We start from the raw sequence: 61,033 nt of genomic DNA, 5'->3' as shown, positions 1-61,033 counted from the left end.
AGGATTCATTTAATACTCTCATAGTGTTCCTAAGATACTCAGTGTTGAAATATATCCTATGTCGGTTATGTACACAAATTAAGCAGTGTTATAACATGGCAACAAATGGGTTTCATTTACTCATTTAGCTTGACAGATCACATACCTGATGTTTAATAAAGCCATGCACTATCAGGACTGTCAATTAACCGAGCTCTCATGATATAAATGTTTCATGCCTTATCTGGTGTGCAAAGTTCACAGTATAGAAAATGGAAAAGTAAATGCATGCAGAGTTTGCATGCAATTCTTTCCAGCTGAGTGCTTCACATCTTCAGCACTCAAATAGGAGAAAGAATGCCATTAAAAATTGTTTTGCAGCTTGGAGAACCTGTAACAGCATCACAAAGACAAGATGTTTTGACAGTGTCACAGATTAACTTCCTCAACCGTCGCAGCGCCATTACTAATGTTGATTTACTGGAGTGAACTATAGGTTCATGTTCACAGTACACAAGTGCCGCTGAATATCATCTATATGTGATTTTACAGCTATCTTTTATGTACTCATATCTGACGACGTCCTATAGAACCCTTGTTTCACATGCTGTTAATAATTGCTGCATCTTATCACCTGTAATGTTTCTCTCAAGCTGTAACTGAATGGAAAACTCCACAGAGTTTCTGATTTACCTGGAATCGTCAGTAGATACTGATTCAACAGGATCCACAGGAAACATTTTAAGCTTAACACAAAAGTCTTATTTCGAGTAAACTTCAAAAGAGTACCAGGAACTGAAGAATTTGACATGACCTGCTACGGGCACGTGATGATATGGTACGTTAGTCCTGTTCTGGACGTTCTCTGATCTTCTGAAAAGAGCCTAGAGCTTCTTGTGGTTTACCTTATTAGCTTATCAATTGAGCTGACTGACTAAGCATGGTTAAAGTCAGCACAAAGCGTCCTCCTGAATTCATTAAGCAACTTTGATAAAACTGTTCCTGCAAGATTAGAAATAAAAATCATTCACTTCCTTTTACAATGTAACTTGATATGTCTTCTGGCCTTGAGGGATCATTAACCCAAGTTTTTTGTGGTTGGTCCAAGATTACAGAAGACCTGACTTCTTATCAGTTATTGGCACGGACAGGAGCTACTTGGTTTCTTCCTCCTGTTGGCAAAAGCTTCAGAGGAATTTCCAGCTGAACATTACTTCTGACTGGGGTGACACTAGCTATATAGCTTTAGTAGGTCTCTGAACACACTTTTTTGAATCATGCCCGGCAGTGGCGGTCCAGTTGCGACGTTCTCAGTATGGGACTATGTGGTGTTCGCCGGCTTGATCCTTTTTGCTGCGGGCATCGGCTTGTTCCAAGCCATCCGTGGACGCAAGAAGGCCAGCAGTGATGAGTTTCTCCTGGGTGGCCGTCAGATGACTGCAGTGCCTGTGGCTTTGTCCCTCACGGCTAGCTTTATGTCAGGTATCACTGTTATTGGCACTCCTGCGGAGGCGTATATGTATGGCACACCGTTCTGGCTCTTCGTCTTCTCCTACACCATCATGTCCACATTCAGCGCTGAACTCTTCGTGCCTCTGTTTTACCGGCTGAGCATCACCAGCACATACGAGGTAAGAGGGTGACACTGGGCACAAAGGGTTTGCATGAGGACAGAGAACAGAGACAGAAAACACCATTTGTGCCTGCGCTTGCTAAAGAATCAATCGATGGAAATAGAATGAGGACCAGAGAGAGAGACAGTGAAATAAGGAGAAAAAGAGTTTATTTGTATAGATTTATCGCTTCTATACATTTTCATAGTGAAGAGTTTTATTGTATAATCCAAAGTGCAAAAGCTATTCTTGGTTACTGTCCATGAACGGATATGTATAATATTTCCAGTTAGTTCAACTTAAAAACTAAAGTTCTGTTGCTGCCTTAAATTTGATGTATAATCAAATTGGCTGTACAAGCCTTTTCAGGTTAAATTATTTTGAATTAAAGTAATAGAAAAGACAAAGTCTAACTGATTACATAATTTTGTGCAGTTTGGAAAAACAACAACAACAACAACCAAAAAAGGGTAAATTCAAAATATTTTTAAACGTAAATTAAATCTAAATTATAACAAAAAGATATATATTTAGAGTTAAAATAAATCAATGACGCATACTTCGGTAAAAGGTTCACAAGATTCTTATCATTAACCTTTAAAACAACAGATGTTAACTGTATGTAATGGTTGATAGTACAAACCGAGTTTTGTGTAATTATGTAAATTATATAAAGCAAATTTGTTTTTTCGTTTGCTAATAATTAATTGAATTGGTCACTTGTTTTTGCAGTACTTGGAGATGCGTTTCAACAAGCTGATACGAGTGATTGGAACCAGCATGTATATTGTTCAAACCGTGAGTTGGCTTTTAGCTTCTTGCATAACTTTATACTTAATAACTAAACATGCGTTGCAATGGCGCCATTGTATTTCACTTTGGAAAAACAATAACTGTTGGGTCTATGCTTCTTTCACGTCATAATGTTGCATAAGTGTTGAATATATTGAGGAATATAAGGCATAAGAGATTTTTGTCCAATTATCTAATGGGTATTGTTATCTCTCATAGGCTTTATACACAGGGATGGTTATCTATGCTCCTGCACTCGCACTTAATCAGAGTAAGTAAAGAATCATTTCCATTTGGATAATAGAAGTCTCTTATGCTCATTAAGGCAGCATTTATTTAATCAAAAATAGAGTAAAACTGCAATGTTGCGAAATATTAAAGCAAGTTTGATCCTTCAAAAATCATTCTAATATGCTGATTTTCTACTCAAGAAACATTTCTTATTATTATCAATTTTATTATTGCAATTTTGGAAAGCATGGAAAGCATGATTTTTGCGCTATTCTTTGAATGATTGGAATACATTTTATTTCAAAATATATTCAAAAAGAAAACAGTTCTTTTAAATTATAATCATATTTGGTAACACTTTATGTTGATAGTCCACTTTAGATATTCTACTAACAGTAAGTTACTTTGCAACTACGTGTGAACTAGCAGTTATTACAGTATTAGTAGACTGTCTGCTTAATATCTTCTTACACTTTATTTTGATGGGTCCATAACATACAACATACTGACTATAAGAAACTTATATGTCAAGTATATGTCAACTTATTCTACTAACCCTAAACCAAACCTAACAGTCTACTCTGAGAGTTAGTAGACACATAGTTGCAAATGAATGAGAATCCGTTGACATGTAGTTACAAAGTTACTTATAGTTTGTAGAATGTCTAAAGTGGACTATCAAAATAAAGTGTAACCTAATATTTCATAATATTAGGGCATTTATCATTAAAGAAATGCAGCCTTGGTGAGCATAAGAGACTTTTTTCAACAACATTAAAAACTTGTATCATTCCGAACTTTTGACCGGTATTGTAAATCAAATCAAATAAAGCTTGCATGTAAATGCATAGGGTGATTCTTCAATTAGGGGCCCTTTTCTGTCCCAAAGGATGATTTAAGCAAATGAAAACACATAGATATCTATAAATAAGCTGTTGTGTTGCAGTCACCGGTCTGGATCTGTGGGGAGTGTTAGTGGCAACAGGGGTTGTCTGCATCATCTACTGCACCCTGGTCAGTAATCGCAATTTCACACAGTGTCCCATACACTCCTGCCTGTTTTCTACTTTTACATGAAAGATAAAATCAGTAAAGGCTGTGAAAAAAGACAAATTTTTCATGCAGATGCGAAATCACCAACATTGCTCTCTTTTATAAATTATTCTCAGCCTTCAGGTTTGCATGAAAGAACAAAATGTTCGCCCATTTGTGTGTTTTATGTGAATATGCTTTTGTTAACAGGGAGGGCTGAAGGCAGTGATATGGACAGATGTGTTCCAGATGATCATCATGTTGAGTGGGTTTGTGGCAGTCATCGCTCGTGGAGCTGTGCTGCAGGGGGGATTTGCAAAGATCTGGAATGACAGCTATCACGGAGGACGTTTGGAAACATTCAGGTAAAGAATTCTGCACTAACATACAGTACTTTTCAAAGGTTTGGGGTCACTTTTTGAAGAAATTCATTCTTGTATTTAGCAAGGATGTATTCAAGTAATATGAAGTGACAGTAAAGACATTTATGATGTAACAGAAGATTATTATTATTTTTTTTTTCAAATAAACGCTGGTCTCTTTCTGCTCATTGAAGAATCCTAAAAAATTAAATGTATCAGTTTTTACAAAAATATTAAGCTGCACAACTGTTTTCCAAATTGATGATAATAAGAAATATTTCTTGAGCAGCAAATCACCATATTAGAATAGAATGATTTCTGAAGGATCGTGTGAAACTGAAGACTGGAGTAATGATGCTGAAAATTCAGCTGCGCATCACAGGAATAAATTACATTTTAAAACATATTACAATAAAAATGAGTTGTTCTAAACTGGAATAATATTTCAAAATATTACTGTTTTTACTGTATTTTTGATCAAACGCACAGCATTGGTGAGAACAAAAAAAAATATGAACAATTTGTACCGACTACAAACTTCTGAACAGTAATGTACAGTAAAATATGGACTACTTCAGATGGACAAACAGACAGATATTCTAACAAACCTCTCAAATGCTTCTTCAGTTTTGATCCTGATCCTTTGAGACGTCATAGTTTTTGGACAATCGTTGTTGGCGGCAGTCTGATGTGGGCATCCATGTACTCAATCAACCAATCACAGGTCCAGCGCTATATCTCCTGTAAGACAATGACTCATGCCAAACTGTGAGTATGTTCACTCAAGACATGATGATATAATAAAACTTTACTCATGCTAATATAGTGCAAACACTAGTGTCCTGTCAACATTTGCCCACACAGATCTCTGTATTTGAATATGGTGGGATTATGGGTGACAGTGAGTTTGGCCATGCTCTCGGGTCTCACTATGTACTCCATCTATAAAGACTGTGATCCTTTCACCAACAAAGATGTAGGAGCTTCAGACCAGGTAATACAAGTCCCAATAGTGGTGTTTTAACAACTCACAATGCTTACGTTTAATCTGACCAAATCTAATGTTTGCCAGCTCCTTCCTTATCTGGTGATGGACATACTAGCAGAATTCCCTGGACTGCCTGGATTGTTTGTGGCTGCAGCTTACAGCGGAACATTAAGGTGAACAACAAATAAATGTCTGTCAGATAAGTCCACCCTCATCTTTTTGGAAAAGGTTTTCTAACCAGGACCAAAGTTTTTTTTTTTTTTTTTTCTTACCAAGGGCAACTGTTATAGCAGTGCCAAGCCAAATACTTATAAATATATATGTACTGTACATATACGATATAAATACACCAAACTGTATATTCAAAAATAATAATTTTGAATATTGTTTAAATATTTTTTCCAGTTATACTTACACATAATATATATATATATATATATATATATATATATATATATATGTAATAAATAAATGTAAAATAATAATTTATACTATATATATATATATATATATATATATATATATATATATATATATATATATACATATAATATCGGTTAGTTGTTTTTATTCTTAATTAAACAACTTTTAATGACCCTGGACCACAAAACCAGTCATAATGGTCAGTTTTTTGAAATTGAGATATATTATACATCATCTGAAATAAATAACCTTTCCATTGATGTATGGTTTGTTAGGGCAGGACAATATTTGGCCGAGATACAATTATTTGAAAATCTGAAATTTGAGGGTGAAAAAAAATAGCAATGCATATTACTAATCAAAAAGGAAGGTTTGATATCTTTACAGTAGGAATGTGATCTTTGCTTAATATCCTAATGATTTTTGGCATAAAAGAAAAATCAATAATTCTGACCAATACAACTTATTGTTGGCCATTGCTTCAAATATACCTGTGGGACGTAAGACTGGTTTTGTGGTCCAGGGTCACATATAACAATAAATTAGGATTATTTTAAATTATGATATATATATATATATATATATATATATATATATATATATATATATATATATATATATATATATATATATATTTATATATATATTTTAATGATAGTTTTCTATTTAAAACTATATTAATTGTATTATTATATATATATTTTTTACAATAATTTTTTATTATATTTATTATAACAATTTGAAATTTCAGAACATACTTCAATTAGAACATGAAAATTTAGCTGACTTAAAGTGTGGGATCCTCTTAATTTTAGGTTATGATGTAACACTACATGTGAATTTTGTTGATGTCAGGTCAGGTTAGTTTTAGCTTATGTGTCTGGTTTCAACAGTACGGTGTCGTCGAGCATCAACGCTCTGGTGGCTGTCACAGTGGAGGACTTCATGAAGCCAGCATGGCCCTGGCTGACAGAGAGACAGCTGTCCTGGATCAACATGGGCATGAGTGAGTTTCAGTGCAACAGCTGTATATACACTGACAACTGAAGCACGACATGGTAGAGGAGGGGGATGATGGACTGATGCGTTAATGTTGTGCTGCTTGTCTCTAGGTGTATTCTATGGAGGCGTTTGCATCGGAATGGCTGGTGTGGCATCTTTGATGGGCAATATACTACAGGTAAATCCATTCTATACACAAAGCAAACATTTTAAATGCAATACTGCAGTACTGTCCCTGAAAAACTTGAGTTTTTCACTGTATCAAAGGCACCCTCTTCTGATAAGAGACTGTAATGACATGCTACGAAACCCTTCCTCAACAGGCAGCTTTGTCTATATTTGGTATGATCAGTGGACCACTCTTGGGCCTTTATATGCTGGGCATGTTCTTCCGCTGTGTGAACTCCACGGTAAGAACGTACATCTCAATGTACTCATTACTACATTTCAAGTGTCATTTTGTGCATCTTTTTCAACAAATAACCAGTGTCTTAAAAGGGCACCAAGTAACGTTTTCCATAGAAACTGTTTGTGAACAGGGTATTTCTACAGTAGCTTCCATTCTACATCCACACTAATAGGGTTTCAAGGCCACTGTCATATAACTAAAGTACTTAATGCACTTTTAACAATAAACCAAATTAAAACTCTTTCCCCCAGTTTCACAGACATGGCTCAAGGCTAGTCCCAGAAAATGCATGTTTGAGCTGTTTCAACTGAAAATATCTTGCTCTGACATATCTTTTAAGGCATTTATATAAAAGCTGTTTAAATATCTTAATTTAATTAAGGCCTAGTCGTGGCTTAAGCTAGTACCACAGATTCATACGGATTAACTGTGTGTTCCTTCAGGGAGGTTTAGTTGGTTTGATTTGCGGCCTGGCTATAACGTTATGGGTGGGAATTGGAGCTCAGGTGTATCCTCCTTTACCTGAGAAAACCCTTCGGCTTTCCTTGAGTGTGGAAGGATGCGTTGCACCGTATATGAATGGAACCACCACTATGACACCATTCAGCACAGTCCTACAAACAACAACACCACAGTAAGCAATCCCAAATTTATATATATTTACAAAACAATTCAAAAGGCTGGGGTCAGGGTCTCTTATGCTCATCAAGCCTGCATTCGTTTAATTAAAACACATAAAAATTTAATTTATTTCTGTGATGTCAAAGCTGAATTTTCAGCAACCATTAATCCAGTCTTTAACGACCTTCTGAAATCTTTCTATATGCTGATTTGCTACTCGATAAATATTTCTTATTTCTTATTATCAATGCTAAAAACTATTCTTAATAGTTTTTGTGGAAATGTGATACATTTTTAGAATTCTTTGCTAAATAGAATATATATATATATATATATATATATATATATATATATATATATATATATATATATATATATATATATATATATATATATATATATATACACTTTGTTTTAGAAATCTTTTGTAACATTATAAATGTCTCTTTTGTCATTTTTGATCAACTGAATGCAGCATAAAGAAATCAAAGCTAACTGTAACTTGTCTCATGGCATTCTTCAGGCCAAGACCAGCTTTGGCAGACAACTGGTATTCATTGTCCTACCTGTACTTCTGCCCTGTGGGCATAATAGTGACCATGGTCACAGGACTAATAGTTAGTGCAATCACAGGTAAGGTGACTCTTTCTCATCTTCTTGTAGGTGTGGCAAAGAGAGTCAGAGATTGTAACCAAACTTATTCTTATTCTTACTCTAAATCTTTACTTCAGGTGGCTGTAAGCAGGAGAAAGCTCGACCTGAGCTCTTTATTGGAAAATCAGATCTATTCTGCTTTGGATGCAGAAACTCAGAGTCAGAGGTGAGAGCTTTCATTACCAGTGTGACAGACACTCTACTAAATAAAAAACCTCACAGAAACTGAATTTTAAACATTGTTTTTTTTTTTATTAGGTCTGAAATAATATTTTTCAGTTAAAAAATAAAATAATAACAACATGCAGTAAGCTGACTTTGTATATAATTGCATGTCATTCTTTTCTTTTTAGGTGTCGGACTTAATTGAGAAAGATCCCAAAAATATCCAAGGGCTGGAGAGTCCAGTTTTCTGTGACAATGAAATTGCACTGAAAGAGAAAGACCACAAGGAGAAGATCACTAAGTTTTGATGTGAAAAACAAACAGTTTTTGGATACGTTGTAAATAGTAAATTATGACTGTATTTTTTCTATGTTGAAATTGTTAAGTGATGATGATGCATTCAATCTTTTCAAACCTTTCCATGAGAGAAGCAAGACATTAATGTTAAACGTTTTTTTTATTTTTATGTCAGTAGGCTACATTATACTGTATATGGGCTTTTCTCATAAACTATATCAAAATTCTGTGATTTTAATGATCAAGTTTTGAATACTGTAAAAGGTTTTGTAATAAATCTGAATTGTTTTGAAATAAAATTTGACAAATAATTACGTGTCAGTCACACTGAGAAGTAAAGTAGCACTCAGGAAGGAACCACTCAAATCGAACGAAGGGTTAAAAACACTTGGGTTACACGAGTGTTAAACAATGGCTGAACACCTGCCTCCTCGATGCTGGTAAAGGAAGTCAGTCATTAAAGGCCGGCCCACTCTACCTGTTTGTTTGACGTGGAGCCGAGCTGTTTTCTTCAGGGAGTGGAAAAGGAGCGGAGCCTGCAGCAGGTGGGGGAGTGTAATAACTGCTGCCAGCCACTTCCTGCTTTCACTACCACTGTTTCTTTCAGCTTACAGGTAAGTTTTGCTCTTGTTGTCTGATATTATATAAGTTTTTATATAAACTACAAAAATTACACAAACAGGAGGGTGTAGGAGAAAGAAGGCAAGATGAGAGAAAGAAAAAAGAGCAAAATTAGTCTCTTTTAAGAAGATCCATAACACATAGCTTTTGTAACAATAATGTGTACTGGATGTAAATTCAACAAAATTGTTTGTGAAACAATTAAATTATGGGAAGCCCCTTTTTAGGGTAAATGTGTTATGGGTGACATTTATAAATGGGTCGCCCATGGCTGTTTGTTTAGCCTATGCAAAACCATGTGGCTCTTTGTTGTCTTCAGTTTCATGTCAGCGCCATTTTAGTCATAATGTCTTATGCTCTTCTAACTTCCTGTATGTGTTCTTTTAAAGTATGCATTTCATTTTTTAATCTATGTATAAATAATTCAAATGGCTTGTACAAAAAAGGTGTTTTGGTAAAGAAGAGAAAAACACTGTTTAAATAATAAAATACAATGGAAGTCATGATGCTACCCAATTACCAGAAATAAAAGTACTAGATAAATGGAAACTTTGCAAGCGCATAACAGGAAACCACATGTCAACACCACAAACAGATAAAACACACTGAATTAGGTCACGTGCTGTATGAAAGTGTATGTCTTATCTCTTGACCCGTTGCGACTTATGTTGAGTATATGTTTTTTTTTTTTTTTTAAGGAGCAAGCAGTTGCAACAGTTATGGGTGTGTTAACTCTTCAGCTTTTGGGATATGGCCAGCTGATATTGTTGTTGTTTGTCTTGAATATTATAACCGATGCACAAAGGATCAGTGCGTCACCATCAAGCTTGACAACTACAATAGCTCCACCTCTGAATGCAACAGGAAACCACACAGAAAATGTCTCAAATGTATCAAGCTCTTTAGCATACAATGATAGTGCAACAACTCAAAACAACTTGACAACTCCCACCACTACTTTGGGACCCAACCAAAGCAATGTAACAGGATCAGCAGGGCAGCCAAACACAACAGAACATGCTCAGACAACCCAATCAGCCACATCCTCAACATTCAACATCAGTTCAACAGCTGTCACTTCTACAGACAACAGCACCCATAACAGCAATGGAAGTGCTACATCAAGCACTACAGCAGTGACCCAATCCACAGCGATTACTTCTACTGCTGTAACTCAAAACAGCTCAGCTTCCTTCAATGGATCGCAAGGTAGGTCTGAACATAACCTAGCATTAATAATGTAAACCAAATAATGAAATATGTTTACCCTACCTTACTACTCCTACCTCTATCTTAAAGCAGATGGTGGCCTGAATCATTCAGAGAAATCTCTGACCATTTTATTCAGCATTCTGCTTGGTGTAATAGTTCTGGTAATTCTGGGACATTTTGTGTACAAGTTCGGGAGGAGCAAAGAGAGAAGTGTCCAATACACTCACCGCCGTCTCCAGAATGAAGATACAGGTTAGGAAAACCTATCTGTTAAAACTAATATGACCTCGTAATATGACCATTGATCTTATTTGGTGGTGTTCTGCTATAAGGTAACCATGATTTTTTTTTTAATATAATTTTTAAAAGACCTAGCAACTACTCATTACACCTTAGAAATAGGTTAAAGTCTGATAAAGTTATCAGGCCAATTCCAACGTCATGCTGCCAAGTCATGGGCGATGGGCAAGCACATTTAATCTAGCATTTAGTTTACCGTAATCATAAAGATTAAATATTCACTATGAATGGTATTATTGTCTGTAATTCCCTTTCATAGGTGAGCCGTTTGCACTGCCAGATGACACACTGGTCATTTCAGGAGGACTCTATGATGGCCCTCAGATTTACAACCCCACAATGACAGTGCAGAATGAAGAATTCCAGACAGACGCATCTGGATTTGCTTCCAGACCCACTCAGTTCTGCCTGGAGTTTCTGAGAGAGGATCAAGACAGAGCATTCGACCATGAGACCTCCACCTTTCAGACATTCCATGCACATGACCAAGAGCCTTAAGAACTCAGCAACAAACCTCTTTTTATTAGTAAAAATGTTACTGGAAATGTTCCTTTTACTTCTATGAGTCTATGTAAAAAGACTGTTTTTAAAGTTACATTTTTGAACTTTGAAACTGAACATCTGAAGTAATGAAATTAGTGAACATAAAATAAACACAAATGTAAATACAAATATGTGAAAAACACAACCAACAATACCAGGAACCAGCATTTTTTGATAAACATTTTAAGATACTGTATTTTAACTGAACATACTATATAGATCAATTGTGTACTAAGAGCTTAGAATAAATAATATAAATATACTTATTCAATCATAAGTAGAAATGGCAAGCAATTAAAAGCTATTGTCTTAAGAGTATGTGTACTCTAATTTTTTTTTAAAAAAGGATAATCAAAAATTTTTTGATACTTTGATACTTTTAAGCAAAGATTTTGTCTGTTGCTTTTTTTTTCTTCTTAGCTGAATTGCTAACGGTGGTCCATCCAGCATCTCGCATTCTCTTTATTGCAGCCAGTTTCAGCACTGTTCCTGGAGACTTACATGGAAAAGAACTCTGCACCTGTACATCATTTGCATATGATGACAGTCAAAACAAGAACATAAATGAATAAAATTGGGACAAAACTGGTCAAATGTTATTTTTTACCTTCCTGAACATGTCCAAACTCCCTGTGTCTGCCTCTTTTGGTTGCATAGGTTTCTTTGATTTCACAGGTCTCGGAGAGAAACTCTAAGGGAATTACGAAAGAGTAACACAAGCCAAATAAAACTGACTGCAAATAAAAATGCAGATCACTGAAAAACTCTTTGTATATACAGTAGCACAATACCTATGGTATGTAAATAGATAAAATTCACCAGTATGTCATTGCTGTCTGAGTTGTCTGATTTTGGATCCAGCTTCAGAATGTTTTCCTTCCAAGACCCTGTAATCTCAGGTGTGGGTGGTGTGCGAATTCTGAATGACTGAAGTGGAAAACAAACTGGCTCATATAAATGTTCAAGATGAATGATGAATAGTGCAAAGAGTTCAGGTTGCCCTCTTACCTTTATTTGAGGTGTTGTTTTAGTCGGTTTGCTCCATAATGGGGTATGAAGGTCTTTATTCACCGTTCCTTGCATCAATAACAAAACAAAATAAAAACAAACAAAACACACACACACACACACACACACACACACACACACACACACACACACACACACACACACACACACACACACACACACACAAGAATGTTGATAAATATGAAGAACAAGAATGCACAAAATGGACAAAGATAATGGGAAAAAACCTACAGCAGGAGTGTAAGATGCATTTCTTGATGCTTCATTTTCATGCTCATTTAAAAGTTCATACACAGCCTTCTTTGTGATGTCAGCTTTTTGAGTTTTAGAGATCTTGTTTCTTCCTTTCTTTGGTTTTATTTCATTTGCCTAAAACAATATTTTCATATTGCATTGTCCATTTTAAATTGGCATGTATACTTACAGTATCTCAAATGACAAGATACAACACCTGTTGAAGTGTGTGTTTTTCAAGATATGAGACTGGTGTCCTCAAGGCCATCTTCTCTCCTTTGAGCTTTTCAAGTTGTTGTCTAAGCTCTTCATTTTCCACTTGCAGATGAGACAGCTCCAGTTCCTAAATTTATTGGTTATTTAGTTTTTAGCAGAGACTTGTAAATCCCAAAAAATTACATTATCTACTAAAATGACAATAGTGCTCCTATAGCAACCTTGGATTAAATGTCTCAAGGACACAACTCAGCATCAAAGATTCCAATGAATTTAGAAATCCATATTTTGGACCTAGGACTCTATAATTCCCATCTCAGGCATCTAATGACTATGTTATTTTGAGTATGATATTAATTTCAAGCTTTGGATTGCAAGATGTCAAGTTGAGCCATAAAAAGGTCAAATAATTACCAGAGATGCTTTGCTTGCACTGACTTCAGCCTCTCTCATCCGTTTTTCACTCAGCTCTGCATCTTTTTCTTCTACCATTTTGTCATATTCATGCTACCAAGAAAAGAACAACATTTAAGTGAATAAAAAGTGCTCAAAAGCTGAAAATATTGTATCATTTCAGAGGCCACTTATTAAGAATAATAATGACCTTGTGTCTCTCCATCAAAGCAATCATGTCTGATATCTTCTGCTGGCATTTGATTTCTGTGTCATCTTTACTCTTCAGTGCCTCCATGGCTGTTTGCTTCAGTTTCTGCACCTACAAAAAAAACAAAACAAAAAACAATTATTTGTATCAGGTTTAATTAAATTTTCAGTTATAGCATTTGAAGAAAAAAAAAAATTCACTTCAAGGTTAAGTTGAGCCTCTGATGTTGATTTGTCTTCGAAGTCAGAGCTTATTTTCTGAAGCTCCTCCATGTGACACTTCTCTATACTTTCTGAATCTTCCTTCAATTTAATAATCTGCAAGAAATATGTAAAAACACTGTAACATGACCACTGTTTTACTTCAAATTTATGAGAAAGCAGTGTAAACTTTCAAAATTTTTTGATCATTCAGAAAAATAATAGTAAATGATTTACCTCTTTTAGACATTCCTCGTGAGCTTTTGTTTTGGTCTCTAGTTTTGTTTTAGTGTTTGTTAGCTGAACAAAATAAAATTATATTTAAAAATGTGTTTGATGAGTACAGAGAACAATAGTGTAATGTATGTCACAATATGATTTTTTACCTTTGACTCCAGTGCTTTGATTTGTTTGTCTTTTAACAGAAGTTCCCGCTTTGCGGTTTTGCCCTGATGTTGTGATTTAACATGAATTATGGTTAGATACATGATATGATACTCAACCAAAATAATAAAATAATAAAAAAAGATAACGCACACTCTCCTTCAACTGCTGTTGAACATTCTTACTCTCTTCATCCTGCCCAGCAATTTTTGCAGATAAAATATCCACCTGCTCCCTGGAATATGAAATTGTATATGTAAGACAAAATATAACAAATAAAACCAAATTTGAAATGTTACAAGACAAAAGTATCTTCTAATCTTACTGAAGCTGTTGTTTCTCTCTCTCAAGTCTCTCTATTTCTGTCTTCTCTCTTTCTGCATTTGCATTGCTTTTCTGTAAAGTAAAACCACAACATACAGCATTTGAGGATCTCTTTGTCATATTTACAACATACAGAGACTTGATCTAATTTACAAACCATGAGATGAGACTGAAGGACTTCCTTCTCTAAAGCACCACTATCAGCATGTTGTTGAATGGTGTCCTTCTGTATCTGCAGGTCATTATACTTCAATATCAGATCCTCATATTTCTCTCTTTAAGAGAAAAAAAAACAAAAACAAAGAAAGGAAGAAAAAAAGAGATTTCCATAAAAACATTGAATTGATTTCAAGGGTACAATCGCAGAATGGCCATGATTTAAATGAACGTTACAATGTTTATAATAATAATGGCTTATTTTCTTATAATAAATTTATATCACATTTTAGTTTGGGGACCAGTTCTTACTATTAACTAATTACTGACTATGAGTTTTGCCTCAGTAAACTCCTATTTGCAGTTTATTAATAGTTATTAAGATTAAGTTAGTGAATTGTTAAGTTTATGGAGTAGGATTAAGGGATGTATAATATGGTCATTCAGAATAAGCGATTAATATATATTTTATAAGTACTAATAAACCACTAATATGCTAGTAATATTCATGTTAATAAGCAACTAGTTAATAGTGAGAATTGGTCCCAATCTAAAGTGTTAGCAAAATTTAGTGTACATTGTTGTTTCCACATATACTAACTCAAACCCCACATCCATCTATCTATTTACACTATCTGTATAGTATATGAAACAGTAGGCAATAAATTAGAGAAGCAAATGGCTAAACAAATTTACATTTATTGTTTTTAACATGAGTGGTTCAGTTTGAGATATAAAGATTAATGATATAAAACCAAACAGGTCATGGATGCTCTTACTTCTGCTGCATTATGTCCCTCTCCAATCTGTCTACCTCTTTTGATGATTTACAACTGCTCTCCAAAGCACTTGACAATTGTTCCTCCACCTCTTTTAATTTAGCCTGGATGAAAGATTCAATGTGAGTATTTAAGTTATTCGACCATGTTTCATCATAAAACTCAAATAAATACACATGCTTTTTAATATAATGAAAATACAAATATATTGACCTCTTTTAAAACTACAACTTCTTGCAGCTCTTCATTGTCAAGTCTAGCTTTTGTCAGGGCTTCCTTCATGTTTTTATTTTCTGTGCTTACACTCTCCATTTCATCCTGAGGGGGGTGATTGTTAGATATGAAGCACATGTAGCACTTAAATTACTATGTTGCTATGTCAATGAATGCTTAATGACCTTTTACTCACCTTCAAATTATTTGCCTCACTTTGTTGCTCTTCAAGTGAGGCAACAAGCTGGAATACCTGAACCTCCCTTGTCTTTAATTCCTCCTTTATAGACGAGAGTGAGTTTGACTTCTCATCCTGTTACAGAATCACTATGAGCTTGGTTCCATGATTGCAATAAAAAAAATGTAAATGCTCTAACAGAAGAAAATACAAACCAGCTCATCTCTGAGTATCTGTATTTGCTTGCTATGGTCCTCTTTCTGCCCCTTAATAACTTCTGCATAAAGATAGTTTAACCAACGATTTTAGAATGGTACTAAACATGCAAAAATATCATTATTCATTACCATAGACAGTTTTAACACACCTAACTCTGTATTTTTGTCACTGAGTTCATTCACCAAGGAGCTTATCTTTGTCTCAAGGTCTTGTGCTCTGTGAAAACAAAGAAAGCATTTAATAAAAGATTAAATCAATATTTAAAGTTCTTGATTAAATATTTAATTTAATTTTTTTCTGTGATAATGGTTTAAGATTTACAAAACATTATGCTAGGTCTTCTGCTGATATAGTCGCTTTAACATACCTCTGTATCTCAGAAGTTAGTGAGGACTGCAAAGAATTCACTGTCAGCTCCATCTCTGAAAGCTGGTTTGACTGTTGCTCTTTGATGTTGTTTAGTTCCTGTAGATCATCGTCTTTCTTTTGAAGAACTTTCCCATGGTTCTCCTTGCTTTGTTCCAGTTTATAATTTAGGGCTCTCAGGTTTTCCTATGAACAGCGATACAATGCATAACATGAATTATTTTAATATGTATGTACTATCCTTACAAGTAAGTAAGTAAGTACATTTGTATTAAGACCTTGCAAAAGGACAAACCTCCATCTCCCATTTGAGTTGCTCTGTCATCCTGAGTTTCTCCTCAAGTGACTCCCGGTCCTGTGTAACGCTTTGAAGTAATTTCTGATGTTTCCCTAAAAACAACAAAAGTGAAGATAAATGACTTATTTTTTTAAATCAAGAAAAGACTGAACCAAATGTTTCATGCATTCTTACTTGCTGACTCCTCTATCACACTGGAGCTTTGCTGTTCCTCTTTGAGTTTTAGTGAAACATCTTTTAGATTGTTTTCTTTTTCTTGGAGTTTTTCTTGAAGCATAGCAACCTCAACAAGTCAAAGTCAAGCAACACAAAATACACGTGTTTTAGTCACAACAACAATACAAAGACAGGTGAGTGTTACTGTATGCAAGGTCTTTCAAAATTAAGATTATTCAAGCAAGTGCTGCCCCCTTCAGGCTGAATGAGTTAATTGTAAGGCTCATGAGCAAAGGCACTAACCTCCTTCTCCTTCACATGGCATTCCCTCTCCAACTTCACTTTAAGATCCTCAAACTGTGTAAGGCATTCTCTTACTGTAGGTAGGATGTTAACAAAACAATGTTTCAATGATTCATTTCATTGAGTCAAATACACTATATGCAAATGAATTCACGTAATTAGTTAAAAATAATTAGAAAAATTAATACAAATTTTGCACATTTCAACATATCCTGCTGATCAGCTTCTGCTTGCTTCCGAAGAGCTTCAAATGCTGACACCATCCTCTGCAAATGAACAAATTACAATGTCATGAAAAGGATTGTCCTAATCTAGGGTTCTGCCTATTGTCAACTCTGCATCCATTTTAAATAAATAAATAATTAAAGTAGTTACCTGAATATTCTCATTGTTCTGTAAGAACAGATCATGAGTTTCTTCCCGTTCAGCCTCAACTATTCAGGCAAAATAAAAAACGCATAAGAATTTACATATTTAGTGATAAACTACAGTATATTACATATTATAATATGCTCTCACACTTACACAGATTCATTTTCTCAGCAGATCTCTCAAATGTGTCCTTTAGTATGTTACACAAATTTCTGGTTGCATTGCTTCTGCATAATAAAGAATATAACAAATTTTAATATAATGTAATATGATATAATATATGTCCTTATATAAAAAATACCCATGATGTACATACGTATTTCTAAGATCTTCATTGTCATTCAGTTGATCCTCCAATTTCATGCTCAGACTTTCATTTGCAAACTGCAAAAGACATAAGTCATTATTCTGTCTTTAGTGAAGAGGACGAAAAATAATGAAAATAGATCTACTACCTGCAAATCTGATTTACCTGAAGCTCTTGAATTGCTTTGCGCTGTGTCTCGATGGTTTTTCTGTTCTCCTGAAGCTTCCTGTCTTTTTGTGAAATCTCAGAATCTATTTTGAACTTCCAGAGTTTGATTTTCTCAGCTTCATCAAGCAATCTGGAGTACAGCTGGCTGGATCTTAATGTTGTCTGTAATGCAAAAGCAAAACAGCTATTAAACTGCTTATATTTACTGAAATTATGCATTTCACTGAATTCATAATGTGGACCTTAAACCATTATAGATTATAAAAAATAAATGAATAATCATTTAAGCAGTAAACCACAATACACAATGAAATAAGCATTTAACCTGACCTCCTCCTTTTCCATTGGCATGACTGCAGCCTTCTTCATGCCCTCTGTAAGAAGAAAGCATCAGGATTAATGGACTTACTTCATTAAAACCTAAACCTCATTACAGTACACCATTCCACTTAGATTATAAATGTTACCAGATCTTGATGTCTTCGTAGGAAGCGCAATTTTGGATGGAAATGGCAGGCTTGTCTCCATATCTGAACACTTGTTATAACTCTACAAACAAAATGCACGTATCATCCTAAGTTACATTTAAATGTTCACACAGCAGTTCAGCAGCCAGAGGTCAAATAGCAACATTATAGCACAAACAGAGAATTTACAAGTTTGCCAACTTGGTTTGAAGGAGAAAAAACAGAGCTTTCTTCAAACAAGCCTGTTTCCTGAGGCTTCACTGCAGAAACTTGATTCAAATGAGCTCTTGGGGGCACCAGCAGTTTGAAGTTGAATGGTTTCTGCATGCTGTGGAGTCAAACGAAATATATCACTTTAAAAATCCTCAGAACTATATACTGAATAGTTTTATTGTTGAGTTTTTCCCTTTTGAGACACTAGCTAGCTGAGAAATGTCAAGTCGAAAGTTGAGGCAGTTGAGGTACGTTAATTTTAGTAACGTTAGATATTCCTCACAAATGATTTGATTTCCGTTACTTTCCCTCTTTTACAAACTACGTGTATGTAATTAAACTTAAGACTTCTAGAAACAATACATTACCTTTAAGCAAATCACTCTAGCACTTTCTGAATGTTTTTTTAATATATATATATTTATAATTATTACGACTCCGTTGACCAACGGTTTTTACCTGAAGTCAGTTTGACTCACGCGACTCAGATTTGAAATGGTTTGCGCGGCTGACTCAATTTAGCAACAGCAGTAGCAACTTAAATGATGGCTATTAATCCCATGTCAGTCGGAACTATATATATATATATATATATATATATATATATATATATATATATATATATATATATATATATATATATATATATATATATAATGGCTAATTATATGACAAGCATTAACATTTATAGTATCTTTCAAAAGGGAGTGTATTATAATACATAATACATTTTCACTATTTTCAGACTGGTATAAAAATACACTCCCTGCAAGTTGTTTATGTCTTCTTTTATTCAGTTATTTCCTAAAGCATTGTTTAACATATTTGTCACGTTTATGAAAGGTGCATCCAGCTAAGGGTTAAAGCTTCAATATATCAAATGGGTTGGAGGTCAGATGAACATTTTGCAAAAGTCAGAGGTACTTAGCCTACATCATTGTCATTCCCAAAAGAACACCAGGGTTAACCCCCAACACTTGAAAGAAAGTGTGAAGCTTTGTGAAATTTTTATTAAAATGAGAATCATTTTTATTTGAACCATTTTGCAACAGAAAAAATGACAAACATTTAAACCAACTCTGATATTACCTTATTTGGCATTTAACAATCAATTTCCCATGTCTTTACACAAATTGCTTTTGTGTTTACACAGTTTCAAACAAGCCTAGCCTAAATAATCTTTCATCACTAAATTGCTAGACTACACACACAGACACACAAGAATTAAAAAAAAAATAACAGGCTCTGACGCTGTCCATGTATACTGACAAAACAATGCATTGACTTTTAACTTGGAAAACATTTACCAAATTATGTGTTTAATTCGTGCATATACAGTATTTAACAAGAGACAGTATTTGCATATCTACCGGTTTCACTTTACTCCAGTATCTTTTTTGTTAGAAGGCAACATTTGTTTCTTGCAGATTAATTCTTCATATATTCACTATTTAATTTCTCTCACTCTCAGTGTACATAAAATGCACCAAAATAATAGCCACAGTTCTTGTCCTACAGTAAATGCATACGTTTTAAACTAAAATTAAATTCTAAAAATAAAAATTTCAATTGCATGACCATGTGCTCATGCCAGGCACTGAAAGGTTTGCATCACTGCCTCAGTAACCTAAATAGTCCAAGATGGATGTCTGGAATCAAACCCTTGATTTAGAGAGAGCAGAAATGTAAGAATCACCCAGAATAAAACCAGGATCAGCTATCGTCACACAGTATCCTCTGCAGTATTGTCATCAGGTATTTTCAGTGCTTCTACAACTTCTTTCCCATGCTCCTCCTGCAGATTGGCTCTCTTGGATTCTTCTTTTGCTTCTTTATCCAGTAGCCTGTAGTTGATGCCCATTCCGATGAAAAGAAACAAACTGCCAGCCAGCAGGACAATTCCACAGCCCATGTATGTATATTTGTAGTCATGGTAAATGTCATTGAACTTTCCTGTGAGTGCAGACAATTATAAAAAAAAAGAAAAAAATAATAATAAATAAATCAGTGATCCAAGTGGAATCCATTAATGCATTTTCAACAAAAAGTGATTCAAATGTAGGTCATGCTTTTGCTTTCACTCACAAAAGTTTTGCAATATAATAATGCACAATGCCCTAATCTATTTTTCATTATGCATCTTTTGCAAAGGTATGCAGAAGTCTTTTCTTCTGGGACTGCATGGTTAATGCATTTTCATGGAGGTTTTTTTTTTTTATTTTGATTAAAATTTATCTGAATGCATGAAGGAAAGTTAATTTTAAATCATGTGACTGGTCATTTAACTACATTTTGCCTTCACTAGTTTCAGACAAATACCTTTTGTTATTTGGTATGCTATTTAAAACTACTCACCTAGTAAAGGAGGCCCCAGTAACACTGGCCCACATTCTACAATTGTCACCAGTCCCACAGCACTGGAGAAACGTTGAGATCCCACAAGATCCATGAGGGTCTCAAACAGCACAGAGCTCAGCCAGCCGAAGGCAAACCCAAAGAAGATGGCGTAAATCACAAACCCTGTGTAGTCTGTGGACAGAGGGGCAAGCAGGTGGCACACACCGTTAAGGAGAATGGATGCGGCGAAGAAGTATTGCACCCTTGGCCTGACCCATTTTGTGCTGGCAACTATTCCCATTGAAGGTCGTGCAACCATATCTACAAAGGCCAGGACAGAGAGCAGAAAAGCCGCCTTCTCCTTGGGAATATCCTTACTCTTGGCGTAATTACTGAGGAACACAAGAGGAGAGAAGAGGCCGAAGAACATGACCACATTACCCAGAAGGTACAGCAAGAAGCCACGATGCTTGAAGAGTGTCAGATCGATAAAACCATTGATGATCTCCATCACGCTCTTTTGCTCTCTGGCTTCACTATTACTGTTTTTAGCTTTAACAGCGGGTTGGGGTTTTGGCCCAATGGGCCTCATCAATGATCCAGCCACACAGCAATTCAGCAGAAGTCCACCCAGGATCAAGAAGCTCCCTCTCCAGCCGAACTGGTCGAAGAACCAGGTGTTCAGGGGAGCCAGAGTAGACAAAAAGACTGGGCTACCAGCCATAGCGATACCATTAGCTATTGGGCGCTTCTTGTAGAAATATTTGCCAATCATTGTGAGAGCTGGGTTAAGATTGAATGCCAGTCCCAGACCTGGAAAACATCATAACACAGAGTTCGAAATGAAAACAGGTCCCCTGGGTGATATTAAAATGTGTCACAAGAGTGTAACATCACTAGGAGTGCTATTACTGTAAAGTGCATGGGATAAGAGCAATGGTGTATGTTTAAAAGATCTTATTTGATTTTAATTATACCTCCCACTACACCGACACAGAAGTACAAGCCTTCGACGGTATTGCAAAAAGAGGCAGCAATGAGCCCTGCTCCTGAGAGGCAGCCTCCTAAAATCATAATAGGCCGACTTCCATACTTATTGACCAGGATACTGCTGACAGGACCTGGGAATGAGATGCAAAAAACCTAAAAAAACTAAAAAAAATTGTCAGAATTTGCACAAAGCAGAGGAAAATGTATTTATTTCTGTAATCTGAAGCCAAAAAGTAAAAAAAAAAAAAAATCAGTTTTAAAATAATTTAAAATGCTATTTCTGAATCAAATGCTATTTATTGAACAAATGCAGATTTTAAATCTGAAATTCTATCATAAAAATACGAATATGAAAATCTAAAATATCATATTGCTTTTAAAAAAGTGTGATACTTAAATGTGAAAAATTACACACACACACACACACACACACACACACACACACACACACACACACATACATATTTAATAAATTATGAGTTAGTGTACTTGTTTACCAAAGAGATAACAGTGTTGATGAAAAGCATGCTTGAGATTAAGTACAAGATATGTGGTGTGTGAAGAAAAATCAAGGTAATCGTAAAAGAGAACAATAGTTCAAGCAAAACCCAATTCCAAGTTATCAGGAAGTTTAATACAGGACTTGATTGTATCCATTGGGAATTGATGGGATTGAAAACAGTGGGGTTGAAAAAATATGGTCTGGCCTATCACAGGAACACTGTATCAGAGGGGGAGCATGTTATTACATTATGATAAAAAGATTACGAAGAGAAACGTCTATCTGAAACAACATGCACACATGAACAGTTCAAAATAACACCAGGAATGTATACTAAAAGAATAAGCAGGGTCAATTTTCTTTTTCCATGACGTAAGGTAATAGTCTCTGTGCAGACCACTAGAGGGCAGTGCAGCTCTGTGGGGAAAAAAAAAAAACAATACAATTTGACATTGCATATTAATGTAGTATTCATCAAACTGCAGATTTTGCTGTTTCCCACCATCATCCAGCTAACTGAGCAAAAGATGTTACCTGTGAAATGCAGAGGCATAAAGACCAATCTTAAAGTGCTCTACTAAATCATATTTTAGATACGTTTCACACTATGGGAAACTTTAGTCCTAACAAACCAAACTAATGTGTTGTGATACCGCCCGACAGTAGCAAACACAAGGATCCCAAAGGTATTGCCAGTTACATGCGTGTTTTTAAGGCTTCCATGTACTGAGTCCAAATCCTATCATGAATGTAGGAAGGAAGCCTGCTAATCATGTGAAAACCGGGGAGCGATGGCGAGGGCCACCACGTCTTCAGCCTCTCAGTACAATAGGCTGCCTTGTTTGCCTCTCTAATCCACCTCATACATGTACAAAAGAACATTTACACATTTAGAAATGCGGAAATTCATTAGTATCATGTACAAGCCCTAGTTTACGTCACAACAACTAGGCTACTAATACCAGTACTTTAATCAGATTTGAATGTTCAGGCTCTATATAAAATGTTGAAGTAGATACATTTTAGGAAAAGAAAAAAAAAATCTGTAATTTCTCAGATTAAAAAAATTAAATAAAATCCGGATGCGCTATTTGTAAGGCTGCAAAATTTGGACAAAGTGTTATGATTATGCATCAATAAAAAAAAAAAATAAACAAAATAATAATAATAATGATTATTAACTCAAATATAAACATTACTAAATAAAAACGATATAAATAATATTTCATGGTAAAAAGAACAATTTGAGTATTTAAGAAAAAGAATATAATAACATGATAATTTATTTTACATTACAACTGTAAAATTACAATACTAATAACAAACAAATGGTGTCAGGCTAGGGGCTATCTGTTTAACCAACCAATGGCAGATGAATGGAGTACTCGGGGAAACCTGTATGAAAACAGTCATTATATGACATTAAAGTAATGCAGAAATGACACAATTAAGCTTTAACTATTTAACTTCCAGGATAATTTGGAGAATTACTACATCTTGTGCACTTTATTGTGTGCAGCCTGTATTAACATTAGAGTAAATTAAATTAAAATGACTGTAAGTGTGGTACAAGAATAATCAAGAATTAGACTAAGCCCCTGGGTGACATTAAACAAAAACTCACTCCTAACATATCAGATCAGTCCACATTCATGTAAATATCCTCATATCTGGACCTCTCTTGCTCCAGGCAAACTACCTCTGGGTTCCCTGGGTCACCGACAACAAGCTTAAATGCAATGGGGGTCTATGTAGGAAGATGTCTTGGCTAAGAATGCCAAAACAACACATCCCTGGAAAAGAAACGAACACCTTCTGACAGTATTTAGCTTAGAGGGCATTCAGACTTCTCTGCAAACTGTGGGTGAGACAGTGGCTGTATTCAGAGAAATGAGAGCAAAAGGGGAACCACAACACATGTCAGTCATGGCCAGCATCAAACTAGATGCTAAAACAATGGCATTCTGATTTACTTGTGAGCATATTGTGAATTATTATGAATATGGAATATATTGCTACACAGATGTCTGATGTGCATAAGTCAGCATAAAATATTCACACAATTATGTCTTGCCTGCAAATATGTTAGTACAAACCAGTAGCACTACATAATGCGATTCTGTTCATCATTGTCGTCAGAACAAATTGCTGGATTTTTTCCACGCGTGGTTGGTTCTGTGATCATCTGGGTCATGTGCTATGTATTGTCCCCTGCATTATAGTAGGGAATTAGCTCTGCTGGGCCAGAAGGGACATGTAGGAGTATGAGGTCAAATGTAAAGTCATGTGGCTCTCACATGCCATGAGTTCTCATGGCCATAATGTCAACCCCACCGGCATAAATTGAAAGGTCTATCTTTCAGAAACTGATCGAGTGCCTTGTTCTTGTTCATGACAAATGTAAGGGCAAAAGCTCAAGTTTGACAGAAGTATGTGGGTCAATGACATATAAAGCACAAGTAAAAGAAAGAAAGAAAAAAAATAATCACATTGTACAACATGAACTAACAAAAATATGTTTTTATAAAATGTATACTTTATATTTTATATTCAAGAAATATACAATATTTTTCAATAAATCAATATTTAGGAAAAAAAAAAAAAATGTCACATCATATATCCACCCATTTTGTCTAATGTTCTTTTTTTGGATTTTATCAGTTATCAGTTGATTTTTTGGGTTATTGTCTACAATATTGATGTACTTCATTGACTATACATTTCACAAGACAATGAAGTATTTAAAGCTCACCAAAAAATGTAAATTCTCACCCTCATGTCGTTCCAAACCTGTAAGACCTTCGTTGGTCATAGAAACACAAATTACAATATATTTGATCAAATCCAAGAGCTTTCTGAGCCTGAATAGACAGCCACACAACTACCATGTTCAAGGCCCAGAAAGGTAGTAAGGACATTGTTAAAATAGTCTGTGTGACATCAGTGGTTCAACCATAATTTTATGAAGCTACAAGAATAACAAAAATAATGACTTTATTCATACAATTTATTTATACTCATAACTTTGTAAAATTATGGTTAAACCACTGATGTCACACGGATTGTTTTAAACCTTTTTGGGCCTTGATCTTGTAAGTTGCATTGCTATCTATGCAGGGTTAGAAAGTTCTTGGATTTCATCAAAATATCTTAATTTGTGTTCTGAAGAAGGTCTTACGGGTTTGGATCGACATGAGGGTGAATAATTAATGACAGAATTTTCATTTTTGGGTGAACTAGCCCTTTAAGTGTTATTTTAACCATTTCTCCTTTAGAGAGTGTGGAAAGGCGAATAAAAGTCAAAGAATTTATCCATATTCTGAAACTTTTTTGTCCTTTTTGGATCTTTACAAACCCTAGGCTCTGTATTCTTGGAAAACAATAGTATTCATGTTCTACAAAATGTATTTTTTTGTGTTCCATGGAAGACAGAAAGTCGCACAGGTTTGGAATGACATGAGGATCATGAAAAAATCTGTTTAAAAGTAAGTTTTATTTTTGTGAACTAAATCTTTTAACTCAAATTGCAGACTGGTTTATTTTTGCCTGTTTTAAAGGTTATGTATAAGCACACAAGCAAACCATAGTGACAGTATAGAACACTAATTGGCTTTTGCATTGTAACCAAAAAATAGCACCATACTGTCAGAAACATTCAAACCTTTATTTTTTATATCCGTAATGGTTTATATTTTTTAACTTGCATTTGATTTGCTCAGTAGCGTGAGAAGGCGAACGTGCAATTTAGTCTGTCTGTGTGAGTGTGCTGACATCATTTGGTGGTGTTCTACTTCCTGAGACAAGTTTGCTATTGACGCTAGTCATCACAAGTCTGTGCGACTCCTGAGTTAGGCGTCTCATCTCCTCATCTCTCTCCAAGGAAAACATCTGACACTTGCAGAATAAAGAGCTGACTGAGAAGAAAGACTCCAGAGGGAGATAGAGTTGCCCATTCAGAGCTCAATCTCTCAGCAAAACAGCCGGTGGCTGATGTGTAAGCCTTGTCTAGCATGCCTCTCGTTTCTACAATTCAAATGAATAAGGTCCTTTCACTTGCACCACATCCATTGATAAACTGCATCGGGATCTTCATTACCTGCGCCATGATCTCACCACTGGCTTCAATGGTTGAAAAAACAGTTTGATTTAAAAGTTACCCAAGGACAGAATTATTCCATTAAAAAACTCCAGTTATGAATCAATGCAAACAAATAGTATGAATTCAGAAAGAACTTTTTATAACACATGTAAAGAGAGCTTGAGAATTTTAAGGGGAGGAGAAAGAGGAAAATGCAGGAGGACACTGCTTACCTCCTCCATACATGACAGCAAGCATGATGGAAGAGATCCAGGACACTTGACTGCTGGTGATGTGGAAGATCACTTCAATTTCCTTGAAGAACACAGTTATGGACTTTGGGAAGGCGTAGGAGAAACCAATAGAAATGAAGGCTCCAAACACTACGGCCCAACCCCAGCCACCTTCAGGAGGGGTGTATCCCACAGGACCCAACTGCAGGTGCCATGGCTCCAGGTGCTTACAAAGCTCTCTCTGTAAAGAAACAGGGAAAATAGAGTGGAAAAAAAGAGAAAAAGGTCAACTTTTGACATCAAAATCTCAACATCTCCAAGGCTCCTTATAAAAACACAGTTGACTGCACATTTGAATGATGTCACCTAATATAAACTGTAGAAGAACTTCACAATAGAAAACATACAAGAAACATACATTAATATTACAATTTAAAATAACTGTTTTCTATTTTAATGTTTTTAAAAATGCCATTTATTCTTGCTGGAAAAGCTTTATTTTCAGCATCATTACAATCATTCCAATATTGGGAAACATTTCTTCTTATTATCAGTTGAAAACAGTTGAGTTGCTTAATATTTGTTTCAGAAGAACACCATTTATTTGAAATAGAAATCTTTTTTGTAAATGATTTACTCTCATTTTTGATCAATTTAACACATCCTTGCTGAATAAAAGTATTTCTTTCTTTCAAATAATAATAAAATGTCTTACTGGCCCCAAACTTTTGTTTATTGTTTTTTAATTATAGAGTGTTCTTAGTTGCTTTCAGTGTGTTGCTATCTATTTGCTGACACTTTACAATACTCTGGTCTCTAGATATGGCCCATGTCACTCATTCAGTGTAATTCTATAGGATATTCTTGTCCATTTATCCAGAAAGTGAGAAATGTCTAAAGTCAAAAAAGCTCCTCAATCGCATCATTTGAGGCAACATTCATGTCCGAAGCACAAGTGGTGTGGGGTATGGGATGAGTTACGCAATGAAATTTAATACCAAGGGTTTGTTCAGATCCCTATCCCTAAGTATGAGCAATAGTTATAGTGATGCTAGAATCTCTAATGCCTCGATTCATGGCCAGGAAATACAAGATTTTCTGCACAACTAGTCCTCTAAAGGTAAACCTAAAACTTCAAAGCATCCCACATCAATAAAAATGAATCATATCCAACAGCTGCAAGAAATCATTGTGCATACATGTGGCAGAAAAGTGTTCAAAGGAAACATAGATGGTACATAAAGAGTCATGATGCTTTTACATATTAAAGCCTCATAGCTGAACTGAGCGCATCGTGTATTTGTAAAGGCACAGCAGGAGGCTTTTAAAGTGAACATGCCCTCCAAAATGGAAATGTGAATTACATTATTTCAGGAGGATCAGAGGTTTATGTCAGAGAGAGGCACCTTATACCAATATCAGGTTATTTCCTCCACTGGCATTTAAGTCTCTCTACACGTGCTCTAGGACTTGTTTTCCCAGCCCAGACAGCGTGATCTTGAGGCATCAGGGCGACTTGCCATTAGCAGCTAGATGTTTTTTTAAGAACAACTTTCTCATTAAAACAACAATGTGCAGTAATTATCACAAAACTAATTTAGACAAGGCGATCAGGACTCCGACGCAAAGAGGGTCTTGCATCACCCCGAAGAGGTTTATTTTGTGATAATGACTGGCTTTCTGTATGCTCTCTTCCATATTACACAGCAACAAACAAACAAATGAATAAACATGAAATGAGTTTAATACACTACTGTTAAAAAGTTTTGGCTCTGTAAAATGTTTTTGCTTTTGAAGCCACCTCTTATGCTCACCAAGGCTGCATTTATTTGATCAAAAATACAGTAAAAACTGTAATATTGCGAAATATTACAATGGAAAATAATGTTTTTCTATTTGAAAAATAAAAATAAAATACAACTGAATTTATTCCTGTGATGCAAAGCTGAATTTCCAGCATCATTATTCGATGTCTAATATGCTGATTTGATGCTCAAGAAACTTTTCTTACCATTATCAGAAATTGTTATGCTGCTTAATATTATTGTTTATTCTTTTGTCCATGATTCTTTAATGAAAAGAAAGTTCAAAAGAACAGCCTTATTATAAATCTTTTGTAACATTATAAATATCTCACCTTTGCTCAATTTAATGCATCCTTGCTAAACAAAAGTATTAATTTCTTTCTAACCTCCAAGCTGACAACAATCCATGGAGTGGTTGGTTAACTGTTACAATTTTACAAAAATATTTCACTGCATGAAGATTAACCAATCAGAATAGAACATTCCAGAATGAAGCATAGTATTTTTAAGGTATTGTCAAACAATTTCAAATGCAGCAGAATTAACTGAATTGAGAATGAAGTTACAATTGATACAATTTTAATTTAGCCAGCATTGCATTACTGGGCTGTTCACTTTGAATTTGAACCATCTGACAGTTTGATCATGTTGGCAGAGCATATCGTTCCTTTCAACTGAAGTGCTGTATGGTTTAAAAAGAAGTGAGAATGAAATGAATCATTTTACAGGTAAAACGGGGCCTTTACATGGCGTCAAAGTAGACGTTTTAGCGCATTCAAGCTTAGAATAACACATTCCACACAGAAGAGCTCCTACCTTTCTGGCACACTCTATAAATTCTCTGCATAAAATAGTCCAAAGTACTCTTCTATTCCACAGTGATGGCGAGCAGCATTTTAAGGGACCGGTCTGGGTCAAGGCAATTCTCTAGTTATGTGAAAAATCCCGAGCAAAAACACGGAGGTCTGCTTGCAAAAAAGAAAAAAATAACTGTTGAAACTTCTGTAGGCCTGTGATATGGTCAGCCTTGTCAAACTGTGCTCAACTGAGTTCAGGGCAGCTCCTTTTGGCCCCCAATGTCTACAGAAAATTCAAGATAGGTTTCTATTGGCTCCTTGGTGTCTGCCACCATACCCATTGTGTCCCTGCACTCCTCCTCCTTGTTCTTTGTCTAAGCCACCCATTCAGGACTCTGCTGAGGTCTCCTTTGGAGGATACAGGTCTCAATATGGGGTCTTTGAGATAGAATGTACATTGCTTTTTGATTGTGTCAATGCATCCAATGTCAACAAACACCCATTATAGTAAAAGACACTGACGTTATTACACTTCCTGCAGCGTGTACATGCAAATTTATAATTAGCTCTGATTCACGTTACTTGTCTTTCAATCAGGTCAAGGAACAAAAAACAATGACTGACAATAAGGATGAGCGTTTGCAGCTGCGCATGAGACGTGACACGAGAAATAACTGCAGTTCAAAGGCTAATGTCAGAATAAGATTCTGTAAGATACTATAAGCTATGTTAGACGCAACAACCAACCGGATCAAATAAATGCGGAAACAAACCGGAATCAAATTGGTTTCAGGAGTTACACTGATCTGATAATTTTTTTTTGTGTGTGTATATTTTTCTCTTATTTAAGTTTAACTGTACCCATTTGTTAAATCCACTTCCTTAATTTCAAATTAGATTTCTACATCCTGTTTGCCGCCAAAATTCAAATTCAAATTAAATTCAATAATTCATTGGAATTTAAAAGGAATTCTAAGCTCAGTTCGGAAACACACAGTGTCTTCATGCTCACCGATTCCAACCAAAGCATCTAAATTGTAACCAATAATCTACAGAATTAATAAATCAACATTAATTTGCAGAGCCTTCATTGTCTCTCATACTAAACGAGTAGGCCAGGGTCCAAAGAACCAATGTGACAATGTTTTAAGCCATATTTCCCAAGCGAGAATAAACTGAAGTAATCGTTACACTCTAGTTTTTTTATTTTAATGAAAGTAGAAAATGCTCAGCTCCACGCATCAGCAGAGTCAAACCGTAAAACACGTTCTTCCCAATTCCGTTCTCTGACTTTCAAAGACCTCTTTCATTTCAGAGCGACTGTGTCCTGGACGTGACACCAAGCCAAAATATTTACTTTCTCCATTTTGCATATTAAAACCTTCACAAAACTGACATCAATAGATTTCCTCTTCAACTCAGGAAGCTTTGCACTCAGGCCAAACACAGAAGGAGCAATTGTGGCCTATTTTGAGGTATGTGCGGCCACACACCCAAACAACACAAGATCTGATGGCTGTACATTCATGGTATAACATGCAGGTTGCGTGGAGAAAAACGGCTGTCACAATAAACATGCCATGAAAAAGGCAGGAAAGAATAGACAAGGCAGTGCTCTCCCGTCGAGGTCTCTATTGTTCAACATATCAAGGTTTACTGTGAAAGGAAGTGCTGGGTGACACTCCTAATGTGGTCATATATGGAGTTTATAGGAAAGAGGAGGTTCAAAAGACTGCCAGTCTGATTGTCTCTTTCAATTTATTTTCTATATGTCACAGATTTCTGCTGTTGTGACCGTCAAAAGTGTGACACATAGCTAAAGGCTATGATAAAATACTGGAGACTTTGACCTTCACAGCTTCTATTTAGCTTTGGTGCACACTGAGGTTAATTATCATCACACTTGAGAGACACATTAGAGTAAAATAGTGACAATTTAAGAAGCATTAAGGATTTTATATTACTCACCTGGATCAGTACTATCTCAGAGTTAGAGTCTTGCGGCCTTGGCATCTTGGTCTAGGTCTTGGCTTACAGTTCCCCATCTACTACGTCTTCACAACTCTTGATATCTTTCACATTGTTTACACCTGAAAACCTGCTATAAACATCTAGAGAGAACCAATCAAAGGGTGTCAGAGACAGATTGACATATACACCTAGTTTTTACAGTACATGCATCTCCTGTTACTACTTGTCATTCTGATGTTGTGACTACCTACATCACCTACTATATCAGTTTACCATTCCATTTCAATAAAGTACAAATAAAGAGAAAAAAAAGGCATATAATATTGATTTATACCATACCTACACATTGTAATACCTATATCACTTATTATATCAATATGCCACAGCATTTCAATAAGGTGAAAAAAGGTGTATAATATTGATTTATACTATACCTACATATTGTAATTTTGTGGCAAACATGACAATTCCAGCAGAAAGCTTTTTGTTATTTTAGTTAAGCGCCAGTATTACACTTTGAACGTGTGTTACTCCATGTTCATTCAAGGTCTAAGAAACATTTGGTGCTTGCTTATATTTAGACTTTCTTTCATGCCTATATTTTGGATTGTCTTTCAAAGTAGTAACCGGCAAATGTTTTTTTGTTCAGTGGTTGGATCACATGAGTAGACGGCCCTTCTGTGTTGCATCAGGACAGATTAGTGCTACACTACAAACATGATGTGAGAGCGTGCATTTCTGATTCTAAATTCAGATTCTAAATGTGGTTTAACAGATTAGATTTTTTTAGGGTTATAGTATTACTTGGCGAAAACTTGTACAGCATGCCACTATTTGAAATGAAGGCTGCAATAATTTCCTTTAGTTTACTTTATAAATCATCAAATCTTGGTCTGAGATGTGGAGTCTGGTATTGATCCGTTTCAGGGTCTTGCAGTCAAATGCACAACATTTTAGCATGCATCAGTAATTGCAAGCAATGAAATATATTTTCTGCAAGCTCTCAAGAAGAAAAGTAAATAGGATCACAGATGTAAGTTAAGATTTAAAAGCAAAGAAAAAAGTAAAAGAGCACTTATAATACAGAAGATACAAAAACTCCCCCCAAAAAAACAGGAGAATACAACACACAGGTTAACTGGACAATTGGTATAATGCATGTATATGATAAGAGTATAAAGGTAGGAGAATCTGAAACTAAAACTATTTGATTTGAATTTCCTTCTTGCTTCTTTTAATGTAAGGCCATGATTAGGGCAGAACAGGAATCAATTTCAAAACATTTCCTATATACAGTACATGTCCTGTAGGATAAATTAGAGAAAGTCTTGTTAGAAGACATATAATCAAATATTTTAAAACTATTTTTTATTTTCCACGCATGTATTTTGCGAGAATCACTGACAATAGTAAGCTCTCTGATTTGTCCAGCAGAAGAGGGCGGCTGACCTTGAAAGCAATGGAGAGAATTTACAGAAGGGAACACTGTTAACAAGGACTGGCCATATATCAAACAGCCAATTTGGATCTCTTAATTCACTGGGGGTCAATTCTGGCCACGTGGACATAGATCACAGCGGTTCAGGACATATGCCACATGGCTAATGTCTGTCTGCTCAAGTCTCCATCCAGCCCAGCTTTGTATTTACACAGAATGAGAAATAAAGCAGAAGGAAATGAACCACACAGAACTGAATGCACATGCACATAAATGTTTGATTGCAGTGCTAAGATTGCTTATTGTACAACTAAATGCAATGCACTGGGATAATTGCACATTCATCCACAAACAGATTGCATACATGCTGATGCAATCTGTATATTCACACACAAGATACATGCAATAATTAAACACCAGTGAGCTGAGGAACATGTTACATTAGGGAATTCTGATGTATGATGCCATCTTTCTTTTTTACCATTTTGGACGGTGTTAACAGTTTGGATGGTTTAGATAACATTGTATTATTTGGAGTAGGGCAGTTACATTAATGGGCAGGCAGATCTTCTGATATGTATTTTTGCAATACACTTAAAGTGCACCAGTGCTCTAGCAGGCAGTAATGTCACCGCTAATGGCTCTCACAGTGGAGCTGTGGCATTACCTCTATTTACTCATCGCACAATTCATCTTATGCCTTAGAAAGTGCTCTTGTGCTTTCATAGAAACGTCCAGTTTCGATCTGGTCATATCATATAAAACCTTAGTGTAACCGTAAACCTTTTTTTCTATAGCTGAAGAAGTGAGTTTTTAATTTTCCTATAGGAATAGCTCATCCAAAAATGAAAATGGAATAGATTTGGAGAAATTAAGCATTCCATCACTTGCTCAAAGGATCTGCTACAGTGAATGGGTGCTGTTAGAATGAGAGTCCAAACCGCTGATAAAAACATTACTATAATCAAATTCCAATGACTCCAGTTCATCAAACAATGCCTTGTGAAGCAAAAAGCTGCTTGTTTGTAATAAACAAATCCACCATTAAGATGTTTTTAACTTCAAACCATTGCTTCCAGCTAAAATATCTATACAAAATCAAACTTTGCATAATCCATCAATGCATGTTAACCAAAAATATCTCTTAGCCTAATATTTAAACAGAATAGGTACTTGTTTTGCCTCTGGAATAACGTTCCTTTATGGCTGACATGACAGTCAGTAAATGTTAAAAACAGACAAACGGCAATTTAGGCATTTAAGCAATGCAGCCTTTCTGAAATCTTGCCAACGGTTAATGCAGCAATTTCATGGCAGCTTTAATGTAAAAATGTGATGGCAAAAACATCCAGTAATATTTGAATGTGAAAAGTAAGTGTGTGCATTGGTATATAACAAGATTCTCTCAAGGGTGAACTTCGGTTAAAAAACCATCTTCAAACTCCTTCACAATTCCCTGCAAACTTACATTCTGGCTCAATCTTAGGACAGAACAGCCACTTTTTACAATCCAATAAATTCCTGATGGATAAAAATGTATAATTTATTCATATATTTTTTATATATATTTACCCAAAAATACAAATCACATTACAGTAAATAGGTTATGAAAGCAGTTAGGCAAAAGTCTCTATTTATTCTCCATTTAATCTTTTTAATCAATCGAAAAAAAAAAAAAAAAATAATAAAGTGGTTAAATAGTTTCCACTGCTCAGTGTTGTTCAAAATCTCAAAATGTAGACATGTCAATCATCAAAGAAATTCTACGATGAGAATTTGAAAAGTTGAAATCTGCCCTTGAAAAGACACAAAATTGATGCTCCTAAACTTCCATATAGTGCCCTCATTGTGTCAACACGGCAGCAAGTACATTCCCCTGCGTTATGTTGGATGAGGCCTGTCTCTGTGTAGTTCAGAACCTGCGCTCAGCAGATAGACTGAACAACTCTAGGATCCATTTAAGTCCCCATATGGCTAGGAGCTGCAGCGCTCTAGTGAGTTTACGTCAGAACTTTGTTTTTTTGTTTTTTTTTTGCTAATGTGCAACCTCTGCAATAGCTGTGGCTAGGTATGATTTGTATTTCTGTCCGTATTGTAAAGACAAGCCAGATGGCCAACCTGCTGAGTGGGTACAATCTGCGAGACAAGTGATGCGTCACCACCGTGAGGCCTTTGGTGGCGGCCCTGTAGACGAACTTTGAGTTTTTATAATCCAGCTTTGTCAATATACTTGGCTGATATATCTAGAAGAGTGATTCCTATCTCAAAAAATTAGCATATTTCATCCGACCAATAAAAGAAAAGTGTTTTTAATACAAAAAAAGTCAACCTTCAAATAATTATGTTCAGTTATGCACTCAATACTTGGTCGGGAATCCTTTTGCAGAAATGACTGCTTCAATGCGGCGTGGCATGGAGGCAATCAGCCTGTGGCACTGCTGAGGTGTTATGGAGGCCAAGGATGCTTCGATAGCGGGCTTAAGCTCATCCAGAGTGTTGAGTCTTGCGTCTCTCAACTTTCTCTTCACAATATCCCACAGATTCTCTATGGGGTTCAGGTCAGGAGAGTTGGCAGGCCAATTGAGCACAGTAATACCATGGTCAGTAAACCATTTACCAGTGGTTTTGCCACTGTGAGCAGGTGCCAGGTCGTGCTGAAAAAACGAAAATCTTCATCTCCATAAAGCTTTTCAGCAGATGGAAGCATGAAGTGCTCCAAAATCTCCTGATAGCTAGCTGCATTGACCCTGCCCTTGATAAAACACAGTGGACCAACACCAGCAGCTGACATGGCACCCCAGACCAATGACTGTGGGTACTTGACACACTGGACTTCAGGCATTTTTGGCATTTCCTTTCCCCAGTCTTCCTCCAGACTCTGGCACCTTGATTTCCGAATGACATGCAAAATTGCTTTCATCCGAAAAAAAGTACTTTGGACCACTGAGCAACAGTCCAGTGCTGCTTCTCTGTAGCCCAGGTCAGGCGCTTCTGCCGCTGTTTCTGGTTCAAAAGCACACGCCTGTGCACGGTGGCTCTGGATGTTTCTACTCCAGACTCAGTCCACTGCTTCCGCAGGTACCCCAAGGTCTGGAATCGGTCCTTCTCCACAATCTTCCTCAGGGTCCGGTCACCTCTTCTCGTTGTGCAGCGTTTTTTGCCACACTTTTTCCTTCCCATGGACTTCCCACTGAGGTCCCTTGATACAGCACTCTGGGAACAGCCTATTCGTTCAGAAATTTCTTTCTGTGTCTTACCCTCTCGCTTGAGGGTGTCAATGATGGCCTTCTGGACAGCAGTCAGGTCGGCAGTCTTACCCATGATTGCGGTTTGAGTAATGAACCAGGCTGGGAGTTTTTAAAAGCCTCAGGAATCTTTTGCAGGTGTTTAGAGTTAATTAGTTGATTCAGATGATTAGGTTAATAGCTTGTTTAGAGAACCTTTTCATGATATGCTAATTTTTTGAGATAGGAATTTTGGGTTTCATGAGCTGTATGCCAAAATCATCAGTATTAAAACAATAAAAGACCTGAAATATTTCAGTTGGTGTGCAATGAATCTAAAATATATGAAAGTTTAATTTTATCATTACATTATGGAAAATAATGAACTTTTATCATAATATGCTAATTTTTTGAGAAGGACCTGTATACTTGGGTGGGGATCCTTTTGCTTTAATTACTGCCTTAATTTGGCATGGCATGGAGGTGATCAGTTTGTGGCACTGCTGAGGTGGTATGGAAGCCCAGGTTTCTTTGACCGTGGCCTTCAGCTCATCTGCAATTTTGGGCTCTTGTTTCTCATTTTCCTCTTGACAGTAGATAATCTATGGGGTTCAGGTCTGGTGAGTTTGCTGTTCCTCTCCAACACCATGGTCATTTAACCAACTTTTGGTGCTTTTGGCAGTGTGGGCAGGTGCCAAATCCTGCTGGAAAATGAAATCAGCATCTTCAAAAACTGGTCAGCAGAAGAAAGCATGAAGTGCTCCAAATTTCTTGGTAAACGGGTGCAGTGACTTTGGTTTTCAAAAAACTCAATGGACCAACACCAGCAGATGACATTGCGCCCCAAATCATCACAGACTGTGGAAACTTAACACTGGACTTCAAACAACTTGGGCTATGAGCTTCTACACCCTTCCTCCAGACTCTAGGACCTTGGTTTACAAATGAAATACAAAACTTGCTCTCGTCTGAAAAGAGGAATTTGGACCACTGGGCAACAGTCCAGTTCTTCTTCTCCTTAGCCCAGGTAAGATGCCTCTGACGTTGTCTGTGGTTCAGGAGTGGCTTAACAAGAGGAATATGACAACTGTAGCCACGTCTGTGTGTGGTGGCAGTTCTCTCGGTTGGTTGTGCATCTTTTTCTTCTACACTTTTTCCTTCCACTCAACTTTCTGTTAACATGCTTGGCTACAGCTCTGTGTGAACAGCCAGCTTCTTTGGCAATGAATGTTTGTGGCTTTCCCTCCTTGTGAAGGGTGTCAATGATTGTCTTCTGGACAACTGTCAGATCAGCAGTCTTCCCCATGATTGTGTAGCCTAGTGAACCAAACTGAGAGACCATTTTGAAGGCTCAGGAAACCTTTGCAGGTGTTTTGAGTTGATTAGCTGAATGGCATGTCACCATATTCTAATTTGTTGGTGGGTTTTTGTTAAATGTGAGCCAAAATCATCAATTAAAAGAACCAAAGCCTTAAACTACTTCAGTCTGTGTGCATTGAATTTATTTAATACATGAGTTTCACAATTTGAGTTGAATTATTGAAATAAATGAACTTTTCCTTGACATTCTAATTTATTGAGATGCACCTGTATGTATGTATGTATATATATATATATATACATATATATATATATATATATATATATATATATATATATATATATATATGTCTCTTTGATGAATAAAGTTCAAAAGAACAGCATTTATTTATTTAGAATTTGTAACATTACAAATATCTTTACTGTCACTTTTGGTCAATTTAATGTGAGATTGGTTAATGAAAGTATTAAAGTATTAAAAAAGAAGAAAAAAAAAAAAACCTCCAAACTTTAAGACAGTGGTCCATATTCCATCCAAAAATACATACCGGAATAGTGACTGGGACTTTTCCAAGTAGGATGTGTTGCTCCACAATCTTATCAACCAATTAGTTTGTAAAGTTAGGTTTAGGTTTAAAGGTTAGAGCAGAAGTCAGAACCTGAGAACATTTTTATCAGTCTATTATTTCCATCTTATGTTGTTTTGACAAGAATGCTGTTCTAGTAGCAATGAAACATGTTGATCTAGGCTCATCAACGCTACTAGGCATCACCACAGCCTCTTGTAGCTTTTTAATTGTTCTAAAGCAGTGGTTTTCAAACCTCTCCCTGAAGTACCCCCAGCACTGCACATTTTGTATGTCTCCCTATATCTGACATACTCACTTCAGGTCTTGCAGTCTCCACTAATGTGCTGATGAGTTGAATCAGGTGTGATAGATGAGGGAGACATACAAAATGTGCAGGGCTGGGGGTACTCCAGGACAGGTTTGAGAACCACTTTTCTAAAGTATTTAGAATGACATTACAGCGCCACCTAGTGGAAATGGCTAAGATGGTTCCCTGTGACTTTATAAGCTAAATTTGCATTATTGTAGATGTCTGCTGTTGATTTCAACAAATAACCTTTAAGGTTACCTAACAGAAAGTAATCAAATCCTTACCTCAAACATAGGCACATGACAACAAATTTCACTGTTTGTATTCAATAAAATATGCTTTAGAGAGACCATGGTTTAAAAACTGTGATTGGCAGTGTTTGTCTATTAAACCGCATGAAACTTTGTATCACACCCTGTGGGTCTGCTTGAAAGAGCGGGACTAAATTACAATCCTTGCAGGTCATATTTAAAGATTCATGCATTGTGCCACAATTAAACTGATGTTGTTTTTCCACGTAGACATCCAAACGGGTGTAAACAAGCAAACTATATGAATTTTTAACAAAGCCAACAAGTGTTGAGAAAACCCTGTAACCATAAAACTTCCCACAAAAAACAATGGACAGTCTGAATAGCTGCAGTGCTATGGAAGCAGCCTGGATCTAACTTGAATTTGAAACATACCAGGGCATCTGTAGAGTAAAATGTACCAAAAAAAGTAAGATCTTATTCCCCGGTTTCACAGACAAGGCTAAAGCCTAGTCCCAGTCTAAAATGCATGTCTGGGCTGTTTTACACAGAAGAGGCTTGAGATGAGTGATATTATAATATGTTAGTGTGTTTTTTTTGTATGAGGATTCTGACTAGTATTGTTATTTTGTGTTAGTGATGCTTTTTTGTATGTTCTTAAATGTTCTAATTGAACTATGACCTAATCCTGGTTTAACCTAAGCACTGTCTGTAAAACCAGGCCTTTAAATGATAATTAAGACTTTTGTTATGCCATTTAAGATATTTTCATAACCTTAAATTGAATCAAACTGAATTTAAGACATTTAAAGACCCACAGTCTAAAAAGGCGTTCGCACAGAATACATCTTTGTGTCTCAAAATTGGATTTTTTAATTTTATTGAATTGAATTATAATGAGTTTTTGGACATGCCAACTTGATACTTTAAACAAAAGCATGCAACACTTGCCCCACCTCTAAGGTCTTCTGATTGGTCCACAGTTTTGGAAGTGACATTGATGAGCAGCGCTGCATGTAAAAGTTGAAATTCTTTTAACTTGACACGAACTGAATTTAAGACATTTAAAGACCCACAGTCTAAAAAGGCGTTCGCACAGAATACATCTTTGTGTCTCAAAATTGAGATGCAATGGAATGGAAAAACGCATTGTGTGTAAACGGTCCCTTACTCACACATGCATTATACAAATTGTCCAGTTAATTAAAAAGAAGTGTATTGTTACTCTTCTAATGGGTCAGACTTACAATTTTCCCGGTGGAAATTAAAACCCATGGTGAAAAATCCCATATCAAAAGGTATCTAGACACTGCAACCACCTCAGAACACCTTAGCAATGCCCTGGCAACCACCCACAACCCTCTATTGTGGCTTTAAATTTTGCATGGGTAAGCACAGGTCACATTTTCTTCATAAAATGCAAAAATAGAGTTAATAGATGCTGCCGTTGAGGAAAGAAGCTATTCAGACTGCATCTGCCTCCCAACTCTATTCCTAACCTCGAGTTTCCACGGCATCTGCAACATACTTATTCATGTATTCAGGCATTCTAATATACCCCTGCCTTGGCATAGCAATTACCAGTCCATCTTCTCCACTGCCAGCCTCAAATCGTGCCTCTGTTCGGGGATAAGTATTCACCCCAGGGTCAGGGCATTTAAAAATACTCCGGAGAACTCATTTAACCACTGCACTGCTCCTCTCTATTGGGACCGATTCTGTACCATGGCCCAGAAACCCTGACTAATTTCTAAATATTGGAACTTAGTAATTCCTGAATGAATTTATGCATGACTGACTTTAAGTTCAGGCCATGGTCTAAAGGATCAGGTTTAAATAGGGTGACAGACACAGGTTTGATATGATTCTGAGCTTCTTTGACTCAAAACAAGCACGAAGTGAGAAATCTATTATGCGATATTTAGCAGCACATTGACATTAATCACAAGGAAAGAGCATTTGCAACACACCCTCATTAGGCAACATCTCTCTAGCGGCTTTTAAACAAAACATCACACTGTAAAAAATTAGGTGTTCGTAGAACCAAAAAAAAAAAAAAGTTGATAATTTGCATGCCTTTTAAGCTGAGTTAATTAAAGTAAATGTCTTGAGTGATTTTAAAATGTCAGAATGCCATGACTGCCATCATTATAACAATTACCTATTTAGATTACATAGGATAAATTGTTTTCTTAATTTAAATAAAAATCATTCAATATTATGTTCTTATTTTATGGGTATGTATAATGACATTACAAACATTAATCAGAAAATACCATAATTTACCACACACAAATCTCAAAAGGGTGACAGTCATTTAACTCATTACTTTAACTGATTATGCAACCTGACATCACAAGACAAGTTACTAAATAAAATCAACAACAGTCTACATAAACCATATACTGTATATACCACAGTCCAAAATCTATGGCTCAGTATTTTTTTCAAAGAAACTAAAGATGCATTAAATCGATCAAGTAACAGTAAAGGTATTTATAATTCTTTTGAACTTTCTATTCATCAAAGAATGCTGAAAAATCAGTTTGCACAAAAATATTTAGCAGCACAACTGTTTTCAACATTGATAATAATAAGAAATGTTTCTTGAGCATCTTGAGCAAATCAGCATATCATAATGCTTTCTGAAGGCTCATGTGACACTGAAGACTGGAGTAATGATGCTGGAAATTCAGCTTTGCCTTCACACACATACATATCCTGAGGCTTTGATAGAACTGGGGTGAAAATGTCACAAGAGAAACATTTTGGTGACGCAGTACTGTATAAAATTTCTACAGCAACATTTCCCATGTGAGACTGCCCTGGCATTTGAGTCATGTGTGACTTTTAAGGTGTGCAAATGTTCTGTAAGTTTCAGAGGAAAAAAAAAATTGAGGGCGTCTGTGGATTTTTAAGTACCACACAAGTGCAGGATTTTGCAGGTACTCAAATCAAAAGACTCCCATATGATCACTGATTGATTGCCATGTCTGTCTCAAGGGTCCCTACTGAAGCTTTTGACATTAGGAGACTCATTTCGGTTCATCTGAATCCCAAAAATGCATTTTTTAATTTTTATAGACTATTCCCTTTCCCTATAGGGAAAATCTATATTATTGTTCTAAAGTTTATAAAAAAAAAAAAAACAAAAAAAAAAAAAAACAATTTGTAGTTGAAAAATTCATGCATCAGACGGTTAAATTAATGGAATCCATCTATTTTGACCTGATACATATGACTGGTAAAGAGGCAACTGTTATATGATTTGATTTACAGCTAAAACCCTTAAATCACATCCTACACACATTATCTCAGAATATGTGCACAAAGCAATATCTGAGGGTCACGTGTCTCATATTTTGTATTCCTTCAATTTTCCGCATGGCGAGGCCTGGAAAATTGACTCAGCGATGTTTCCATGCAAAGTGGGTTTACTTTTACATTAACATAAATAGGAATGTCTTGGGCCATCAAAGCGGGACGCAGGTGTAGCCTCAGTGTTAACATTGTCAACCCTCGGAAAAGACACAGAAGTATCTCTGATGCAAATGAACGGCACGCTGCCATACGCCCCGCCGTTTGCTTCCCTCTGTCACACACATGCAAACACACCGTGTGATATGCCACGACGTTTATGCTAATATGAGTTTATTGTGCAGCAGTCAGTCTGCGTTTGTTGAGTATGTGATGAATCTGGTGTCAAAACTGCTGGGAACCAGTGTCAAAACATGTAACGTGACCCTGAGGCACTAAACTCATACAAAAAAATGGAAGCAAGAGTTTCTGTTAAAAAAAAAAAGTGAAAATAAATTAAGGTACAACAGTAAACTGGAAATAGATGACTAGTCTCAATACAAAAGGTATGTTTAATTGTTGGTTATAAATTAATAGAATACTCTCTATAAATACTTGATTCTGACTGGTCAAATTGCAGCATTCCCGAAATATTATTAAAGGGATAGCTCACAAAAATTTAAATTCTGTTATTATTTACTCACCCTCATGTCATTCAAAACCCACAAGACTTTCATTCATCTTCAGAACACAAATGAAGATTTTTTGAATAAAATTTGAGAGATTTCTGTCCCTCCATTGACAGTCTATGCAACCACCATTCTGATGCTACAAAAAGTTAATAAAAGGTCTTAAAACTAATCCATATGTATTGGGCGTTTATTCACATATAAGCTTTTCGGGTAACCACACATTTGACAGTAGCCATAGACTTCTATAGCATTTTTTGACAAAATTACACAAGTCAGTGGCAACTGTTTGATTACTAACATTCTTGAAAGTATCTTATTTTGTGCTCAACATAAAGAACTTCACACAGGTGAAGTTCAACTTGAGGGTAAGTAAATTTTTGGCAATTATCCTTGAGGCTAAAATACAATCAGCAGATCATTATTGCAAAATCCCTTACATAACAGTAGTGTCAGAAAATTTTCTAACTAGTTTAGTAACTGTGGTTATCCTGGAAACCTTTGTAAAGTTAGGCTACATGCAAATAAATGCAATGCATTTGCATAATATAATAAATAATAATTAATCCATTAGAAGGTTAAATTAATAAAATCCCTCCATTTAGACCTGATACACACTTTAAAACTTCCATATACTTTCTCATATATTTATGATCAACATTTTTAAGTGCAGATATTTAGCATTTGCTTATTTCAAAACCACAGATGATTTATTTGAGTCTGGTATCTTATGACAGTATATACCATATAATAAATCATAAGACTAGATATTATTTGAACAGATAACGCCTAAAGAAATCAATTCATCTTCTTAAGACTCCTAATCTCCACCATTCCCACTTTACCTTGTCTCTTTTCACCTTCTCATAAAAGAATAAAGCAGTTCACCCTGGGGACAAAGGGCTGCACTCGCAACCAAACAAAATGAAGAGCGCAGAGCAATAATCATTTGCATTTCCAACATCTGCTTTCTTGACGGATAATCTTGAAGGAACCAATAATTTGTTATTTTGCCACCTGGAGGCCCGTCTTCATATTCAGGTCCCCTATTGAGGTGTTTTGTCACAAGAGTGCATTTTTATGACACTGGAAAAACTCCTGTTGGGTGATTTATTTAATCTACTTCCTTTCTTTGTACATTTATTTATTTATTTTATTAGTGGTTAGGGGCTGGCTGGGTAATTTACCCTACACATTTCAGATTACATTAGACACTGCTCTAGCTGGCCGGTCAAACTGAAAGCCATGTAAAATTCAATGTGCATGATACATGGGGCGATTTTCTAGCCTCAGGATTTGTAAGGTGCAGAGAAAAAAAAAAGAAAGCTCGAGCTGCAACAACAATAACAACAGATCCTTCCTAGTTGTAAAGAGCCATCAGGACTAAATCCCTGGGGCGGATTTGTGACAGGGTTTTTTCCAGGAAGGTCAAATGCCCCGAGAGCTCTAATAGTAATGCCACTTTGAGCAGGGTCGCAGGGGCAGAAGTCTACTGAAGGCTGGTGGAGGCGAAGAGTGAGCAAGTTCTCACTTTCACGCTCCTTCACTTCATTTTCCATTTTACTAATGCTGCTATATATCTCCCCGTAGGGAGGGAGGTGGTTTAAACCCCTGGAAAGAAAGCAATGACCTAATATATGTGCTGTTTTTGGGAAGAAGAGATGCTTTATAAGAGAACTGGTTCTTAACTGTTGGGTTGCGAGCCAGAAATGGATCTCAGTACACTTCTGATCGTAGCAGTGAAAAACAGTTCAAATTACAAACAAAATCTTTAATAAATCTAAGCAAAATAAATATGATTAAAAAAAAAAATTCACGTTTTTGACGTCAAAGGCCAGTCATTCAATCAAACTTCAGCATATATCAGCACAAATTTAAGCCGAGAACACACAACTGTCATGCCGATTATGAATGGAATTTGGTCTTAAGGATGGATTGTGCATCGTGACCCGGACGGGTTTGTTCAAGCTGGGCTCAGTCGCTGTTTGTAGTCGGCAGTAAAAGTCGCATAGTGTGTGGTGTCTAAAGAATCTTAGAATTCAAAGATTTTTTTAAACATGTTTAATATTTGCGACTGACACTAGCAATTGTATGCAGTATGCAGTACTATGCAGTAGAGATGCATTCACCATCAACAACTCAGCACTCTTTTAAAATTATTGATTACAAGAAAAAAAGGCTCCCGATTGCTCTTGTGATTTATTTCTTGTCTTTCATTGAATTCATAAGTTAACACTGCAAACTTAAATAGTTTAGTTTTTTCTGCATCCGAAGAAGGTATAGCCTAAATTATGTCAGTGATTCTCTCCCTTTAAAGATGATCAAGAATTCTTTTATTTCGATCTGCAGTCTAATAAAAGTTAAGAAAAAAATTAGCCTATAGTCCTATAGACTACAGGCTAATGAATTTTTTTCTTAACTTTTAACTTAAAATTTGTTATGAAGAATATTAAATCAACTTTAGGTTAGGCTTACAAATTTCCTTCATAACGAATACACAAACATAACAAATAGTCTTGCTGTACTTCAAAACTTAGTTTTTACTTAGAACCAATTCAATTTTAAATCCCTGATTTTATATATAAGCCTACATAAGATAATTTATATATTATTGCTTGAATAAACAAGCGGCTGCAGGAGCGTGGATAGATGTTGTGTTTTTTTTGTGATTTTTTTATTTTATTTTTTTTTGTTTGGCAGAATTTGGCCAATCGTTAAGTGTGTCCTGTAGTGGACTGACTCAGTCATTGGGTTTGTGCTGCTTTCTGACTTTCAAAGAATAAAATCTGTTCCAGTCGATGGAAAGTCATTAAGTGTGTTCAAGTCAGTCTTAGAATGTTTCAGCTAGTCATGTATTGTGTCCCCAGCTTTAGTGTAAAAAAAATATATTAACCAGAATTACAGCTGCATGATATATTGAAATAAAACCATTACCGTGATATGGCTTACACTCTTAAAAATAAAGGTGCTTCAATAGGTTCTTCACAGCGATGCCATAGAAGAACCATTTTTGGTTCCACACAGAATCATTCAGTCAAAGGTTCTTTGAAGAACCATCTCTTTCTTATCTCTTTATAATCTGGAGAACCTTTCGCCACAAAGAACCAATTGGTTCTTCAGATGTTAAAGGTTCTTTATGGAACCATTTAGACAAAAAGGTAATTCTATGGCATCATGAAGCACCTTTATTTTGAAGAGTGTATTGCGATTATCAAATCTTGCAGGCTGTAATTTAAATAACTATATAGGCTACTTGACTGGATTCAAGCGTGCATGGTATTTACACATGTAGTTCAAGTCACCCCACTAACTCTAGAAATGATTCACTCTTTCTAAACACAGCTATTGAAGTAAGCTGGTGAGAATTCCTGTATTTTTTTACATCTCAATGTATATTTTATTGCAGAAATATTGTAATGTCAGGTTTTTATTCCAAATTCATTTGATTTATATCAAAACATATGCTTCCTTTTTATGTATTAAACAGTTTTGGTTCTTTGTTTGGTTGCCACTTGATGTCCAATGTAAAATCTGAATCCTGAAGCAAAACCAGTTAAGAACCACCATCACTCAATTAATGCATTAAAAGATTACACCTTCCAAATCTCAAAAGACCTTTTCTGTTGAACTGTACACTGCAACTCTATTGCATATCATCTTTTCTACTACTCTTCCAGGACTGTATGACCCGTCACCACATACACATGGTATGTGCCTAACGGATATGGAACAGAGATTGAGGAATAATAGAGGTCTGCACCATTCATGTCCTAGAGTCTTTGATTATTTGTTGACTTGGCATGGTGATCCTAAAGCTCTGGGGGTGAACAGCCCGATCTATGACCAAGATTTTGATGTATCAACAACCGAACAGCTGTTCTTTCTCCCCAGTGTCATCTGCACTGCAAACAAATCATATTCCCAATGAATATTTTGCCTTGTGTTTGTGTGAAAATAATATGTGAAAAAATAACAAAACATCCTGAAAACTTCCACATTTGCATGAGAAGCAAAACTGCATTAAGACTTATTTACACAGAATACATCAAAATAGCCTATCAGTCATTGGGAATATCATTTACTCACCCTCATGTCGTTCCAAAAAGAAAATTACTTTCTTTCTACTGCAGGCCACACAAGATGATGTTAGGCAAGATGTTGATGCTGTCAAACTCCAAAAATGACAAAAAAGCACCATAAAAGTCCACATTAGTATATTTCAATTATAAAATAAAAAACTGTAAGTGTAAGAATCAATTATGAGACACTTAAACAAAGTTATCAGGCATTATTGATGTCAAATCTGACATGAGTTTTCTTACTGCACCACATTTAGGTAAAAGTCATAGGCCTATGTATTGTAAAGGAGTTGCAGCAGAGAAGTTTATTTTGAATAACTGAAAGTCTTTTTATACAAAGTTATAGCTTGACTTCAGAAGAAGTGGAATATAACCCACAATAGATTCAAACTGGCAGTCAAGCCCCCCAAAAAGACAAAAACACCATGAAAGTAGTTAATTACGGTGCTTTTTATCATTTTTGGTGCCATTGTATTGTTCCATTGGAAGATTATTTCTCTTGTTGTAAGCATAATCCTCATTAAATTTTCTCATTAAGTTTCTAAAAGTTTTTTTTTTTTTTTTTTTTACAGTGTGAGGTTGATATAGCAAAACTCTCGTTTAAAAGTAAGTGCAACATTTACGGATTCTGCACATTTCCATCATAAATTAGAATAATTTTTGTCATTTTTCCTCACTGCCACTTGCAATGTGCCAAATATACATTTTGCAAATCGTCAAGTTGGCATAGAATACATATAGAGCAATACTATAACACTACAGAAAAGTAATCCAGTAGTTCTACTTAACCAATACTTTCTCAATACTAAAAATCTGTATGCAGGCAGAATACTGGTGAGATGAAGCAAAATGAATGAAATATTCATAAAATACTCATTCAGCAATGAACTGACATGACAATGGTATCATTTTCAAACTGGGTGAGGTGCTCCGATCCAAGAGAGAACTTTACCTGACATGATTTCTGCTTCTTTTCAACACATCTGTGCCATGGCAGCATATGCTTGCTTTCATAACAGGGCTAAACAATTAAAAAGAGGGCCAGCGCTGATGGGCCTGCTGCGAAAGAATGCATTCAGAGGGCTGGGAAAGAAAGCTTACCTGGTAAACAACATGTAAATTGCAGGGTACGGCAATGCATCCATCTCTGATTAGAGCAGTGCCTACTTGTAACCTGAACAGGACGAGAGAGGTTAGTCTTTAAGTGAAGCAATCTTTCCTCATTCTGCTTTAAAAGCTACTTCATTTTATCAGATTTTGGCCACCCATGTAAGGCACGACATTTCTCCCAGATTACAGCATCTTTTATTTAAATGTCAGGGTCCTCTAAAGCTCTCTGGTAGAGTACTGTCTAGCACAGATGTTCAAAGCTGTTCTGAGGTCAGTACTGGATGTGCGGGGAGACAAGGGACTGAGACTCAATCTGTACCTGCGGCTAGAAAGGTCAATTCGAAACTCATTCGAAAAGCACAGTCTTTAATATAACCACATGCGGGTTAAACAAGCCTAACAAAAAGTACAGTGCAGGTACAAGGTATTTTGATTTAAACCACAGTAATTATCTGAGTAATTATCATATTTAAATACTAAGGTATTTACATAGCACACCAAGGTACCTCAAAGAATGCCATTATTAAAATACATGTCCTACCCATTGCACTTTTTTTTGTATTGTGAAGTGCTGTAAAATGATTAATCATGATTAATCTCATCCAAAATAAAAGTTTTTGTTTACATTATATATGTGTGTTTACTGTGTATATTTATTATGTATATGTAAATACACACACATGTATGTATATATTTAAGAAAAATGTTACATTTATGTATTAAATATATTTGTGATATAATCTATATGAATATAAATATACATGTACATATATGTAAATATTTTTTAAATATATGCTGTATGTGTCTGTCTTTATATATACAGTACATAATAAATATACACAGTCCACACACATATATTATGTAAACACAAACTTTTATTTTGGATTAATCGTTGGATTAATCATAATTAATCGTTTTAACAGCACTAGTGTGTGTATGTGTGTGTGTGTGTGTGTGTGTGTGTGTGTGTGTGTGTGTGTGTGTGTGTGTGTGTGTGTGTGTTTGTGTGTATGTATATACATAGAGAGAGAGAGAGAGAGAGAGAGAGAGAGAGAGAGAGAAAGAGAGAGAGAGCAAGGATGCATTAAATTGATCAAAAGTGGCAGTACAGACATTTATAATGTTAAAAAGTTTTTGATTTCAAATAAATGCATTTTTTTACATTCTCAAAGACTCATCAAGGAAAAACTGTTTTCAACATTGATAATATGAAAAGTTTTCTTCAATGGCAAATCAGCACATTAGAATCTTCTAAAGGATCATGTGACACTGGGAAAAAAAATAGTTTGACATTTTAAAATTTTACAGTATAACTGTTTACACATTTTTAAATTTCACAATATTACTGTATGATGAGTCCCTACTTATATATATATATATATTTTGGATTTTTTTTTTTTAAGAACAAAATATAAGGAATTTTGTTTGTAAGATAGTTGCAAGTAAGCAAGAGGTCTGCAAAACTATCACTTTTGTTGCACAACTGCATGCCTCCTAAGGTCAGCCAAGCACGTCCTAAACTCCAGTAAGATGCATCAGTTAATTATATACACTCCACACTTGATTCATTTTTTGAAAACACTGATTTACTCCTTAGAGTTAACAATAAGCCAGGAGACACCTGAGTCACTGTGGTTATCACCATCATTGCTGTAATTCCTTCCTGTGATTTAAGCGTAACTTAAGTAAAGGTAGAATAAAGGCTTGCACTTGCCTTTGGCTGAAGGGTGTCCAGAAACTTTGTCACATTAATTGATGGCTTCATTAGATCGCAATCAGAGCACTTCAGTTTGCCTCCAGGGCCCGGCTAACCCATTCCTATGCATTTGAGAATAAACCTGGGAAAATAGGGTTTTACTGCAGTGGATATTGCACCTGTCACACCACGAAAACCGAGAGAAAGCCTCTGTCTGCTACGAGCATAATGTAGATAAAGTAGAAGCAAGGTCAAGTTACGTGGAGACTGATTGTGGTGCGATAACATTGCGGCCAAAAAATTCAATGACAAAGAAGTTTAGCCAGATATGGACATGGCGAGAGACTTTTTTGCGGGGAGGGATAAATAAAACTTTCAGATATGGAGGCCAAATTGTTGTGTGACTACAAGGCCTGCATCTTTATTTTTGGTCATATTTCTCTCTGAAGTTTTTTTTTTTTTTTTTTTTTTACAGACAATAGGAGAGTGTGTGAGCCATAGATAACAGACAACCTACAGAAAAGTAACTACAATAACTGCAGACCTATTACTGAATTACAGTCACAGTGAGTGGTTTTGAAAGAGGACTATTTCATCTAATGTAGGAGAGCAGAAAGACCTTTTTCGAAAACAATTGATCGTCTCAACTATACAATTTGCTACAATTATGTAATCTTCTCCAGTAATAGGGTGCAGTTAAAGCGAAGCATGGACTTCCATTTTGGTCGTGGTAACTTGGTGGTTATGGTGCTTTGTCTAGAAATTCCTGATCAGTAACAAATGTCAGAACACAACAGGCACGTGCCCGAATAAGAGGCTGGTGTGGCCTAATGGTTAACTAGCTAAAGCAACATGATTTAAAAGTAGTATTTTTTGTTGGTTGATTCTGTCAACCAATAATTAAAGTAGTTATCATAGGATCTTGACCCAGCTGCATAAACGCAACCATTATGTCAAGACTGTGTATTAAGAACTGGTCTGGCTGACTAAATCCCAGATACCTTATCTAAGAATTACTGACAATTAATGAGTCTACATTTATTCGTGATATTAAATATAAAATATTTTAACAACACTAATTTAGATGTAACCACACACACTTTATGATTATACATTTTATATTTTTATAACCACAAGCACAATTTGTTATACTATATGACATTTTTACAGTGTACATATTTATATATTTCCAATAAAAAAATAAAAATTGTCAAAAATATTACACTTACGCTAGTCTGAGAGTAACAGTGGCCAAGTGCAGCAGCTATGGCCTTGTTGACGTTATATAGGCTACCAACAGGTTAATATCGTAAAATTACATTTTGTACACAACTAGGTAGTTGCTCTGTGTGAACGAGTTCCAGACGAAGAAAAAGCAGCAACAACTGTCTCCTCTCGACACATGGTAGTGGCGTTCGGTCCTGAGAGGCATTTCGTGCATCTTCAGATAGAGTACCAAATCCACCATTTCTAAACCAAACAATTTAGAAGATTAGATTTTAAACAAAGTTACATAGTTTTTATCGTGATAAATAATATGTATAGGTCTATGGAATGTTATTTTATGTATGGTATGTTATTCTATTTAACACTGTAAAATATATGTAACCTTGTATAAAATATTAGGTAGGTCTACATTGTAGTAATATTCTTTCTCAGTGATTTGTCAAATGAGGTAATATGATATCTGTTAATTTAATTTAGGCATGAGTAATCTATTATATCTGTCTAATGACTTAAGAAAGAAAAGTAGCAGATTGGTAGTTTTTGCTAGTTTCACTGAACTATGAAATAGTATGTGACAGATAGTCCATTACTCTCTCTCCAGTGTCTATGAACACCTGAGAAATATTTAATCTTGTGCGATCTCTGACAGCAAATGCCTACGAAGGCATCTTAGAAGTCAAGGATTTGTAGTTTGATCCTTGTCACTAAGATCAGCGACAGATCCTTGAGAGGGCAGTAACATCTGTGTGCCTTGCTACTTTTTTGGTAATGACAACCTTGGTGCTTCTCTGAGCGTCTGCACAGAACTGTGGGTAAACACAGCATGCGGCTGATTGCTGACTGTGTGGTTGCTAATCTGTAGATGTGATGTGCTACGAGGGATAATTCGGGGTTGTTCGTTACTTTGTTGAGGCTTTAAAAAGAAAAGGAATAACTCAAGCTGAGATGATCGCATGGGGAGCCAGGGAGAGGACAACAACAGATGGATTATACCTTGCATTTGTTATAGAAAGAGCCAGAGTGTTTCTGCATATGAGATAGAAAGGTTGCATGGGTTGGTTGAGAGAGTTTTACCTTTTCTCTAAATCCGTTTGGAAAAACTTCCACGAATATTAACAGTCTTTTCCAAAGTTATTATTTGACTTCGATACAAAAGCTGTTCTTTTGGTTTAACAATATACAAAAAGGCTTTCAAAAAAAACAAACAAACGTAGATAGAAAGAGAAAGAAAAGGGTGGAGGAGGGGTTTAAGATTTCTGCAAGCGAAAGGGGATTAAGGCTGATTCGATGCCAAACAGTTCTTGGCAGATGCGGCCTGGTGCTTTTAGGATGCCAAAAAGAGTCAATAAGTCATCAGTGCATTCAATCCTGGAGATAATACATTTAGGAGAGGGGCTTAACGGACCCAATAAAAACAGGCCTTTTCATTCTCTTTGCACAACGAGGACATATTCAAGGAGATATTTGCTCCTCGTCACTCTGACGCAATTCCCTACTGTCTTTCGGTGCAATTTGACTGTTCCGGCTCCAGTCTCTTTACACTGAACAGGTTCCAGTCGTACAGTGTGCCAAGGGCAAATGAGCAATGGACCGAGAAGCATGCTGGAGACCAGAGGTGTGCATAATACTGAGAGGTGCACAGCCTCATTTATAATCGCCTCCATTCAAGGCTTTGACAGTCAGAGTGAATGTGAAAGCATCCCTTGAGTGTTTTAGCATCCATAAGCAGTGACATTGCAATTTATTCTTCACAATCTGATTTTATTGTCCTGTTTCAACTGAATGCTGCAAAGCCATTTATCAATATATTTCTGTTATCCTGTGATTAGGTCAGGAACGTGTCTTGCTCATATTTCAATCTGAAATCGAATGAAAGAAAAAATATCTATCTATCTATCTGTCTGTCTGTCTGTCTGTCTGTCTGTCTGTCTATCTATCTATCTAACGATTTTGTAAGGTATTTTTACATGCGTTAAGGAATTTAACAAAATGCTATCTGCCCTTTTATTTTTATTCATCAAAGAATCCTGAAAAATGTATCACAGTTTAAAAAAAAAAAAAAAATTAAGCATTACAACTGATTCCAACAATAATAATAAATCGGCATTGTAGAATGATTTCTGAATGATCATATGACAATGAAGACTGGAGTCAAATAAATAAATTAAAAAAACATACAATTTACTGATCCCTTTTAAATGCCAGTATATATATATATATATATATATATATATATATATATATATATATATATATATATATATATATATGTATAGTCTGGACTATATTGCAATGCTCTTTTGGCAGGTCTTCCAGCCAGTTCTATCAAACCTTTATAATTAATCTAGAACACAATTAATATTTAAGATTAATTTTTAATGAGCTGAAAAGAATGCACGTCACACCTCTGTTTATTAATTTGCACTGGCTACCAATAGCTGCTCGCATAAAATTTAAGGCATTAATTTTTGCCTACAAAACCACCACTGGCTCTGCATACCTTAATTTATTACTTCAGACTTATGTGCCCTCTAGAAGCTTGCGTTCTGCAAGTGAATGTTGCTTTATTGTGCCATCCCAAAGAGGCGCAAAATCACTTTCACTGACTTTTACATTAATTGTTCCCTCCTGGTGGAATGACCTGCCCAACTCGATCTTCAAGAATTGGCTAAAAACACATCTCGTCCATCTTTATTTGACCCTCTAACTCTAGCAATCTTTTCTAACTCTATTCTTAAAAAAAAAAAAAAAAAAAAAAAAAAAAAACTTCCCCCTTTTCGACTTGCACTCTAATCACTTACTAACTGCCTGTTTTCTTTATAATACTAATACTTTAATACAAATATTAGCTTCTCTATTCTTTTTGCATTCTATTTGTTTCTTTTTATTTATCATACAATTAACAAAAAGCAAAAAAGGGGCTTCTAACTCTAGCTTGCTCTATTCTTTTTCTATGCTATCTGTTTTCTTTTAATTTATTATGTAATACAAAAAAAACTTGCTACGTGTTCTGCATTAGGCTAACTGAGACTTGTCATAGCACTTGCATATCATTGCTCTTTCGTGTGTATATATAGCATAAATATAAACACACACACACACACACACACACACACACACACACACACACACACACACACACACACATATACACACACACACACACACACACACTTTTTACATTATATACAAGAATAATAGAATAATTTGACAAAAAAAAATGATAATACAAACTAACCTTGGGAAACTTAAAATAGGTTTTATTTTCTTTATTAAAAAAAATAATAATAATAAAATATTATTTCTTCAATTTTTTTGTTTGGTTTTAGTTTTTGTGTTATTGTGTTTTTAATTCTGGGGTGAAATGTGATTGGGACATGTTTTCCACAAGAGATCCTTAAAATATACAGGAAGGATCAGTATGTGTCAGTGATATCCACTCCATGCACACCAAACCTGCCTGTCATGCTATAATCATCACAGGTCTAAATGGCACGTGAAATTGCCTCTACCTTCTCTTTTACTAATGACCAGGGTGTTAGAGCTTAAACCTCAGAAGCCATGTGAGGCGATCTACATCTTCTCTAAAGGGCAATTTGTCTGAGTAATTACACTAGCAAAAATCTATCACTGCCACACTCCCTTGGCCAATTAACACATGGGGAAGAAAGAAGAACGAGAGGAAAGTGGGTGAAGAAGCAGAGGTGGGACTGAAAAAAACAACTTTAAGTGCACAGTTTTAGCTACAGTGGTCAAAAGAGTTTATAGAGCAGTATTGGAAGTTAATTGTCATAACTTTTTAAGATATGGAGCTTTGGCAGGCAGCATATGCTGATTTGGCAGGCAGTGGTTTAGAAATTATACTGATCTTTAAATGGCATTCGTGGCTCATAGCCCACACTCATATAATAAGTATGACAGTATGAATGAGGTCCTATTTTAAATATTGAGTAATATTTTCTTTCTGTGTTTGGATGTAAAATTGATGTTAATGTAATATGTAGTGTGTCTAATAATCCAATGAGCATGTGTTAATAACACTTAATCTAACAAGTGTCTTGGAAAAAAGGAAAGAAAGAAAAAAAAAATATTGTGGAAAAAGGGGTAACACTCTACTTATAGCCTTTATGAATAATGCATTATAAAAGTAGTTGTAATGCATTAATTATACCTAGTAATTGTACAATCTCATGAATAATTGTAACCCCAGTTAATACATTATAACACTTCATTGTTAATTCAATTAATTGTTAACTCAATTCATTGTTACACCATGCATTTTAAATTTGGTTATAATTATTTACAACAAGATATAATGTATACAATGTTTATCATGAATAATTATAATGCATAATACCCTTTAATAACATTTATAATGCATTATACATAAAGGCTATAAGTGTTACAGAAAAAGGCAGTATAAACACCCGCACGCACGCACGCACGCACACACACACACACACACACACACACACACACACACACACACACACACACACACACACATATATATACTAAGTATATATATACTTAGTATATATATATATATACTAAACATCTAGGTACTATTTATTGTAAAGCCTTGATGATTCAAATTAAACAAAATATTTGTATTATATTCCTCTTTTAATGAAACAGAGGTACTGAAAAGGTGGTAGTCTATAACAGTAATGAGAATTTAATGACAGTCACAACTAAAAAAAATATGAAACTATTAAGCAATCAAAAGTAAAATGTCCAGATGCATTATAGTAATGAGAATATCGGAGGGAAATGTACTTAATCATCTTGAAAATAAAGTTGAAATGCAAACAATCTTTTATGTTCATAAAATGAGCCTAATTTTCTAATGCAATATATATATATATGTGTGTGTGTGTGTGTGTGTGTGTGTGTGTGTGTGTGTGTGTGTGTGTGTGTGTGTGTGTGTGTGTGTATGTATGTATATTTTTTTTTCTTGCACTGGAAATATTTTCAGGTAATTTACCAAACAACTATGCATCATTCACTTTGTTCAAAGAAAAGGATTTGGTCTTCATTGTCTCACTGTAATGCTTTAAGTGATTCATGTTAACTTATTTAAACTCTACCCTGTAATTATTTAGAGAAAGAGAAAATGTTGTTCCAACTTATTAACAGAGCTTGTGATTTGCCACGCTGGAAGGGGTTTATAATTCTTGGCTTCCTATTATAAAGATGAAAAGACAAACGGTGTCCTCAATCATAATATCATGCCTTGCTGTTCTTTATTGTGTTTTAGTACGATGTTTGTGTTTATTCACATGATCGCTTTACACGGGTTTCATTAACTATCCATTAGCAGGTGTCTGCCAAGCGATGGGTTTTAACCACAGTGGAGAGCACCACGGGATTGGACTTCAGAATGAGAAGAGGTGAAGCATGACGGAATTTTCCTACAGGACGATCGAGCTGCACCAACATTTCCTCCCTGTACTAATGAAAAGAGCTGACCTCTCACCCTCAATGGTTTTACATTACCAGAGAGGGAGAGAGAGCTAGCATTACTTGCGCCAGTGCCCCTGAGAGATAGACAGTGAGACCAAAAGATAAACTGAAAGAGAGAAATGTAGAAAGGCTATCTCTCTCCAGACAGTTCTTCTGCTGCCAGCATGATCCTTAATTATACCACAGGTACAAAGCAGTAGATATCCGATTTCCCCTCCTCTCTCCCACAGACTTTCCTAATTAGATAACAACATAGTAACATAGAGAAGGGGGTTACCAGAGCCCATTTCTGTATTTAAATCAGAACATTAGCAATGGATTCTGAAACTGTGCAATCAAACCCAGAGGGCCGTCATTCAAGTGAAGACTTTATTAACTCGTTTTAAATCCTGTCAATCAAAAACCTGTCAAAAAATCCCACAAATTTTACCTCCTGTCAGAGCTTTGACCAAACACGTGACATATTGAACTAAAAAAAAATGCTGATTATATATAGAATGATAATGCTAATTATATATTGATCCACTTCAAATATTGACTCTTAGTTTGGCTGGATGTAATTAAATATATATATATGTATTTATATATATATATATATATATATATACACACATACATACACATGTATATATGTATAAAGATTTTGATCCACTTCAAATGTTGACTAGTGTACAGTATATAAATAATGCCCAAAAAATGGAGATCTAGCTTTTATAGATTTTGTAATGGTATATTTCTTCACACTGGAAAAAGTATTGTGATTGTTACTGGAAAAGTTCTATAAAAAAAAAAAAAAAAAAAAAAAAAGAATAAAAAAGAAAACGTTTTTGTCATGCTACTGAAAAGTTTTTTTTCTTTCAGAGCCTTGAGTTGAGGCTGAGCCAAAAGTTTGATGTATACCTTGCTAGTTAAATTAAGTTAAATTGTCAGAATGTTTATGGCTAACTTCCTGAATATCATCTATCATCTCTTTAAAGGAACAGTTCACCCCAAAATGAAAAATTTATGAAAATTAACTCACTCTAAGGACATGCAAGATGTAGATTATTATTTTTTTTTTTAGTACTATATCACTTCTGCAGTGAATGGGTGCCATCAGAATGAGAGTCCAAACAGCTGACTAAAACATCACAATAAACCACAGGTTTATCCACATGATGAAAAGATGTGTCTGTAATAAACAAATCCATTATTAAGATATTAACTTTAAACCAGAATTGAAAGTTTAAAATTAAAATGTAATGATGGATTTGTTTATTACAAGCATGCAGCTTATCTCTTCATAAGACATTAATTGATGAACTGGAGTGGTGTGGACTACTTGTGGATTATTGTGATGTTTTTATCAGCAGTTTGGACTCTCATTCTGATGGCACCCATTCACTGCAGAGGCTCCATTGGTGAACAAGTGATGCAATGCTAAAGTTCCCCAAATTTGTTCCAATGAAGAAATAAATTAATCTATATTTTAGATGAACTGAGTGCAAGTAAATTTTCATTTTAATCATTTAATGACAAAGACATCTGAAGGCAACTACATTGCCCCCTTGAGTACTGGTATTACTGCCACAGCTACACATTAAATGGAACAGGACTTTGGCAATTGCAAACATATACACAGTGTGTTTGTGGCCTAAAGGGATCTCTTAAGGCTTTGAGCTGGGAGTATGGCTCCTGGGTCAATAAAAGGAATTTGTACATCAATTGCTTGTTAAGGTTCGACAAGCATGTGCCAGTCCTTTCTTATATATTGAACAGTACTGATGTGGAATCTTATTCTGCAGTTTAATTAAGGTTTTCATTTATGACTAATTAAATTGATTATACCCCCTACAGATCCCAGCAGCTTTGTAATTATGTGGAAGTTGTTAAGCAGGTGTTGTAATGAAAAATGTCTTGTTGAAGGATATGATTGTGAACGCATCGCATTAGTGTCATTGACACAAAACACATGCATGTAATGCATCCAAAATCCTATTTGTAATCCCATATATGAGGCAGCCTTATAAGTTAATCTTACAAAAATAGCAATGCTTTCTTTAAAGCAGTCATATCATGAGGAACCAAGTTTTCCTTGATCTTCTCAGAATGAAAAACTTCATTGTATTACATAATATACTGTGAATTTCTATAGAAAAAAAAAAATTCTAAATCTATTTTTGAAACTATTTATGTGTAATTAAATTGACTATACACTAAAACAATATTTGTCTGTCCAAACAATATCAGACAAATGAATGCATTTTAATTTGAGCGAATGATTTACAGTACATTAGCGACTCATGTGACCACAGGTGTCAGTAGACCTAGTACGGGACCTTTAAATACCAAAAGAAATAAAAGAAAATGTGAGAAGCTTGGTTGCCAGCAAACATTTATGATTCTTAGATGTTTTGTTCATCATGACAATCATGAAAACACAACTTTTATATATTTTGAAGCTTAAATACAATCGTCAGAAGTGAAAAGCTAAATGTTGACTATAAACAAAATATACCACGGTCACATGTCTTCAACGTCACATCAATAGGCTTCCAACAACTCTTTCAGTCTTTATTAAAGAAAAAAAAGAATAGTTAGAATAGTTTGCAAAAGCATGATTAAAAACACAATGAGGCTGTAAAAGTGACTAGTGAATATGCTAATCCTGTTCACTGGCATAATGACATTTAAGGTCCCTGACAAACCTCTGCAGTCCCATTTAGCCACTTCATAGCAACTGCATTATTCAAGACAAGTAAGAGCTTTAAAACACACACAAGGGAATTACTGATGTATCTTATGTCATAGAATAAGATAAGGAAATATTTTGAGCTTGTGTTAACCACAGAGCTTTAATCAAGCATAAAACCTATTAGAAAAAATCTGTTCACTTCGAGACGATGGAACCGTAAGTGCTAAAATGCAAACTTGTTTCTAGGTTTTGTCCTACAAAAATACATCATCCCTGCAGCACACTATTAGAGCAATCTCATTCACATACAAAGGGGGAATTTACATATACACAAATTGCAGTGGTCTGTTTAATTTTAAGAGTCAGAGAAGGAAGCAAATAGTTCTACAAAACTTTTGCTGCAAAGAAACTTTTCAAAGTCTAAACTCACCCAAACACGCTTCAAATGCATTTCAGTTGAACGCATTACAAAGCAATAGCTCTTTGAAGTCACACACTAAAAGAATAATCTTAATATGAATTTGTGCAGCACACCGAAGATCCATTAAGATACTGTAATCCCTGGGTGTCTTCGCTCCGTTCTGCTGCTGCTAAACAACCCTTTCCTTGGTGGAGTGAGCCTTTGTATCAAAATTAATTTCAGGACAATGAAGCTTTTAAAGTGCTCATAACAGAAATGGTTGGATGAAGATGAATGAGTGCAGCTTAGGGAACTGCAGGTTTATCTGCTTTATAAAGAGAGAGCGAGAGAGGGAGAATAAGAGAGAAACGAGTGAAGCAGCATGCTAGCTGGTCTCTCAGGCCTTTGATTAATAGCCATAGCTCGGCTCTGGCCCTCCTCCCTGAGCTTGTGTAATAACTGCCCCGTGGCTGTGCTCTACTCAAGACGTTTTGAGGAGAAATGGATGGCTGACTGTTCGTCTTCGAGACAAGCATCAGCCAGGGCAATTAAACAATACAAACATGCAGGTCTTCACAATTCGTTACTCTGTTGGGTCTGACAGAACGAGAACTATGGGGAGTGATCCGAGAGGGCTATCTCCAAGCCCAACCAATCATGTTTTGAATTACTGCTTAAAAGCACACATCGATAAGGAACAGAATGATGAAATTGTCTCTCGGTAGCTTGGAACGCAGTTTGCAGTACAAGATTGTCAGGAAAGGGTGAATGCATGTTACTGTGCTGAAACAAATATGGAGAACTTCGCGTATCATAGACCTTAAAGGGACAGTTCACCCCAAAATGGAAATTCTGCCATCATCTGCTCACCCTCTTATCGTTCCAAACCAGTATGAATGTATTTGTTCTGCTGAACACAAAAGAAGATATTTTGAAGAATGTTGTTAACCAAACTGTTTATTTCCATAGTATTGCTTTTCCATACTATAAAAGCCAATAGGGATTAACTGTTTGGTTACCAACATTCTTTGAATTATCTTCAGAAGAAAGAAATTCAGTTTGAAGTTTGGTATCTTATACACTGTTTTATTATTTGACATACATTCAAAGTCAAATGTAATATCCTGTAGCCTGTTTAACAATCCAAAGTGAAGTTATAATGAAGAAAGAGACATATCTGTATTTTCTAACATTAACAGTGATAAATTAACAGTAATTATTGTTACATTAATAATAAAGATATCCTAAATCAAATGAAATATTGCCTTCATTAAAATACAGTGGACTGAAAACATATAAGGAGGAAAATTATACTTCTAGTACTAAATAAAGAAATAAAAACATGCATGTGTTATCTGGAGTAAACTGATCATTTATTTTTATGACAAGCAATTACGACAAACATTAACAAAGTTAACACAGCCCCATTTTTCCTTTTGCTCGTTTATGAAGTGTTACATGTAGTTTAATAATGCTTTCAGCTCACATTGGGCACATTATATTATAACACTATGTCTTAATCAGACAACACAATACAGAAGCAATCTCTTCCATATAGTTTTTTTGGCCAATGCCAAATTATTTCACTGTAAATAATTTCCACCTATTTCAACTTAAAAAAGTTCAGTTGCTGCCTTAAATTTTTTATGTGTAATCAACTTGGTTGTACAAGTCATTTCAACATAATTTTCATTGAACTGACTTAAAAAATCAAGTTATAAACGAAGAGAAGTTGAAATTGCTCAACTTATTTTGATTAATTATTGAAAAAACATGAATTGCCATGACTTATCACATTTTTTACAGTGTAGTCCCACCCACAGTGAAATCTTATTGGTTCCAAATCTCGCTTTACATTAAATATCTGATTCTGATAGGTCAATGGCCATTATACGCCCATTATTTCAGCATATAAAAAGCACATTTAAGATACAAATAAATCCTGCATTTTTTTTTGTTTGGACTTGCCCTGTTGCATTGAAAAGTTTCTTAAAGTTTAGCTGGATAAGTAATTTCACGCATATTCTCAACCACACTGACTCCACTTCACAGTTGGCATTTGAAATTACCCTACGTTTACTTCTTCATAGTAGCTAACATGCTAAGTAATTTCTATTTGATTTCTCTGTGAAGGATCATT

At 35.5% G+C, this 61,033-nt stretch overlaps 3 protein-coding genes across 4 annotated transcripts; 2 read left to right on the top strand and 1 right to left on the bottom strand.

Annotated features, from left to right (window-relative positions):
* Positions 1-433: 433 nt before the first annotated feature.
* On the top strand, positions 434-8,879 carry slc5a8l (solute carrier family 5 member 8, like). Its single transcript, XM_042726475.1, has 16 exons — positions 434-817; positions 1,088-1,610; positions 2,325-2,390; positions 2,604-2,655; positions 3,562-3,629; positions 3,858-4,012; positions 4,637-4,777; positions 4,874-5,003; positions 5,082-5,170; positions 6,314-6,426; positions 6,533-6,600; positions 6,746-6,832; positions 7,275-7,465; positions 7,976-8,085; positions 8,184-8,272; positions 8,460-8,879. Exons 2-16 carry the CDS (start codon positions 1,257-1,259, stop codon positions 8,577-8,579), a joined length of 1,833 nt encoding a protein of 610 aa, XP_042582409.1. The 5' UTR covers positions 434-817; positions 1,088-1,256; the 3' UTR covers positions 8,580-8,879.
* A 147-nt stretch (positions 8,880-9,026) lies between these two features.
* Positions 9,027-11,832, top strand: LOC109104670. 2 transcript variants are annotated; one of them, XM_019117954.2, is made up of 4 exons: positions 9,027-9,182; positions 9,888-10,398; positions 10,492-10,653; positions 10,961-11,832. In XM_019117954.2, exons 2-4 carry the CDS (start codon positions 9,909-9,911, stop codon positions 11,197-11,199), a joined length of 891 nt encoding a protein of 296 aa, XP_018973499.1. In that variant the 5' UTR covers positions 9,027-9,182; positions 9,888-9,908; the 3' UTR covers positions 11,200-11,832. The 2 variants fall into 2 exon arrangements, with proteins under 2 accessions (XP_018973499.1, XP_018973498.1); XM_019117953.2 differs by having other exon boundaries at positions 10,489-10,653.
* LOC109104674 (synaptonemal complex protein 1-like) lies at positions 11,609-26,806 on the bottom strand. Its single transcript, XM_042726479.1, is given in 20 exon segments — positions 11,609-11,764; positions 11,852-11,935; positions 12,064-12,171; positions 12,253-12,321; positions 12,505-12,642; positions 12,725-12,850; positions 13,138-13,230; positions 13,328-13,438; positions 13,528-13,644; positions 13,765-13,827; positions 13,914-13,976; positions 14,065-14,146; positions 14,237-14,307; positions 14,393-14,510; positions 15,171-15,274; positions 20,238-20,383; positions 20,786-21,580; positions 21,745-21,888; positions 26,571-26,770; positions 26,772-26,806. Coding segments are annotated over 20 exon segments (2,787 nt in total). The 5' UTR covers positions 26,786-26,806; the 3' UTR covers positions 11,609-11,623.
* Positions 26,807-61,033: the final 34,227 nt, after the last annotated feature.

Source organism: Cyprinus carpio, chromosome B6 (assembly GCF_018340385.1).
Source record: "Cyprinus carpio isolate SPL01 chromosome B6, ASM1834038v1, whole genome shotgun sequence".
Lineage (NCBI taxonomy): Eukaryota > Metazoa > Chordata > Actinopteri > Cypriniformes > Cyprinidae > Cyprinus > Cyprinus carpio.
The sequence above is the reverse complement of the archived record's forward strand: the minus strand, read 5'-3'. Positions and strand labels throughout refer to the sequence as shown.

Excerpts from the sequence above, each read along its gene's own strand:
- slc5a8l (XM_042726475.1), top strand. The coding sequence starts at position 1,257 with ATGCCCGGCAGTGGCGGTCCAGTTGCGACGTTCTCAGTATGGGACTAT. Across the intron at positions 4,013-4,636 it reads GGACGTTTGGAAACATTCAG|TTTTGATCCTGATCCTTTGA; the intron begins GTAAAGAATTCT and ends ATGCTTCTTCAG. Across the intron at positions 5,004-5,081 it reads ATGTAGGAGCTTCAGACCAG|CTCCTTCCTTATCTGGTGAT; the intron begins GTAATACAAGTC and ends AATGTTTGCCAG.
- LOC109104670 (XM_019117953.2), top strand. The coding sequence starts at position 9,909 with ATGGGTGTGTTAACTCTTCAGCTTTTGGGATATGGCCAGCTGATATTG. Across the intron at positions 10,399-10,488 it reads TTCCTTCAATGGATCGCAAG|CAGATGGTGGCCTGAATCAT; the intron begins GTAGGTCTGAAC and ends TCTATCTTAAAG. Across the intron at positions 10,654-10,960 it reads TCTCCAGAATGAAGATACAG|GTGAGCCGTTTGCACTGCCA; the intron begins GTTAGGAAAACC and ends TCCCTTTCATAG.